This window comes from Cyprinodon tularosa, unplaced genomic scaffold (assembly GCF_016077235.1).
Source record: "Cyprinodon tularosa strain WSP-4 unplaced genomic scaffold, ASM1607723v1 ctg505, whole genome shotgun sequence".
Classification (NCBI taxonomy): Eukaryota; Metazoa; Chordata; class Actinopteri; order Cyprinodontiformes; family Cyprinodontidae; genus Cyprinodon; species Cyprinodon tularosa.
Window position 1 is genome coordinate 1133347 of NW_024039236.1, and position 72089 is coordinate 1205435.

At 39.2% G+C, this 72089-nt stretch overlaps 1 protein-coding gene across 1 annotated transcript; it reads right to left on the minus strand.

The window, feature by feature from the left end:
* Window positions 1-18087: 18087 nt before the first annotated feature.
* On the minus strand, window positions 18088-23863 carry si:ch1073-126c3.2 (uncharacterized protein LOC555816 homolog). Its single transcript, XM_038303141.1, has 6 exons — window positions 23756-23863; window positions 23585-23661; window positions 23348-23462; window positions 18748-18860; window positions 18519-18633; window positions 18088-18363 (listed from the first exon to the last, which is right to left on the minus strand). Exons 1-6 carry the CDS (start codon window positions 23796-23798, stop codon window positions 18188-18190), a joined length of 639 nt encoding a protein of 212 aa, XP_038159069.1. The 5' UTR covers window positions 23799-23863; the 3' UTR covers window positions 18088-18187.
* Window positions 23864-72089: the final 48226 nt, after the last annotated feature.

Here is a 72089-nt window from a genome sequence, read left to right on the forward strand (position 1 = left end):
AGGAGAGTTCTGAAAAATGAGTCTGCACTGAAACAAAAATCCCCTACAGTCTTTCATGTTACCCGAAAACTTCTCAGGGAGGCTAGGGCGGAATTCCGGAAGTGACGTGACAGGCTCTGGCATCGGAGGCGGATCTGGCTCCGGAACCGGAAGTTTAACAGGCTCCGTCCTAGGAATTGTTTGACTGTGAAAAACGGCTAACTCCTGGAAAAACTTATTAAGTTGAGTGTTGAGCTCACCGGTGAATCTGTCCATAAGCTGGTCCCGGACATCACGAATGGCTCTCTCAATCGTTCTAGCCAAATCATCTTGGCTAGCTCGGAGGGAGACCTCAAGGTTCTGAACCCGGGTCGGGAGATCCTTCAGAAGCCTCCAGGGGGGTCCGCTGGGTAATCTTGTTGGCCGCAGTGTTCTGTCATGATTGGTTCTCAAGGAGGACCCCAATTATGCAGAACACCACTGAGGCGGAAACAGGAGTAAAGGGTAAACAGAGTTTATTAAGCACAACACAGAGAAAGCACTGATGACTGGTTCGGGCCTGGGTTCTGGTTTCACCGGAGTCTGCGTGAGAGACAGAGCAGTTATAGACTGCTGACAGGATTTGATTTCCTAGTGAGCTCTGATTGTACCTTGAGGGTAATTGAGGTTCTCTTTGGGAGAGTCACTGTTGGTTCTGGAGAAGAGTTTATCAGTAGAGTCCGTTTGCTGCTTCAGCGTCTCACGTCTAGCTTGAACAGACCTTGGCTTTGTTTTCCCAGCTCTAGTCCAGAGCTGCTTGGAGGTTCTCAGAGAATCTTCAGGGTTTGGCTCAGAGGATCGGCTCGGCAGGCTAGCTCTTCCTGAGCTTTCACAGAGGAGACACGGGTTTCCTGGAAACACAGAGAGAGTGGTTAGAATCCAACCTGGATTCAAAGTCATAGAGATAACACAAAGATCTAGGCTTTAGCGCTGACCAACTGGAACAACACTGCGGCATTGAGGCAAGGTCTGAAGACAGCTTATATAGTGGATCCTCTGATGATGGTAATGAGCAGCAGCTGTGCAGGAGGCTCTGCTCAGGAGGATCCAAGGCGGACTCTGCTGGAGAAAGATGGTACTACTCCAGCTCCCAACAGGCGGATCTACTGGGGTGGCATAGGGTGGCAAATGCCACCCTAAATGACAGCCTTGCCACCCCTGCTGCCACCCCAGTTGGCTGTAGGGGTGGCGAGGCTTATAAATTATGGATAATTTGAGAATTACAATCGCTAATTTCCAATGTCGGACTGCAGTGAATGCAACATGAGATGACACGACTGAGACTGATTGTTTTGAAAACTGAATGGGGCAAAGCGAGGGAGCCAGGGGTGATGGGGAGAGGAGACACGGGATGAAACAGGTAGAAACTGATTATCTATCTATGGAGAAATGAAATCATAATGAAAGCACAATGTTGCGAGCATAGCTGCAATGCTGATTTTGAGATGATAAATATCAGGTTGCAGAAAGTTATTTCTCTAACTACAGTATGACCTAACTATAACCTTAACCCTATGACAAAAAAGAGACAATCAAGTTTGGTTGAACTCAAATCAAAATGCTCAAAGGCATTGGATCTAAATACATTTGTGAAAAAAGCGTTTTGCTGAGCAACATGGAACTCACCGCATTCAGCTGTTATCGTCATGTCATCTTTATGTTATGCTCTCTGGTGAACCTTTACACATTTTGTTTTGGCACCTGAGAAAATCTGATATTTCCTTTAATAAAACCAAAAGAGTTAAAAGTTAAAAATGTGATACTGGTGTGAATCCTGCTTAATATGAAGCAGTGTTGTTGTTGTTGTTTTTTTTTGTATATATATTATTAAACTATCCAGAAATGACCTGTATGAACCTACTCACAAAATGTTTTGTACTTTTCAGACTGGAAGCAAAATGTATTTTTATGTTGCTTCTTTTCAGATTTGTGGAGATTTTGATGTAACATACAGAACCCGCCTTTATGTTGATACAGCAGCTCTATCTACAGCATAGGCGTAACTTCCTTAAGGACTGGTGTGGACATGTCCCCACCAATCTTGACCGGTAGGGGGACAGTCCCCACCAATATTTTGTACATTTTGTATATTTGTACATATTTTTCTTTCGGTGACCTAATTTTAGTCAGGAGAGGCTTAAAGTAGTAAAAGAATAGAGAATAGTGTAAAAATAAGTTAATACCGTATTTAAAATATAACTGAACCGTTGGGAAAAAAACTCAAACCACTTTTTTCCGGCCCTGTTATGTCAGCTACACTAGAGTCCTGCAACGGGTCGGGTACCCGCGAAAAATACATAAATAAAAATAAACGGGTCGGGCGGATATTTTTTTAGTCCGGGCGGGTAGTTGGTGATTTTTTTTTTATGCGTGTGTGTTGTTATGGACATCAGAAATGTTATATTAATCAGGCACTGGGTGCAGCGCAGCGTCCAATAGCCTATGATGGGTTAACGGGTCGGGTTGCGGGTTAAATATCAACGGGTCGGGTCGGGTTCGGATTTGAATTGAATATATCCGCGGGTGACGGGTCGGGTTCGGTAGTCATCCTAACGGGTTCGGGCAGGTGCGGGTTGGTAAAACTCGACCCATGCAGGTCTCTAAGCTACACTACATTCAGTATCGTTGCCATAGAAACTGACAACAGCGCCAATATATCAGAATTATACTAAAACACACGCAAATAATTTCCCACATAAAAAACAGGACTTTCAGTCCATTACAGTTTTCCGTTTTTAGAGGGTTGTTTATTTTGCGTTTATTAAGTGATGGCTGTGGTATATTAGCTTTCACTGCTATAAGCTTTCGCAGCAGTGATTGATTCATTTAAACACCTGCTCTACTGATGGTCTATCGGAGTTGGTGTTTAGGTTGAACATAAAGAACACCTTTTATTTGAAGCTTCTTGTAGCTACTGTTTTAATCCCGGCTTCACTTAAAACTTTTTCCTGACTTTGATAGTGTTGCCATTCAGTAGCAAGCACTGCGCCCCTTTTTCTTTTATATGTACACGTACATTTAAGATTTAGCGTGTTATGTTGACAACTCATGAGCAAGCTGCTTTTTGCAATCTAGCAGGAAGGTAAGGATAGGATCTTGCAGGTGTGACGTCACTCTGCAGGGGGTCCAAAGATAAAAGATTTAAACAATTTTGGCATTGGAATTTCAGATTTAAGGGAGTTAGAAAGTTCACTTAGTAAAAGTGCAAATAATAAATCTGATTACCGATTACTTTTAAGCTGGTTGAACATACTGCGACAGACTGGTGACCTGTCCAGGGTGATCCCACCTCTCACCCAGAACGTGGTATGCACCAGCACCTTCTGATCCCACTGAGGGATAAGGTTAAAGAAAATGGATGGTTGAACATAGTCCGCTCTCCCAGATTCTATCAAATCAGTACTGATACCCTGCTGGTGGATGTTCTTGACAGAAAGACGGAGTTGCTTAATCATATTCTGCTTAAGGTCCCATAAGATCTTGTCCGAGTCCTGGTTTAAAAGTAAATTAATTTCAAAAAGTGACCCAAAATTGACTGTCAATAAATGTTCTACAAAATTGATATATTTATTTGATTTCTTTGATTTGTACTGTCTGTTTAGATTTATGTGATATTTTTTGCACAAAATATATAAGTGAATATTGTAACAGTTATGTTTTCAACTGTAAGCATTAAATTGATAAATGTTATTCACATTTTTTTGGCTTTATCCTTTCCAACAAAAAAAAAAGGCGTCGCGCAGGTAGCTCCCTTTCCTTATGAGCCGTCCTCACCAACTTTCAACACAAAGTTACACCCTTGATCTACAGCAGATCTACATGCATGAAATGTCCCTTTAATGTTGCCTTAACTGCTGTATGTCAAGTTAATGAGGAACAAACGGGGTAAATGTGTGTTCAGAGTAAACATTACATAGATGTCTGGTACCTTGTTCGGGTGCCTTGACCCATTTATTTCTACTGTGTAGTTCTGCTCACTTTATTCCAGCTCAGTCCATAGATCTCTGATGGGAAACTTTTTCTTTCTATAGTTTCTTCTTGTGCAAAAGCTGCAAAGCTGCCTCTCTGACAGTCAATCTCACACATCTGCCACTCAGCACCTGTGTCTTACCTTAATACCTTTCCTGTGATAATGCCGCTCTAGAAGCAGTGTTATCATTCTTTTATCTCCTATTAGATGAGATCAAATTGTACGATGTATTTCTAATATGAACTGTTTCACATGAAACACTAGTACTGTACATACTATTCTCACCAAACTGTGATAACTGTGATTAAATTCAGTGTAAACAAATGCCATATGTTGCCACCCCTCAAAAATTCCTGCCCCCCTCGCCACCCCATAGATATTTTTCTAGATCCGCCCCTGCCCAGGGGGCTGTGTAGGCTAATATATTAGAGGTTAGAGCAGTGCGCTTGTGCTCTGAGGTTGCAAGTACCTGGTTTGATCCCCACAGCCTGCATTCTGTGCTGTGCTACAAGTGCTACAAGTTTGGTGGCACTGCAATGATCACAAATGTAATTATTGGCTTTTTTATGCTTATAATAACAATGAAAAATCTAAAAAAAAAAAATTATATTATACAGTTTAGCATATTTTGTAGATTGTCGTGGAAGTTCAGGTTAACGGCTGTTCACGGTAATTTGCAGGCAACACCGAAAACTGCCATGAATGGTCAGAAATTGACGTGGACTTTCTTAGGCAGTGTTCCCCCCATGCCTCCCCCCCATGGAATTCTAGGGGAGGCTTTAACATGTAAATGAACATGCTGTGAGCTATACAAATGCAAACCAGGGTTGCAGGGGGGGTTTTACCCCAAGTGACATCTTTCTAAAAGGTAAGAAAATCTCTGGTACAAATAGATCAGGCTCAGTATAGACTCTTACATTTTAGCCTGAATTGATTTATTTAATTAAAGTACGCTAGATTACTGTGTATGCCATTAGCAATGGCAAATGTTATGTAAAAAAATACACAAAATAATTTATTTCAAAAATTAGTTTTAATCAGAATCAGTTGGTAAAATGTGCATTCCATGCAAACAACATTAGAATCAGAATGAGGGGTCTGCAGAGATCACAGTCTCCTAGAGCTCAACTACTGTGCATAGTGGCATGACTACAGGGACCTTTTCTTTGGTCTTACTTAAATGCACAGAGGATGTATAAACCACACATCTTCTAGCAATGGCCGCTCAATTTGGCAAAAATGTGCGGGGTATGAATTTCCCTGTTCCCGCATCCCCCAAATTTTTCTATTGGTTTTCCCAAAAAAAATGTCTGCCCGGGGAAATGGGGTTTAAGCCATTTTTCCCCATGATAGACCACGATAAAAGGGACCCCTTTCCCAGACCCATTCTTTAAAAAGCCGAAAAAAATTCTGCTTTTAAAAATTTTGGGTGATCAAATCACCCAAAGACAATAAATCCCCGGAAAAAAACCCTAAACTGTTGGAATTTTTTAGATAAATGAAAATTTTAAAAATTTTAAATTTGTGGTCTAAAAACGTAAAAAAACATATCAATTTTTGTTAAACCCATTAAATCCCAAAAAGGGGGAAGGGTTCCCCAAAGTTTATCTATCCACTTATTCCATACCCTTTTCCTAAACATGAAATTTAAAACCCTATAAAAAAAAATTTAAATTCAACTTTATCGGGAAAAACAAGACACCCCCTAAAAATTAAAAAAGGAAAGGACAAGGGTTTAAAGAAAATGAAAAAAGGGAAAGGTCTTAAAGCAAAGCCCTTTTAAATTTTTTTAAAAGGGAAATGATTAAAAAAAAAAAAAATTGGTTCAAATTTTTTTGAAAAATAAAAAATATTTTTTTTGGTTTCTACCCCCCCAAAATTTTTTATAGAATTTTGGGAGGAAAAAAAAAACCATCCTGAAGACAAATCAATAAATTTTTTTTTGTCTGCCCCATTTGAAAAAACAGAATCCCCTTTTTCCCAAAAGCTGATTACAGTAGAAACAAAGCAATGAAAAAACCAAACATTTTTTTTTTTTTTTTTAATTTGAAAATTTTTAAAAGTTTGTTGCCCTTTTAATTTCGGGCCAAAAAACACTTTCAACCCTGGAGGCCTGTGTTTGTCTAGTACCTCTGTAGGGGGGAAAATTTCTTCTTTTGGGCCCTTTGCAGGCCTCGGGTTGGGAAATTGGGTGTTTCCAGGGGGGGGGGGGGGGGCCCTTTGGGGTTCATGAAAAAGCCCCGCGTCCCAAAGGGGGTTTGTAGCAGATGATGGCCACCCATTTATTAGAAACGTTTGGGTTTTGGGGTTAAAGCCCCCGGGTTTGGATTCTGCCCCCTTTTTTAAAAGGTGGGGCCTCTAACGGTTGGAAAATCAAAACCCTGTTTTTTTTTGGGGGCCTTTTTTTTGGGCATGGGGGCCTTTTTTTGACAGGAAGTTTCCCGGTTTTTCATGGACCCCCTCTTTTTTGTGGGGAAAGCTTAAAAAAAAAAGGAGTTTTTTTTTTTTTTAAAAAGGAATTTTCAAAACCCTGCGGTAAAATTGTGAGATTTTTGATTTCTTCAAGAGTTGATCTTTTCCTCCTTTTTCCTTGATTTCTGGAGTCATTTTAAATTTTGGGTTTTCAGCTTTTCCTATATTTGAGCCTCATCTCTTCTTCCCCTTTAAAAAAGCCCTGCCTTTCCCTCCCTTCTCTACTGGCTTTTTTTTCTCACCCCTTGCCTCTTCGGGAAAAGGCGAGTTTCATGCAGGACATTTCCCGCACACCCCGGAAAATGTGGGAATCGTGGAAACCCTTTGAACGCACCTTTTAGGCGGGTTTACAGTGAATTTTCCCCCTGCTTCTTCTTTTTTCTCTTCACTTTTGAGTCTCATGCTACGTTCAGGGTTCTAACTTTTTTTTCCAAGTTCTGCTGCGAATTTTTCTCCCCTTTTGACTTTGGCAGCAACCTAAACTCGATTCTTTTTTTTCTCTCTTTCCCCATGCAGGAAACCCCAAAATCCTCTCGTGCACTCTGTTTTTTTTGAAGCATTTAAACCCGCTGAAGGGGTCCCCTTGATGGTTTTTTTGGGGAGCCCCCTTCATGCACATCGAGGGATTTTCCCTCGTAAACCGCTGATGCCCTTTGGGTTGGCCAAAACCTGTTGCTTTGATAGAACTCGGGGAAAGGGGAAAAAAAGGGCAAGGCAAGCCAACCCCGTTGGCCCCCCGGGGGTGCCATGGGTTTCTCTTGTTTTTATCTGGTTTGGGGGGACAAAATAAAAGAAATGGGTTTTTCAAAATGTGGGGCCCAAACGCATGGGTTTTTATTGACCAACAAAACACTTACCATTAAAGGTGTGAGTACGGGGCCTCAGAAAAAGACCCGCACTGGGGTGAAATCTTTGGGGTTCCCTTTTAACCCAAAAGATGGCTACCCTGCTTTTCTTTAAACCTGGTTTTGGGGTTTTGAGACGTAGATTTTAAACAGCGAAGGAAAGAATTCAGCCGAACCCCCATTAAGGGGGATCCCAATAGTAGCAGAAGGGAAAAAGGTTTCCCCCCTTGGAATCTCCCGGACCGTTTTTCTGGTTGGCTAGATTTTCAGCTCCCCCGGTGACAGAGTGTCAACTTTAACCTGGGAAAAAATGGCCCTTTATAGTCGAAACCCGGAGGGGAAGGCCACCATGTTTTCCCATGAAAATTTTGGGGGTGGAGAGGTTTCATTTCCAAAAACCAAACTTTTTTTGCTCCATGGGTTTTAAATTTTTTCAATCGAATATCGACCCCAAAAAAGGGGTGTGGGTTCTGAGAACGATGTCTGGCGGGTTTTGCTAAGATTCGAACGTGCTTCTCAAGAGCGATCTTCCCCGATGAAAGCTGGAACAGATAAGAAAAAACTGGGCTTCAGATCCCTTTCCAAAAAAACTTTGATGTCATCAGCAGTCCCCTTTGGGAAAATTCCCCATGCCCGGGGTTTTCGGGAAAATTCTAAACCCCAACTGCCGAACAAAAAAAGGGAAAGCATTTTTTTTAAAAAAAATTTAAAAAATGCTGTTTTTTTAAAACAATTAAATTTCCCTTTTTTGTTCAATTTTTGGGGTTTTTTTTGGTTTTTCTTTTACGATCAGAAAAAAAATGTTATTCAAAGAAAAATATAAGGGTTTTTAAAAGTAATTGTCCCTTTAATATTTTTTAAGATTTTTCATAGTTTTGTAAAATTTAGTTTTTTCAATCAAAAAACAGGGCATTTATAAAACCCGTATTTAAATAAAGTAAAAACTGTCCCTTTAAAGACCTCATTACCTACCTTATACCCCCCAAAAGATTCAAAAAACCTTCTGGTAACGTGTTGCCCGGGCAACATAAGGTTTGGGGCCCGGTAAATTTTCCCCTACTAAAATTTATACACCAGAATGGCCCCCCCTAAGGCCCAAAAAACTGTGAGCTTTTTTAATTTGGGTGGAAATGGGCCATTTGGGAATGATCCTGAAGCAAACCTGCACCAGAGGGCCAAATGGAAAAATGGATCAGACCATTTCAGCAAGGGAAAAACTCCTTTCCCTTTTTTTGGTCGGACCCCGGGTTTTGGGTGGGCTTAAAAAACAGACCTGCACAAAAGATCAGGACCAAGAGGAGGAAAAAAAACTTTTGGTGGATTTACTAAATAGGGGTTATTATTGGGTTTTTATAAAGCTAGTGCCACAGAAAAAGCTTTAAAAAAAAAATCAGCTGATTATAAAAAGGCTCTTTTCCCTTTTCCCACCCACCCTAAAAAAATAGTAAAAACAACAAAAACAACAAAAAAAAGACCATAAAAAGATTTTTTAGGAAGAAGACAAATAATCTTTTCAACGGATTTTAAAAAGGAAACTATCATTTTTTTTTTTATCTTTTTTTGAGAAAATCTCCCCCAAACAAAAATTTTATGTCCCAAAAATAGAGGAATTTTTTAAAAAAAAAAGAAACCCATAACAGAACATTCTAGAAAAGGGAGGAAAGAACTTTTTTAAAAATGGAATCCCTTTAAGTTTTTCCTAAAAATTTTAACAAATATAATAAAAATACCTAAGAATTTCAGGTTTTTTTTCTCTTTTTTAGAATTTTAAAAATGAAAGGGTTTATTTATTTTTAATAACCAATTCAAAAAATGCTCAACCTTTTAGTCCCGTCCGTCCAAAATATCTCTGAAAGGGGGGCTTTTTTCCCTTTTTATAAATTTTTTTTCTTGTGCAAAAAGCTTTCAAAAACTGCCTCTTTTGAAAGTCCCAAACTCACACATCTGCCACTCACACCCGTCCACCCCCCAATACCTTTCCGTAAAAAAATGCCCCCTCTAGAAGTATGTTATAAACTTTCTAAACTCCCAAAAAATAGGGGGGAGGGGCCCCATTTTTACGAAAGTATTTTTTTAATAGAACGGTTTTTACATGAAACACCCTTTCTCAAAAAACAAATTTTCCCCAAACTGTAATAACTGTGATTAAATTTTAGTTTTAAACAAAAAGCCCAATTTTTATGCCCCCACCGCCCCCCCCCCCCAAAAATTTTTTTTTTTTTTTTTTCCCCTTTTTTCCCCACCCCCCCCCCCCCCCCCTTTTTTTCCCCCAAAAATAAAAAAAAAGGGCCCCCCCCCCCTAAAAGGGACCCGCCCCCTTGTTTACTCCATTTAGGAAAAGGTGTGAAAATGGATGGACTAAAATTATTGAGGTATTTGGTGTTCTTTTTCCCTCCAGTTTATTTAAAGTATGTAAATATAACCTTCAGATACCTAAACCATGCTAAAGTGTTTTAGCCAACCTCAAAATGTTTAGAATTTAATTTCATTAATTGTTCATCCTCTACAGCGTTAGCTGGGATTTTTGACAGCGTCATATGAAGCTTCCCAGATAGAGCATCAAATCAAACTCACCGCTCCCCTAGCAACCACTGTGTTTCAGACAGAGGCAGAGCCACCATGGTGGTAAAGGGGGGCACCCGCCCCCCTTGTGATCTGATTGGCCACCCCGTGTGCCACCCCAATTGTCATTGGCTTTCACGGATGTCTATTATTCTGCCTTTCAAATGCGACAAAAGTTTTTGAAAAGTGCCGTTAAAAGTACAGTCCTGGAAGAGAGCTAACATCTTTATATTTCTTGATAATTGCATGTAATAAGTATGACAAGACAATGATTATTTTGTTACAAATGAAGGCTCTTTACTGTGTTACATTTGTTTAGGGCTTCGTTTGTGTGTGTGCTGAATTTATATAAGCTACAAGTAGTCTGCTTTGTGATATAGAGTTAATCAGCGCTAATGTTAATGATAGCTGTCCAGCAAGCTAACAAGTGACGCTTGCTAAAATGTTATACCGTATTTCCGCATATTTTCCTTAACTAGTACAGAAGTTAACAGGACTTTATTTGAAATACACTTGTTGTATCATCCCACTGTTCGATAGTATAATTGGTCATATTTCGGTAAACTTTGTTCTGTTTGTTAAAGTTTTTGCATTAAGCTGCAGGAACTCAACATTTCCTGTATCATTTCAAATTAAAAGCTCTCTGAAGGCTGAGCTAGAGAGACGTTTTTCTAAAACCAATTGTGATATCATGAAAGGAATTCAAGCACTCAATCCTAAAAGCAACAACTTTTTGGAAGAGATTCCTCTGTTTTTGTTGGGAACCATTTACAAAACAAACCTGGATGATCTTAAGCACGAGCTACATCAAGCCAAGCGGATCTTGGAGAGGAAGAGGGCAGCTGGAATGAAAAATTTAAGTAGTTTGCTTGAGTTCACAGTATTCTTGGAGCCATTCAGGGATGTATTCTATGAATGGTTCAGACTGTGCAAAATTGCCATGGCTCTACCTGTAAGCACAGCTTCTTGTGAACGCAGCTTTTCTGCATTGAAACTGATTAAGCAGATGCAATATTATTGTGCATGAACAACCCTCATCACTATTATTTTTCACTTCTTGCAATATTCACTTTTTTACATAAGGATAAAAAAAAGGATAACCAATACTCAGTCTTAAGTATATTAAGCTAAATTGATACATTGTCGCAGTAGAAAGTACTCATCAGTACAACTGTATTTTCCGATTTCTGTGTCGACCACTGAACAACCTAATAAACTGATCCATATCCAAGGCTTTGGCTCTCGGGGACTCCACACTTAGCACCCCAAGGTCACTTAGTCTTTCATTGTTCATGGTGGTGCGTAAGTGATTTTTAATCTGGCCTGGCTCATGTTTGCTGAGTTTTCTAATAGCACATACTAGCTGAATGTTGATGAAAACAAGGGGACTTTAAAATTTTAATGTTGAAATTGCTAAATAAAAAGGCCATTAATATGAAAACGGTAATGTAGCCAATGAAAACATAAAAACACTTTAAATATGAAATGTAATTGTTTACACTTAGTTTTCTAAGTTCTAACTGTGGAGAGATGGGTTGGTGGCAGCCTTCATTTCTGTTGCCACTTTTAGGTGGCCCCCCTGATTTCATCGTTGTCCCCCCTGTGCCCCCCACATGAAAATGATCTGGATCCGCCCCTGGTTTCCGAAGTGTTAACTTGCACAGAAGTTGTGCATTTTGACTACTTTTGTTACTTTTCACTGTTACAGGAAAATATTTGTTTAAACTTAACTGTAAAGTCAATCTGGAAGACTCTGAATAGACTCACCTGGATCACCTGCTGGGTACCTACCTCCAATCTCCAGTCCCACTTTAATTTAATTCAATTCAGTTTATTTCTATAGCGCCAATTCACATTTTGTCATCTCAAGGCAATTTACAGTTCACCAGATCATACAGTCAAATTGAATCAAAGTTTTCTAAGAAAAACCAGCTGATTGCATCGACTCATTGACTCTTCAGCAATCCCTCACACTAAGCATGCTTGTAGCGACAGTGGAGAGGAAAAACTCCCTTTGAACAGGAAGAAAACTCCAGCAGAACCAGGCTCAGAGTGAGCGGCCATCTGCTGAGGCTGACTGGGGTTCAAGGAGACAGAAGCAGACATAGAAAAAGAAGCATACACTGGATGAAAAGTGGGATTTTCGTCAATATACAGCACTGTAGATTGTCGTGGAACTTCAGGTTAGCGGCAGTTTACGGCAATTTGCAGGCTTCGTCGAAAACTCCCGTAAATTGTCAGAAATTGACGTGGACTTTCTTAGGCAGTGTTCCCCCCATGCCTCCCCCCCATGGAATTCTAGGGGAGGCTTTAACATGTAAATGAACATGCTGTGAGCTATACAAATGCAAATCAGGGTTGCAGGGGGGGTTTTACCCCAAGTGACATCTTTCTGAGGAAGAAAATCTCTGATACAAAGAGATCAGGCTTAGTATAGCCTCTCACATTTTAGCTTGAATTGATTTATTTAATTAAAGTATAGAGACCAAAACAGATCTTTAGCCGACAGAGCAATACATTTAGAGCAGTAATTATTTTTAAAAAAATTTGCATTTAAGATAAAAAATAAAATGTTGTCTGTCAATATGCTCAATTCACAATTACTTAAGTGGAAAAGTTTCAAGAAATGAGTCTGAGATGATTCACTTTATAACATGGCGCATTATCCTGTTGGAAGTGGCCATCAGAAGATTGGTACACTGTGGTCATAAGGTCCGGCCAGGTCAAGATCCGCAATTGCAATCGCACCAAACAGGAAAAAGAACATCGACAAATTCCGGTTCGTCAAATTAAAATATAGCAGCAACAGATCGGTGACTAGAAATTATAGCACAATTCTTATATATATATATATAAAAAAAAAAAAAAAATCTAACACCGTTTATTTAAATGATTGGATCCAAACTATTGGTTATTCACCAACGAGGAAGCAGATTTCTCATCTCCATCAAAATATTTATTTTATACCGAGGGACTTAAACTTTAATCAAATCCATTCAAAAGAAACTTCTTATTACAGGAATGAAAAGAGATGTTTGGGAGTAGTGAACAAGTTCATTAAAAAAAAGCAGTTTTGAATTATCCTTATCCCCGTTACAAAAATCTACAAAAATATATATATTTATATTTGGGCAGAAACTGAAAATATGCTGGATGATGGTGGGATTTTTTTAATATGTCATATTAAGTTAAGCGCTCACAGGGTTCATACAGGAATGAGTGACTCTAATTTAATGCTATTTAAATGCTATTAGAAATGATTTTAATGCCATCAACAAGAACCATGTACACAAGTTATTAGGGTACATGAAATATGAAGGAGCTGTAAGCAGAGTTCCATGACTCCTGTATGTATGTAAACACACACACACACATATATACGTATATATATATCCTCTAGCTTTTTCTCCGCCTGGAGCGATATAATATATCTGACGAAATTGTTTTTATAAGCATTTTTTATTAAAGAATTATAAATACTTCGATAAACATATTTAAATAATTTTAGTGCCAATTAAGGCCTTGATTTAAAAAAAAAAAAAAAAAAGAATGATTTTTTAATTATTTTTATTGATCCGCGGAAACCCTGGTTCATCTCGCGCATGCTCTGTACGATCTCCAAGAAACTTAGAGCGGCGGGGTCTGGATCCACAGTGGAGGATGCTGCTTTGCTTTGTGCAGGCGGTCTGGAGCGTCTGGATTTCGGGGTAAAACTCCTCTTGGACGCGATGGCGACTCTGCATCGAACAAGACGAACTCAAAGAAGAGATGCTAGCGGTAAATATATGTTCGATTACTGCCTGCTAAGCTAAAAGCAGCCTAGCCTAAGCTACCGGCTAATAGCAGCCTAGCTATTAGCCTATCTAGCCTAGCCTTGCAAGAACAAGCTTTATTAAAGTGTATTTTTTGTGATTACAGGAAGCAGTATGCCGTCTTAACAACTCGGAGACTAATTGCAGGCGCTATGAACCGGAGCAAGGGTAAGATTTAAAGAATATGCTTTCATTCTGCGGTAAAAGGCAATGGATACTGATAGACACCGATCATAGCTTTTACATTTTGTTTTCACAGACTACTGTCGCCTCACAATGAGGCGGTGACCTCCTATTTGCTCGGAGCCATAATCAGCAAGTCCAGATTTGCACGATGTTGATAAAGACGACATTGTGTGTAAGTGACTTGTTTTAATGTTTTCTCCTTCCTTGTTACTGTGACTTGCGTTTGATTTTTTATTTATACCACTCTCATTTAATTGTTTTCCAGCTGCCTGTAAGACGTATTTTCAGACGGTACGCAGGAGCTTCAGATATACGCAGCCAGCCACACGCTGCGTGCGGAGGCAATCTGCTCGGAGTCGGGCCAGAAGAAAGAGGGTAAGACTTTATTTGGTGACTATTTTTCAGGTGCATTGATAGATGTGTTGTGTCCATACGCAGTGCGCTGATTCATTGTTTTTTTTTCAGCTGCTGAAAGCGAGGCAGAGTGTGCTAGCAGATGAGGAAGTGGAACTCTGGAAGTCCGCCACCGTCGGCCTCATGTCCGACGAAGAAGATGGCGTCCTCGGCGGTGTCTCTGGATGGATTGTACGGTCGCCGCCATTTCGTAGGCCGGATCTCACTGAACTCTGTGTTAAGCTGCAGTCCCGGTTAGAAGCGATGCCGAAGTACAGGGCCACGCACAGTAGGCGTCTGCACATCGGACCTGCCTCGGAGGGAATGCTGCCTGTTACCTCCAACCCCGAGGAAGCAAACGGACCGTTCACGGACTTTTAATTTTTAGAAACGCATGTGTTTGGATACGCGTTGTATATAGTTGTGTGTGTTTTAATAAAGCTCTTTCTTTGCATAAACAGCTTCCTGCAAATGTTCATTTCCTGTATAAATTCATTCATGTCCTTGATGGTAGCCTAATAATTGTGTAGTAGTGTAGGATAACATAAATACACACCATATGAATGAATAAATATATGAATGAATAAATATATATATATATATGAATAGATATATATATATGTAAATATATATATATGCCAATCAATCACGAGCGACTTTACTTGTTTAAAAAGAAGTGGTTCCGTCCAATACTCAGTAAGAAAATTAAATCCTGGCGTGGCCACGTGTGGTTTTGCTGCCAATCACGAGCGATTTCATTTGTTTGAGAATAGTGGTTTCAGCCAATACTGAGAAGGTTATTCAAGCCAGACATGGCCAGCCGCGCGGGTTTGCTGCATTCATATGCTAATTAGGGCCATTAGTACAGCTGATCGCTCTCCACATACGTCACGGTACGTTTTCGACAATTTGTGGCACGACAAACGCGGACAAGCACGGGTTGCAAATTGTCGGAAACTGACGAAAATCAGGCAGATCTGCGGGAGTTTACGGGGGTTTACGGGGACGAAAATCTCACTTTTCATGCAGTGATAGATACAAAAGGCAACTGCCAACCAGCTCCACAGGCGGCCCCGTCCAGGAAACACACAGCCAGGCAGACGAGCTCCGATCCAGCTCCCATGTCAGAGGATGAAGCACATCCAGTTAGTCACAGTCAGAGAAACAGGACTACACTGAAAAAACAAGATCCAACATCTAGGAAAGGTGTTGATGTCAGCAGAACAGCTGATATTTCTCTTCAAACATTGTTCATGATGTTCCTGTTGTTCCTGATGTTCCTCCTGCTCACCAGGCGTCTCTCCACCCACCTCGACCCCTTGTCCTCCTTGAGAAGAGAATCTGCAGAGAGCCCATTCACCCTGGGCTTATTCCAGCATCTGTGTCTGGACCATGCGCGAACACCAATTCTCTCTCTTCTTAATCCATTGATCTGATCATCCATCAGTACTGAACACAAAGTTTTCAGCCAGTGTCCGAGCCTCAAACAATTGATATTATTCATGTAAATAAATATGAGTGGAGTGATTGAGGGGGTACGTATTTAGAGGAGGTGAGGTGTAATCACATTTGGCATGGTATAGGGGTGTAAATAATAATGGTTTTATATTGATGCATCGATCCAACAGCCGACGATCTGATGCATTCACATGTCCGCAAGAGTATAGATTCATGTTTTTTTCCCTCTTCGGTCTATTTTGATCCATTTGCCCCCGGTCGTAATTCTGACTCCTGTGCTGTGTTGGCGCTAAACCTATTTTGACCTCCTACCTCGCTACCACTACCATACTTGTTACGCACACACACACCTGGGTAAACAGTAGGCAAGACAGACATGGCGGAGATAGCAGAGGTGAAAGAAGAGGTAGGCAAAACAGACGTGGTAGAGGAAAAAGATGACTTACACATCCCTTTACGGGTTCAAGTCATTTGTGTGGAAATATTTCGTGGTGTATTCTTGAGTATCGAAAATCGGGTCAGGAAATGTGAAAGTTGCATTGTATAGAAAAAACCGGTTTGAGAGTTTCTTAAATCAATTTAATGATAGCAATGTTTAACTTTAAAGGCAGTAAATTGAATTATTTAAACTGGGTTGTAATTTAAAGGAATAGTACACCCAAAACATGATTAGCCTTCATTTTCTACTCACCCCCATGCTGAACAACACTCTGAAGTACTTTTTTGATATCTCAAATGCATCTGGAGATCTGGGAGACTTCTTGCTGTCTGCTGACATTCAAATAATGGAGGTCTATGGCGCCCGAGACAGAAAGGTCCACAAAAGTCCACAAAAACGTGTCAATATTCCTCCATACTGCTCGTCCAATGTAATCCAAGTGTCCTGAGTGGGTAGCATCCAGAATTTACTCGAAACGAAGTCATTTAGAACGTTTTAGAGCCTAAACAGTAGTGTATAGGATTTCCTAATAGCGCCCCCATGCGCGCTCACGATTCTACGGAAGCCGGCAGACCAAACCAGCGCATTCAGCTCGGCAAAGAACTCATGCTCTTCCTCAACACTGAAGTCCTCAGACATTTTTCTTTCGTTGTTTCTTTCTTTGCACAGGTAAACAGCACATTTCTTCTTCTACGCTTGCATTATCGGCAGACCAGACGCTGAATGCGCACTTCCTTCCGGTTTGGTCTGCCGGCTTCCGTAGAATCGTGAGCGCGCATGTGCACGCTTTCAGGAAATCCTATACACTACTGTTTATGCTCTAAAAACATTCTAAATGACTTCGTTTCGAGTAAATTCTGGATGCTACCCACTCAGGACACTTGGATTACATTGGACGAGCAGTATGGAGGAATATTGACACGTTTTTGTGGACTTTTATGGACCTTTCTGTCTCGGGCGCCATGGACCTCCATTATTTGAATGTCAGCAGACAGCAAGAAGCCTCCCAGATCTCCAGATGCATTTGAGATATCAAAAAAGTACTCCAGAGTGTTGTTCAGCATGGAGGTGAGTAGAAAATGAAGGCTAATCATGTTTTGGGTGTACTATTCCTTTAAGTTACTGCTGTTGACTTTTCTTCAGTTTGTTGAACTGCTGAAGATGTTGGAGGATGCCGTGCACTGAAATTGCATGAAGCATATGCACCATTTTCCCTGCATTTGCTATTCATTATTAATGGTTAGTTTGATTTGCTTATATTGTCTTTTTTTACTCGGATTGAGACTTGTATAATATTTATCATTGTGTCAGCTCTATCCACCTGACCATCTTCTTTGCCTATCCATCAGCGTCACATCACGGTGGGGCCGGTTCCTATCCAGCACTCTATGGGTGAGAGGTGGGGTGCACCCTACTGATGTCACCAGGGTGTCGCAGGGCAAACCCAGAGATACACAAAGACATACAAACATGCACATTAACACCTAAGGATCATTTTAGAGAAGCCAAGTAACCTAACAGTCATATTTTTGGACTGTGGGGAAAGAAGCAGGAGTACCCAGAGAGAACCCACGCATGCATAGGGAGAACATGCAACTCCATACAGAAAGGAATCAAACCCACAACCTTCTTGCTACGCCACCGTGCAGCCCCACAGTGTCGCTGTATCAGGTTAAAAATATCGCTAGCACGATCTGTGATCGGCTAATAAAATATTTGGTATCTGTAAAAAAAACTTTATCTGTTTATATTTTTATCAGTTATTGAGCATTAGATTAATCCATGGTATTAAAATTTATATTTGGACATTTTTCACCGCAAAAAATAGTCACATAACTTTAAGCGCATTAGCTCACACACTTCATAGTGCCTCCACACCAACTTTAGAAACAAAGTTACAGACTTTCTTACTATGGAAACCAAAGAACCACAAAGATTGAAGAATGTGTTTATTAAATGCTTCTTTTTCCACCAGAGAGACCTTCAAAAAGTGGAACGCTGAAGCTGTTATCCTGCTCTCGGTTCGTCTTCCTCAGGGCCGTCCACAGAGAAGACAGTGATAGGTGGGATTTCCTGTCACGCCTTCGTCCTTCAGCTCTTTCAGAAGAACCTCCATGGTTGTGTTCCATTGCTCGCTGCTGCTTTTGGTCGTCAGGCAGTCTTTTGTAAAATATGCAGATGGTCTGCTTGAAATTTGCAAAGCGGCTTCTGGAGCCAAACAAAAAAACATAATTTTTCAATGTTTCAAAACGATTACCAGAGGAACTGTACAACAGCTTTTGTAGTGAAAAAAAGGTTTAGTTAAATTTATGTTAAACTAATCTTCACAGGCAATTAAAAGCAATAAGAAGTAGCAGACTCACTATTGCACACAGCCAGTCTGTTCCCTCCTACATATAGGCTGCTCCATCGATAATTAGTTTGTTCGCCACATTCCTCAAACAAGCGACTCCTCCTCAGGAAACTAAAATCATATCCCTGTGAAGAACAATTACGGTTATGATTTTTGAACAAAAAGCCAGATCTGATGACCCTTTCAGCACAGCTTTAGACTTTTATTTGGGAGTGTATGCATTATTATGCAGTACTTACAGAATCGCAGATGGGTTTGCAGTAACGCTTGTTTGAGGCCGTCACACACGCCAGGCCTCCATTACTGGGCGCCTCGGGCTGCTGGCACATCTTTGGCTCAGCCTCCTGGCATTCTGTACGTCAATGAATAATTAGTAAATGCATCATAAAACATTTAAAAGCTTTAGAAGTTCAATTGGAGGGACCGTTTTTGTTTATTTAGTCATTTGCTTTAAAGCAGTTGTTTTTATGTGTAATAAATGTTATATAAGGGAACAAAGGAGGTGTGGCAGGCTAAGGCAGGGAAGCATTATTAAACCCTTAAATGAAGTAAAATACACGCAGTATGAAAATCTCTTTTATGTTGAACTGAATTGAATTGTCTCACCTAAGAAACAGGCAATTTTTAGATATAGCTACGTTTTTACAACAAATATTCAACAAAATAAGTAAGTAAACAAATAATACAGCAGACATTTTGAAATACAATACATGACTGATTCCAGCCATCCTTTGTTGGGGAGTTTAAAGGTACATATTTAGGTTATATGCCTTTCACAAAAAGACACAAAGCTACAGCAGTAGCCATTCAATTACCCCATTTACACTACCCTTGAAAAACCGATCCATGCCGAGACCGGTCCGAGCTCGGATCAGTTAACCAGGCTCGGTTCTGACAACCGTTTACACATCACGCTATCTCAGTACCTGGACTCCTCGCCTCCTAGTGACCATCTGCGGTATTACTGCCAGTATTGAAGGAGGAAAGCAAGCAGTTGGTGGCGGTAATGCACCAAAAGTTGTTTGCCAACCTCCATTAAACACAAGAAGACGAAGAAGGAGGGAATCACCCGTCACATTCAGAAAGTTATGCTCGATCATTATTGCTGTACTTCAGTGTTTGCGGAGGGTCAGGCAAAGACGGCAACCTTTCGTTGTTGTTTATAGTTGTTCTTCTTCTGTTTTGTGTTGGTTGGCAAGCAACTTCTGGAGGGGTATTAACGCCAACTACTGGAATGGAGAGTGAATCGGGATGTGCAGCCAGACGGAGATGACGCGTTCTGCTCATGTGCTCTTGTTATCAGAGAACCGATCCAGGGAAAAACCGAGCCGAGCCCACCTCTGGAACTGGTCTGCAGTTATCTCGGTTCGGTTGTGTCTAGCTCGGTTCAGTTCAGTTTGCTTTCCATTTACACACAATAAGTTATCCCAGTTACTGAGCTCGGACCGGTCTCAGCACGGTTTTATTAAGGGTAGTGTAAATGGGGTAAAAGTTTCCCCACTTTCCTTGATTGGCCCTTGTCTGGTTCCTTGGCTGGTTCCTATAATTCCTTTTTAAACATCAATCTTTGTACTAAAATATTCTTTCTGTCCTGATTGTGGACATTAGGATCTAAAGAGAAGAGTCAGACCCTGTAATTCAGTGAAAGGTTGGAGTCAGAGTAAAAAATATTCACGCCCAGGAGAAGGCCAGTGGGTGGAAGTTGGAGGGGATTTTGCAGCCATTCAGCTGGCTTTTGACTGGGAAGGGTCATTCTGAATGGCTGCTACTCTATTTGTTTCTGATAAAATACGGCTACATATTCCAAACCTCCTTACTAAGACACACATGGCACCATCTGACCAACTGGTAGCCATTGGCACAGCTACCAAATAAGTCCAGATCGAACAGACCGTGCTCTAATGCCTCATGGAAATTCCTGCCTTAAATTTTCATAGGTGATCTTGAACGTTTATTTTATTAACAACTACTGTATGCTCGGAGTTCCCTACTCGCTCTCTTCAGCTTATTTACCAACTGTACACATGCGCAGTGATGTAATCCCAATCACATGATGTTGTCACGGTACATATATACAGAAAGGCTATATTTACTAACACAATTGTGTAAAAATGAGTAAAAACAAAGCTTAAAAGCTTTAGATTGATGTAGCGGTTTATGAATGTTTCATGCTCATTTAAAAGTTTTGCTTCTAATGAATGCCAAATAGAGGGGACCATTCTTTTTTTGATTTCCAAATATTTACAGCAAAAGAAGAAGTCTGAGTTAACTTTCATTCATCAATGCAAGGACTTCAAGCAAGGGCAAAGCTTCATAAAGAGAGATTACAGGATTATTCAATACGCATGATATTTAAATGAATGAGCTCCACAATCTCATCATTTAAGAGTGAGGTCAATGAAAGGGTGACTGCTGAGGAAAGTTTCCAATAATGGTGAAATTCTCCAAAGTACAGAACTATATGGGATTTTTAATTAACTATTTAAACCGCTTGAAGGTGAATCTCTGGAAGGTTAAAACTTTATGACTTAAGGTTTTCTTTTGATGCTGCAGCCAACGGGAGCAGGTTTGCTCTGTTTGCTCAAAAACGTGAAAGTTTCGATTTTTTGTGAGCTAATATTAAAAGAAAACACAGAGCTAAAAACCTGGTGCTGAAAATACTCACAATTTGTTTTAATTGTAAGTTTTTTTGAGGTTTCTTTTTTTATTTGGCTCAGGTTCCTTTAACGAATTTTTGTGGTTGGAAGTTGGTGGCTCAGAAGCACAACCTAACCTGCCTTAAATGAACCCAGGTCTAAATAGATTTATACTTCCCTCAGGATTGACTTATAAGAACATCAGTTTCCTAGTTTTTTATTTATTTATTTATTTATTTAAGGGTTAAAGTTACTATTACACTCCAAAAATGCTTGATCAGGTGGTGCCTCTTATTTCTTGTTCAGAGGTTAAAATCTGATTTCTTGATATCTTAAACATCAAGAACAACTTGTAGAATTTCATGTGTTAAAATTATTTACAGTATGGAAATCTTATTATGAAAGTATGAGGCAGCAAATTTGGAAGAAGCTTAGTCTGTGCTACATTCCTTCATCCAACCATACAGCCACATTTAATCTCTTACTGGTCGTCAAAATGGGACAAAACACAGAAGTTTAGATTTTCCAACTACAGTGACTGTTGCTTTGCATCCAACACGGGTGGAATAGCTAAAATCAGGACAGTGGTGTTGCTAGAAACATGTCTGTTACATTGCTTTATGTTGCTTCACTACTGTTACATGCCTTTATTTTAGGTTAAAATGTAAATCATATGTTTTGCTTTGGTTGCAAAAAATATGATAAGTGTGAAAACACCTTTATTGACAACCTATAACCAGAGATGGCAAAAGTACTCACTTTCCATACTTGAGTAAAGGTACAGATACTTGTGTTAAAAAATACTCTGGTAAAAGTGGAAGTACTGATTAAACTTCTTTACTCAAGTAAAAGTAACAAAGTACAGGCTTGTAAATTTACTTAAAGTATAAAAGTAAAAGTAGAAACCACTTTTTTCATGCCGTTGCCTACATTTTAAATGGATGTCTGCCAATAGGACTAGATCTCCGTTGTGTTCATTTTCAATCATCTCGTCGTCCATGCTACTATGCTAACGCCACCGCCACCAAGCTGCAATGATTTGCCGCCAATGAATACCGCCGAATCTGTCGATTCATCTTGTAGTGGTGCGTCAAATGCAACGTAGATTCCCATCCAATTAGATTGAATTTGGTATTGATGACGTGAAAAATAATAACGGTAACTCCATTGAAATGATTCAAAACTAAAGTAACGAGCCAATTTTTGAAAATGTAAGGAGTAGAAGTAAAAAGTCGCCATAAAAATAAGTAGTAAAGTAAAGTAAAAATATCAGAAAAATCTACTTGAGTACAGTATTTGTACTTCGTTACTTCCCATCTCTGCCTATAACGCAAAATAAATAAAGCACCTAGGACTTCATAATGGTATAAAGGCCTAAACAAGATAACTTCCCCTTTTAAAAGTAATTTTCCTTTAAAAAATAGGTGAAACTTCTTACAAATAAATCAAATTGACCACAGACTGTTGTTAAAAATGTTATTGTTTTTAGGAGTCCTAGACAGTAAATAAACAGGTACATGTCAAACTGTTTTATTCTTGCCCCTATAAACCTATTACTAGGAAAATAATTTGTTTTGTTTGTTTTATTTTTAAATAGTAGGACAAAATAATCTCCAGCCGATTGGTCAAAATGCTGATTATTTGTTGCCATTGCATCATCCCATTTGTGTTTCAACACACATTTGTTTTAGAATTAAACAAACAAAAAGTGCAAAAACAAAATCAGCTGTAATATTAATAAAAATGTTATAACTCAGTCATAAACATCTTGATGAGATGAACAAGTCACTAAACATTCCAACTAAAGACCATTTAGGAAATGATCAGTTTATGTGTTACATTACATTTTGACCCCCTGGTTGCAAAACTAAAGTTTATTTCAGTTAAGATCTTGAAATAAGAGTTTTTCCCTTGATTTAAATAGGAAAGGCAATTTTTCAATGGAGTTGGGTAGTTTAAGATCAAAATAAGGTAAAAAAATAAACAACCCCATAATATATTATTATTATTACCTTATGTTGGTTTTGAAGCATCTATTCAATTGGCTGGTCAACATACTTACCTGCTTATATTAAGGGCAAATACCGTATGTTGAGAATTTCTTCCTTATCTTTAGATTGGGTTTACTATGCCTCCAGTAGTTTTTTTTTTTGCTGTACTCAGAAAGACATGTTAAGACATAAACCCACACGTGTCCTCCCACCTTTCAGTTGCCGTTTTTGCAGCCTTTCAGTCAGATTCCTCATGTGAATCAGCACTTCAGCGGCCTGCTCTGAGCTCCACTGCAGCGAGGAGTCGTCGCTACATTCTGCTGCCACCTGTCACATAACATCAAACTCAGCACTATGTTTTCACACTAAATATGAAGACCTGCAAGTAGTACAAAGGTTTTACCCCGTCTTTTTTAAACATTTCAATGCATTATTCAGATTGGTCAAACCTTTAGATCCCCGGTCAGGCTGTCAAACAACCCAGGCTTCAATTCACAGCTTTCATGATTTCCAGAGGAACAAACAACTTAGAAGAAATAACAGGGAAATAAAAAAATTACAAAAAGGTTTCATAACTTTATAGAATACAGATAAAACAGTTTCTATTTTGCTGAGATTACCTGCTAGAGAGCACAGCAATGTCAATGCTTCCCTTAATGCCATGACCAGGAGTAGTTTTTTTTTTTTTGAATGCTCTGACAAATTTATTGAGTCTGAGGGGGCAAAGTTTAGAGGATTCACCAAATATAGACCTTGTGCTAAACGAAGAGTCCAGGGACTGCCAGAATTTTGTAAGCTCATTGCAAAACCTCCACCTCCAGCCAATTCAAAGTATTTTTTTTTTGTCCAATTCCTGAAGGCTGGAGAGTTTTCCAGAATTACAGAAAATGTGACTTTATTTTTTCTCTCATTTTTCAGTGTGCATGTCTCTGCTTCATGCTGATGGGGGAGCTGGTAGCTCACATTCTCTGCTCTGACTGAGCTTCTTGAGACACGATGTGAATCCTCTGTCGTGAGTCCAAATACCTCCCAGACGGACAACCCCCTCACACACACACACATCCAGCAGCCAGTAATACACGCCGGGTGACTCAGTGTCATTCGCTGCACCGTGCCACAAAGAATGACTCTGTAAATAATTAACTCTGGATGTTATTCATTATGGATGTCTGACGATCTTGGCAGGAATGAATTATTGAGGCCTTGTGGAGGAGTGATTGAGCTCATTAACATAGAGAATTGGCTTTTATGTTTGATTTGAAGAACAAAGATTAGTCCTTGAAATGGACTTGGAGAGCTGTAATTATCTTTTTATCAATGCGTTCTCTGCATGTCTTGATTCTCTCAAGGCCTTCCTCTCTCATCTTCTGAACTATGTGTTTTGTTGGGTAAAATTGATGCAGAAAGCAACAGGTTTAGTTTCTAAACACAAGGAGTCTGCGTCAGAATCACTCTTTTATATCAAGGTTTTACAGAGGTAGGCACGTCATGGACCTTTAGTAATCCATACAAGGTTTTACCCTTTATATTCTATCAAGTATCATAGGAACTGTGTCCCCAAGAGGGCGCTGTAGAGGCCGGAAAGTCCAACTTCATTATTATGAATACTACTTCCATCTTCAGCTGTATGATGGTACAAATGAAAGAAAGATGTAAAGGATTCATAATCAATATTTTAGGAGTCTGCAAAAAAAAAAAGGAAAAAAGAAAAGAAACAGCAGAAGTAAAAGCTGTTTTCTGAAAGAAGCCAGTTTTTAGCTCCATTGGACTGACTGATAATAAACAGGTCAAACAACAAAACAAACAAACTGCTGTCTGTTCCTGTAAAAAGGGAGTTTTTCCTCTTTTCTGTTGCTGATTAATATGAGAGATTGCTGTAGAGTCATCAACACAAGCCAATTTTTAGTGGTGATTTTACAGGTAAATACTTTAAAAACAATGACTGAATTCAATCAACTAGAACAACTTTTATCAGTCTGTCTGTCTGACTGAATTGTCTCTGTCAAGCGTTTTGAGGTAACACTTTTTAGGAATTGATGCTATACAGAAATGTATTATACCATGCTTTCTTTAGCTGGTCCTGTTCACTGCTTTCTTCAGGTAACATACCTTTAGAGCTTGAAACTAATGAAAACAATAGTGATCTGATAAGTTTTCCCATGACTTTATGTTGGAATCAGTGCTACATATACAGTAGACATAACAATGAAAAGATGAAGTCTGTATGAAGATTTAATGTTAAAAGTCACGTGCATTGCAGGAACATAGCAACAGAGGTAAGAAGAGTTATCAAAGGTTTTACTGAAGAGAGAGAAAAAGTAGAAATGAAAGAGATTACTTAAAGGAAAAGTCCGGTCAGCAAGGAATAATCAATGGATCGTTATTTATACCTAAAACTAACACGTTTACGGTGATTTAATAAATTTAGCGTTAATCAATAAAAAAATAAAAAAAATAATTTTCATCACCATCACTGAGTCTGGGAGCGGCCATTTTTGCCCAAATATAGTAGCCCCTCCCTCCTGCCATCTTCCAGCAGTGACGTCACGGTGCGGTAAGCCTAGCGCCATTCTCCCCGCTTTACAAGCTAAATCAATGGGAACTACTAGACACATCTGCAATCAACAACAATTATTGAAGATTTCCAGAGGACTTCACCATTGAAATTCACCAGAGCTATAGTGAAACTGACAATGCCCACGTGCATGGCAGCTGGATGTTGGAATACATCCGGTAAAAGTGAAAAAAAAGAGTTATTCCACCTTTCTGATTCCTGATCCTCCACGGACGGGTTGGTCGTTGGATCGCCAACTTGAAGAGGGAGGATTTGCCATCGAACTTCTGGCCAGAGAAAAAACCCGTAATATGTAGCCAAAATTTGGAAGAAGAATGTTTTCAAGATGACTTGGATAATAGCGCGTTGTGACAAACACCAGATACAGCACTGGGACTTGATCAACAGCCGATACCGCACCGTGACGTCACAAACCAGTAAGGCAAGGCAAATTTATTTGTATAGCACAATTCAGTACAAAGACAATGCAAAGTGCTTTACATGATTAAAATACAGGAAGATAAAACAGAATCAAAGCAAGTAGGAAAAAAAATAAATAAATAAAAAATGCAGAAACAAAAAAGAATACTAAAAACAGTTTGATTAAAGAAAATATGTTTCAGCTGAACTGTTTAACTAGAACAGTGGAAGGCAATCCTAAACAAATGTGTTTTTAGTCTTGATTTAAAGGAACTCAGGCTTTCTGCAGGCTGGAGCCAGAAGACCTGAGTGGTCTGGAGGGTTGATACACTGATAGCAAGTCTGTGATGTATTTAGGTGCTAAGCCATTCAGAGATTTATAGACTAACAGAAGTATTTTAAAGTCTATTCTCTGAGATATCGGGAGCCAGTGGAAGGACTTTAGAACTGGGGTGATGTGCTCTACTTTCTTAGTCTTAGTGAGGACACGGGCAGCAGCGTTCTGGATCAGCTGCAGCTGTCTGATCCACTTCTTAGGCAGACCTGTGGAAACACCGCTGCAGTAATCAATTCAACTAAACATAAACGCATGGATTAGTTTTTCCAGATCATGCTGAGACATTAGTCCTTTAATCCTGGAAATGTTCTTCAGGTGATAGAAAGCCGACCTTGTAATTGTCTTTAAATGCTTTTGGAGGTTCAAGTCTGAATCCAGCACTACACCTAGACTTCGGGCCTGATCAGTGGTTACTAGCTGAAGCGACTGAAGCTGTGTGCTAACTTTAGATCTCTCCTCTATTGGTCCAAAGATTATTACTTCAGTTTGGTTTTTATTCAGTTGAAGAAAATTTTGGCGATTAAGTTCATGTAACCATGTTTCTGTTAAAAACATAACATCAACATTATTGTCAATAATAAAGTCATTAATTAAAAGGGATTTTCCTGACAGAGATCTAATGTTTAATAAAGCCAGTTTATATGAATTAGTGGTTGATGCTGTCTCTGTAGCAGGCTGCATCTGACAGTTTATGACTCTTAAGTGTCTGTTCCTGTTTGTTCCCATTTTGTTTTTCTTATTTCTGCCACGTATCATCACAGATATTCCATAAGCTCCGGTAGGTGTAGGTGGCAGTAGTGTTCTTTGACAAACATGGATGCCTCCAGTAAAGCACATTCAAATGAAAATTACTCTGAATTAAAAACACTGATCATTTATTGAACAGGATGGAATCATTTCAGATTTAAAGAACTTTCAGAAGTTTTTGTTCTGATTGTGACCTGACTTCTCCTTTAAGTAAAATAAAAAAACTACTTAGTGAATGAATACTCAAGTACTGAGAAACTGGTGAATTGTAACTCCTGATCTCATATTTATAATGATGCAATTAGACATCAAGTTATGTACAAATTAAAAATGTTTAAGTATAAATGTAATTTTAAAATACAAATAACATGATTACAAAATAATAATTTAAGAATAATAACAATGGGGCAGAAAAAAACACTTTCCAAATCCTTTTTTTTTTTAAATAAACTTATAAACCTGATCTTTAATGTAGATTCCTAGAAACTCCAAGAGACCATTTCTACTGTTTGCACAATTTTCACCTGATCTCCAAATAATTTCAGTTATGGTGGTTAATTATTTGAAAAGCTCCTACCCACCTCTGCATAGGAAGCAATGCAGCTGAGAAAACCATTTGTCATACATCAATTTCCAGATGCATCAATTCGGTCAGATGTCTGCTAGATTTTAGCATCGATTTTTAGACCTTTAAAAAATGGATGACACTTAAAATAAAAAGTATCTAAAGAGAATGGGGGGATCATATGTCTTATAGTTGTGGCTGTTGGCAGAAGTCTGCAGTGCATTCATTGAATGGGAGTGTTGTGCAAAATTTGCATTATTTTTGTTGAATTTTTCACATCCCTGTAAAAACTAACCGGTTGCTGTTTAATGATGCATGACCAAGTCAGACAGCAGCAGGAGAAAATATAAAAAAAGGATAAAAACAACATTGCATGGTGGCAATAGTTTATTGTCTACCTCTCATCATGTAACTTACAACAGCAGGCATAACCTTTACAGCGTATGGATCATGTCACTATATGGCATTTCCCCTGGTTTTCTCAAAGATTATCCTACTAGTCTAAACCCAGTATAAAGAATTCACTTTAATTTTCTTACCTGCTGTCAATCTGTGAGCATTATTCGTAACATTTCTCTAAAATTTTAACATATTTACAAAGAGATTTTCTGGTGGTTTCAAAATGTGTGAAAGTCTTTTGGGGAGCTATTCTTAAACAGTATTTTTCTGTTGACTATACAGCAGTTGTGTCCAAGATAAGGATGTCACGGCTGGTTGACAAAAGATGGCTGATAAGATAAGACAAGCTTCATATGTTACACGTTGTGTGACTCAAAAGGAACATTTAAGATGATTTAAGTATAGCCCTATGAGTTATTAAATTTTTCTTTTCACAAATTCTTCCTTTTTTCATATTTGCTTTCCTCAGTTTGGCTTTTTCTGTTTTTTTCTTCAATTACATTTTTTTTTCTAACCATATCCTCTAACCTTAAAAGTACTTATTTTAATTAGTAAATAAATTACACTACAATTAGAAATGTAATGAATGTTATTTTCATTTTCACAAGTAAAATAACTTGTTGTTAGGCAGAACATAAATGCTTTTGCAAGGTATTTAAAAATCTTTAACCATCTTTTATATTTTTTAAGTACAAACATTCTTTACGTGGAAGACATAACAAACAAGGGGCATCCTTTGCTAAGAGTGCAATAGTTCAATAATAGTGCAATAATAGTTAAATAGGTCAGTCACTTCAGTATCAGGCAGGTTTAATTTTTTGCATAATTACATCTGCAAAGAGACGTCCTAGTCGATAATTGCTTCGGGGGCCAACAAGGTCTTAGTGATGGGGTCCCTAAGAGGTTGGGGGCCCTTAAACAACTGCTGTCTCTGCTTACCAATATTGACGTCATTGCAAGGAACTCTTTTAAATCAGCCCCCTGCTCTTCCAGCACCTCATCCAGGAGGAAGTTTTCAATTCAATTCAATTCAGTTTATTTCTATAGCGCCAATTCACATCATGTCATTTCAAGGTTCTTTATAGTTCAACCACATCATCCAGTCAGATTGATTAAAACTTTTCTATCTAAGGAAAACCAGTTGATTGCATCGACTCATTGACTCAAATACAATCCGTCACACTAAGCATGCTTGTAGCGACAGTGGAGAGGAAAAACTCCCTTTTAACAGGAAGAAACCTCCAGCAGAACCAGGCTCAGTGTGAGCGGCCATCTGCTGAGGCCCACTGGGGTTCAAGGAGACAGAAGCAGAGATACAAAAAGCAGCTCCACAGGCGGCCCCGTCCAGGAAACACACAGCCAGGCAGACGAGCTCCGAGCCAGCTCCCATGTCAGAGGATGAAGAGAGCACATCCAGTTAGTCACAGTCAGAGAAACAGGACTACACTGGAAAACAGGCTGATCTCCAACATCTAGAAACAAAGGTGTTGATGGCAGCAGCACAGCTGATGTTTCTCTCAAGGATGGAGTCACAGCCAAACAGGAACAGACGAGGCAAAGCTACTCTGAGAAAAAGCAGAGAGCAGAACGTTAGAGATTGAACTACCGTATTTTCACGACTATGAGGCTTTTTTCCCCCTCAAAATGTGCAGCGCGCCCTATAGTGCGGTGCGCCCTATGTGTGTTGTTACTGCGGACGTTGTAGAGACCACCATGAGAACGTTAAAGGGGGAAGTGTGGGCGTGGATTGTGTATGAAAGAACAGGTATGTGCTTTATGCAGAACTCCTCATCTCCTCATTGAGGAGATGATGAAAGAGTGGCTGAGGGAGGTGAATGTAAGGAGACCAGGTGGTTTTTTCCACGCATCACCATCGCTGTTAATCTGTGACTCTATGCGTGCCCATCTCACAGCTGATGTGAAAAACATGATGAAACAAATGAACGCTGTGCTTGCTGTTATTCTGGGAGGTCTGACAAAGGAACTTCAACCGCTCGACATCGGTGTGAACCGGCCGTTCAGGAAATCCTATACACTACTGTTTATGTTCTAAAAACATTCTAAATGACTTCGTTTCGAGTAAATTCAGGATGCTACTCACTCAGGACACTTGGAATACATTGGACGAGCAGTATGGAGGAATATTGACACGTTTTTTGTGGACTTTTATGGACCTTTCTGTCTCGGGCACCATAGACCTCCATTATTTGAATGTCAGCAGACAGCAAGAAGCCTCCCAGATCTCCAGATGCATTTGAGATATCAAAAAAGTACTCCAGAGTGTTGTTCAACATGGGGGTGAGTAGAAAATGAAGGCTAATCATGTTTTGGGTGTACTATTCCTTTAATTAGTCATTCCTTTCACCTGTCGTTTACCCTCCCTGCCTCAATTATAATTTATTCTTCTCACCTGTTTCCTCTTGGTTATATTCAGTTCAGCCGGAGCATTCAGGGCCAGATCATTACTTGTCTTTTTGTTAGTCTATCTGTTCAGTTTTATTTTATGGTTCATGTCCTGGATCCTAGCAGCCAGTGAAAAGAGGGTTTTAGTGTTTGTCTCGTCTCCTGATTGTCCACTGTTCCTCCCCCGCAAAGTCCTCTGGGTTTTTGGCTCATTATGGGGGGAGGTTCAGTTTTTATCCAGTAAGCCTGGCTCCAGGGAGGAGGTTTAAAGTCCTGCTTCAAGTTCCGGTTTCAAGTTCCGGTTCCTACGTCCTGTCTCTGCTACCCTCTTCCACTGTGCCTGCCTGTCTGCACCTGATCCTGTCTGCTCCTGTGCGTGACCACCTGGTCATGCTTTTGGTCCCAGTCAGAATCTGAACCCTCCTGGGAGCCTGTGGATGCCTGGAAGTCTGGATCCTGTCATCCTGTTTCTGTTCCTGCCTTATCTGGATCCTGCCTGTTCTGTCTGTTCCTGTCTGTTCTGGTTCCCTGACCAGGTTTGGCTTCCAGCATGTCCTCTGGGACTGCAGCACTTGGGGACATTCTTGGTCTGGACTGTTAAACCAGGTAAGTGGCCAACTCAGATAATCTTCTCTCAGATGATCCTGGTCACTAACCTGTGTTTCTCCCACTACAGAATGTCTGAGATTGGGCGGTGCCCCGCCCCCCCGCCTGCAGTGTCCGTGAGCCGAAGCTCCGCTTTTGTTTTGTTTGTTTATTTAATAAACGTTTTGAACTTTCCTACTGACTGTCTCTCCTTGAATACTGGGTCCATCTGTCCTCGGTTCTTGACACATACAAGTTGAAGGCTTAGATGAAGACAATAATTTTACTAACTCAGAAAGTTCAACTGGATCAAAGCAGTCTAAACCCGGTTCAGATTCCATGACTACCTCAGATACAGTCACGGATAGAGGAGTGCTTATGATCTTATTTTTAATAAGATCAATCTTATTTATAAAGAATCACATAAAATCATTGCTGCTAAGAGCAGGTGGAATGGACGGTTCAACAGAGGTCTGGCTCTGGGTGAGTTTGGCAACTGTATTAAAAAGAAATCTAGTATTATTCTTATTCTCCTCTATTAATGAGGAGAAGTATGCTGCTCTTGCTTTACAAAGGGTCTTCTTGTACAGCAGTAAACTATTTTTCCAGACTAGGTAGGATTCCCGCAGGCCTGTGGAGCGATATTTTCTCTCCAGTTTCTCTCCAGTTTCCTAGCACTTCAAAGTGTGCAGCTCTGCATCAAACCAAGGAGCAAGCTTTCTATTTTTAACAGTTTTCATTCTTAAAGGAGCTGCGTTGTCTAAGGCAGTACGCAGAGAACTAGCAACCCCATCAACAAAATCATCAACCTGTTAAGGGGAATAAGCTAAGCTTTTGCACTCTGCAGCACTGCTCAGCGACACAGAGGAGAGAGAAAGTGAAGCAGATTCTTTAAAATGTGTAACTGCACTATCTGATAATGATCTGCTAAAATTAAACCTTTTTAGTCGAATTGATTACTGCAACGGTGTTTTCACAGGTCTGCCTAAAAAGTGGATCAGACAGCTGCAGCTGATCCAGAACGCTGCTGCCCGTGTCCTCACTAAGACTAAGAAAGTAGAGCACATCACCCCAGTTCTAAAGTCCTTACACTGGCTCCCTGTATCTCAGAGAATAGACTTTAAAATACTTCTTTTACTCTATAAATCTCTGAATGGCTTAGCACCTAAATACGACTTGCTATCAGTGTATCAACCTTTCAGACCACTCAGGTCTTCTGGCTCCAGCCTGCTCTGCATACCTAGAACCAGAACTAAACATGGAGAAGCAGCATTTAGTTCCTATGCTCCACTTATCTGTAACAAACTTCCAGAAAATTGTAAAAGTGCGGAAAGCCTGAGTTCCTATAAATCAAGACTAAAAACACATTTGTTTAGGATTGCCTTTGACTATTCTAGTTAAACAGTTCAACAAAAACATGTTTTCTTTAATCTCTAAAGTTTTTAATATCCTTTTTTTTGTTTCTGCATTTTTTATTTTATTTTATTGATTTTTTATTTTTTCCTACTTGCTTTGATTCTGTTTTATCTTCCTGTATTGTAATCATGTAAAGCACTTTGCATTGTCTTTGTACTGAATTGTGCTACACAAATAAATTTGCCTTGCCTATTGGCGGAGGAGAACTCTGTTAAAGTAATCCTGAAGGTTATTAGAAAGTGGTCAGAGAGGACAGGGTTGTGAGGAAATACTGCTATTTCTTCACATTCTATGCCGTATGTCAGCACAAGATCCAAAGTATGAAGATGAGAATGTGTGGGACTATTCACATTTTGAACAAAGCCAATAGAGACTAAGATAGCATTAAAGGCTGCTCTTAAGCTATCGCCTTCAATGTCAGCATGGATGTTAAAATCTCCCACTATGATGACCCTCTCAGTATTTAATACCAAATCAGAAAGGAACTCTGAAAACTCATCTAAAAATTCAGAGTAGGGACCTGGTGGACGATACAAAGTTACAAAAAGAAGAGGTTTTCTTGCCTTGAAATTTGGATCAGGGAAATTAAGGGTTAAATGTTCAAAAGAGTTGTAGGTATTAACTGTTTTGGGAGTAATCAGTAAGTCAGACTGGAAGATTGTTGCTACTCCTCCTCCTCGCCCAGAACTTCTGGGGATGTGAAAATTTAAATAGCTTGAAGGAGTTGCCTCATTTATGCTCACATAATCCTCTTGCTGCAGCCAGGTTTCTGTAAGGCAAAACAAGTCAATGTGATTATCACAAATCAAGTCATTAACTAGCAGACTTTAAGAGGAAAGCGATCTTTTGTTAAATAGTACACATTTAATCGTTTTAACTTTTTCACCAATTGGAGTTATTTTAATTTTAATTAGATTATCATGATTTACTCCTTTGGGAATCTTTGCTAATTTATTAGATTTTGGTCATGGGCAAGACACTGTCTGGATGGAGTAAAGAGTGGGTAACAGTAGAGAAGCTGTAGAGATGTGTGTTAAACTACGACTCTGCTTCCTGGTCTGCACCCTGGGTGGTCAGGGTTTTGGAGGACTTTTAAATATGGCCAGATTCCTAGAAAGAAGAGCTGCACCATCCAAAGTGGGATGGATGCCGTCTCTCCGAATCAGACCAGGCTTTCCCCAAAAGGATTGCCAATTATTATTGTAGCCCACGTTGTTTTCAGGACACCACCTAGACAACCAGCGGTTGAATGACGACATGCGGCTAAACATGTCATCACTGGTCAGATCAGGGAGGGGACCAGAGAAAATTACAGAGTCCGATCGGCGTAACCGGGTGTCATTACCACCAGCGTGAATAACAATCTTACTGTATTTAACCTTATCCTTAGCCAGCAGTTTCAGGTAGGATTTGATGTCGCCCGTTCTGGCCCCCGGCAAACATTTGACTATGGTCCCTGGTGTCTCTAATGCCACGTTTCTGATTATGGAGCTGCCAATCACCAGAGTGGGCTTCTCAGTGGGTGTGTCACTGAGTGGGGAAAACCGGTTAGAAACGTGAACGGGTTGTTGGTGACCAGTGAGCAGAGATCCACCACTACGCTTTCTGCGTACTGTTAACCAATCGCCTGGCTGCTCAGGCACTTTTGGAGGACAGCTACGTGGGGGGCCTACTTTAACTCCTGGATGTTCAACAGCCTGAAGCCTGGATTCTAACTCTGACACCCTCGCCTCCAAAGCTACAAAAATACTACACTTATTACACATCCCATTATCACTAAAGGAGGCAGAGGAATAACTGAACATCTGACACAGAGAGCAGGAGAGAGGAGAGGCAGGGGCGGCTCTAGAAAAATATTTATGGGGTGTCGAGAGGGGGGCAGGAATTTTTGAGGGGTGGCAACATATGGCATTTGTTTACACTGAATTTAATCACAGTTATCACAGTTTGGTGAGAATAGTATGTACAATAAGTGTTTCATGTGGAACAGTTCATATTAGAAATACATCGTACAATAAGATCTCACCTAGTGGGAGATAGAAGAATGATAACACTACTTCTAGAGGGGCATTATCACAGGAAAGGTATTAAAGGAATAGTACACCCAAAACATGATTAGCCTTCATGTTCTACTCACCCCCATGCTGAACAACACTCTGGAGTACTTTTTTGATATCTCAAATGCATCTGGAGATCTGGGAGGCTTCTTGCTGTCTGCTGACATTCAAATAATGGAGGTCTATGGTGACCGAGACAGAAAGGTCCATAAAAGTCCACAAAAAACGTGTCAATATTCCTCCATACTGCTCGTCCAATGTATTCCAAGTGTCCTGAGTGGGTAGCGTCCGTAATTTACTCGAAACAAAGTCATTTAGAATGTTTTTAGAGCATAAACAGTACTGTATAGGATTTCCTGAAAGCGCGCACATGCGCGCTCACGACGCTACGGAAGCCGGCAGACCAAACCAGGTGTGTAGAAAATGAAGGCTAATCATGTTTTGGGTGTACTATTCCTTTAAGGTAAGACACAGGTGCTGAGTCGCAGATGTGTGAGATTGACTGTCAGAGAGGCAGCTTTGCAGCATTTGCACAAGAAGAAACTATAGAAAGAAAAGTCTGGTCCAGACCAAATAACTGGATGGAGTCTAACTTGCTGAAATGGTCTGATCCACTTCCTATTGGACTCTGGTGCAGGTTGCTTCAGGAATCATTACAAAATGGCCTCAGTCTCACCCAAATTCAAAAAGCTCACAGCTGTTGGGCTTAGCAAGCTACTGTTGTAATAAATGTAGTACGGAAACTATACCTGACCCACCTTATGTTGCCTAGCAACATCACTACCAGCAAATGTTGAATCTTCTTGGGTGGTATAAGGTAGGTAATGAGGTCTTTGAAGACAGTAATACTTTAGCTAAATACTGTTTATAAATGTCTGTATTTGATTGTAAAACTGAAATACAAAACTATGAGAAATCTTAAAAAATATTCAAGGACAATTACATTTCAAAGCATATATTTTTCTTTGAATAACTTTTTATCTGATCAGTAAAAGAAAACCAGAAATAACCCAACTGAACAAAGAAGAAAGTTATTGTTTAAAAAAACAGCTGAACTATTTTAAAAAATGCATTCCGTGTTCGGCAGTTGGGATTAGAATGTTCGATAACACCTGGCATGTGATGTCACAAAGAGACTGCTGATGACATCACAGACTTTGGAAGGGATCTGAGCTCAGTGGTCTTATCTGTTCCAGACCTTCATCGAGACAGATCTCTTTTGAGAAGCACGTTCGAATCTTAGCGAAACTAGCCAGACATCGTTCTCAGATATCACACGCCTTTTAGGAAGATATTCTGATTGATAGAAAGTTAGCCATGGAGCAAAAACAGATTGTTTTTGGAAATGAAACCTCTCCAGCTAAACTTTCATGGGAAGACATGGTGGACCTCCCCATCCAGGTCGACTATGATGCCATTATTTTCCCAGCTGAAGATGACAGCTCTGTCACCAGCGAGCTGCATCTCAGCAAACCAGAAGACGGTCCAGAGATCCAAGGGGAAACCGTTTCTTCTGGTACAATTGAGGATCCCCCCTTAATGGAGGTTCGGCTGAATTCATCTCTCGCTGCTGAATCTACGTCTCACAACTCAAACCAGGTCCAGCAAGCATGTCAGCCATCTCCGCGGTTAGAAGAACCAAAGACTCACCCCAGTGCGGGTCTTTCTTCTGAGGCACCGTACTCACGCCATCATGGTAAGCATTTTGTTGGTCAATACAAACATGCAGATTCTCCACATTTTGATAACCCACTTCATTATGTGTCTCCCAAACCAGATAAAAACAAGAGAAAGCCATGGCACACCGGGGCCAACAGGAGAACTGATGTTGACCGCCCCAAGTTCTATCAAAGCAACAGGATGCCACGCCATGCATCAGCGGTTACGATGATACCTCCCTCGATGTGCATCGAAGAGGCTCTCAAACACATCAACGACCTCACTCAGCAGGTTACTGCTCTAAAAACAGAGCTGCACGAGAGGACTTGTGATCTGCATGAGGAGAGAGAACAAAGAATCGAGTTTCAGGTTGACTGCAAAGCTCAGAAGGAACAAATCGCAGAACTGGAAAAAAGTTTAGAACGTGAACGTAGCATGAGACTCAAAAGTGAAGAGAAAGAGAAGAAGCAGGAAACATTCACTGTAACCCAGCCTACAGGTGCGTCAAAGTTACCACGCATTCCCACAGTTACAGTGTGCATCAGTGTCCTGCATGAGCTCGCCTTCCTGAAGAGGCAGGCTGAGAAAAACGCCAGTAGAGAAGGGAGGATGGCAGAGGCTTTTGTAGAAGAACGAGAGCTGAGGCTCAAATATGAGGAACAGCTGAAGACTAAAACTGAAAATGACTCCAGACTCAAGGAACAGGAGGAACTGATCAACTCTCTGAAGAATCAAGTCTCACAATTGACCGCAGAGTTAAAACTTCCTTTGAATAAAGAACATCATGAAGCTTCCTCACAAACAGAGGAGTCCATGAAAACTGAAGCTTCCTGTCAAAAAGGGGCCCCCATGCAAAACAGGCCCCAAAGAAACAGATGTGGTTCCACAATTAGAGGCCCCCACCATGAAAACAGGAGACAGAATCCAAACGGAGGCTTCAACCCAAACCCAGGCGTCTACATAAATGCTGGCCATCATCTGCATACAAGCCGCCATCGAGACGCAGGACTGTACATGAACCAAGGCCCCCCCACACATGGAAACCACCATCCGACCAGAGGCCTGCAGGCCAACAGAAGATTTCCTCCCTACAGAGGCTACTAGACAAACACAGGCCTCCAGGTTGAACGTGTTTTCTGGCCTAAATAAAGGCAACAGCTTTTAATATGCACATTAAAAAAAGAAAAAAAAAATGTTTGTTATTTCATTGCTTTGTTTCTACTGTAATCAGCTTTGCAAAGGTTATTCTGTTTTTCAACTGGGGCAGACAAAATGTGATCTGATTTTCTTCCTGCTCCCCTTAGCTTATGGTAAATGTATGACAAACTGTTTTTTCTAGTGATTTTTACCATGGAGCAATAAATGAAGACATTGCACCCTTGCACCTTCAGATAGGGTGGAGGTCTCTGACTGTTTTCAGAGGCAAAGAGGTGGGAAGAAGTGCCAGACCTACTTTGTATCTCTGCTAGGGGGTTTTGGAAAACAGTTAGTTTTGTTTCTGTTAGTTTGTGCACGGTGTATTGTTGCAAGATGAGTAGAGTAGACTGACCAAGTAAAGTGAGCAATCAGCATCCTCTGTGCTTTCCAAATTTGCACACACCGCCTCTCTCAACTTATAGCCGCTTGTCAGCGGCGAAAAAGTGGGTATGCGCTATAGTACGCCAGCCTGACTGAACTGGAGAGAGCGCAGATCCAATCGCAGTAAAATAATTTCTATTACAGTTGTCGCATCCCTGCCGCTAGCAGGTTGACTACACATGCAAAGCGTGTTATGGGGAAGAATAACGTCAGGTTTTTACTGTCCGTTTCTCCTGCCATGAGCAAAATGCATTAGCACTAGAAATCCTGGAGAATTCCTGTTTTCCTGCAAGCCCCCCTCCCCTCTACAAGTTTGTGTATTCACTCTACCTTGCTAAGTGTCCTTGCTGTAATGCTAATAACCTGTAATATGACCAGCCCTTCTACATGAGACTGGATAAAGGCTGAAAAGTCATATCTTAATCTTTTATTTAGGCAAACCTACTGAACAACCGGATATCATACGGGTCCTAGTTCCTGAGCTGAGAACAGGTCATAAACATGCTTTTCCAACAAGGCAAGGCAGAGCCCAGAGAAGCAGAAATCTTCCCAGAAAACTTTCACGTACATACAATCGTAAAAGAGGTGACCAACAGTCTCAGTTTCACATTCACAGAGTCTAACTTGCTGAAATGGTCTGATCCACTTCCTATTGGACTGTGGTGCAGGTTGCTTCAGGAATCATTACAAACTGGCCTCAGTCTCACCCAAATTCAAAAAGCTCACAGCTGTTGGGCTTAGCAAGCTACTGTTGTAATAAATGTAGTACGGAAACTATTCCTGATCCACCTTATGTTGCCTAGCAACATCACTACCAGCAAATGTTGACTCTTCTTGGGTGGTATAAGGTAGGTAATGAGGTCTTTGAAGACAGTAATACTTTAGCTAAATACTGTTTATAAATGTCTGCATTTGATTGTAAAACTGAAATACAAAACTATGAGAAATCTTAAAAAGTATTCAAGGACAATTACATTTTAAAGCATATATTTTTCTTTGAATAACTTTTTATCTGATCAGTAAAAGAAAACCAGAAATAACCCAAACTGAACAAAGAAGAAAGTTATTGTTTAAAAAAACAGCATTTTTTAAACTATTTTAAAAAATGCATTCCGTGTTCGGCAGTTGGGATTAGAATGTTCGATAACACCTGGCATGTGATGTCACAAAGAGACTGCTGATGACATCACAGACTTTGGAAGGGATCTGAGCTCAGTGGTCTTATCTGTTCCAGACCTTCATCGAGACAGATCGCTCTTGAGAAGCACGTTCGAATCTTAGCGAAACTAGCCAGACATCGTTCTCAGATATCACACGCCTTTTAGGAAGATATTCTGATTGATAGAAAGTTAGCCATGGAGCAAAAACAGATTGTTTTTGGAAATGAAACCTCTCCAGCTAAACTTTCATGGGAAGACATGGTGGACCTCCCCATCCAGGTCGACTATGATGCCATTATTTTCCCAGCTGAAGATGACAGCTCTGTCACCAGCGAGCTGCATCTCAGCAAACCAGAAGACGGTCCAGAGATCCAAGGGGAAGCGACTTCTTCTGGTACAATTGAGGATCCCCCCTTAATGGAGGTTCAGCTGAATTCATCTCTCGCTGCTGAATCTACGTCTCACAACTCAAACCAGGTCCAGCAAGCATGTCAGCCATCTCCGCGGTTAGAAGAACCAAAGACTTACCCCAGTGCGGGTCTTTCTTCTGAGGCACAGTACTCACGCCATCATGGTAAGCATTTTGTTTGTCAATACAAACATGCAGATTCTCCACATTTTGATAACCCACTTCATTATGTGTCTCCCAAACCAGATAAAAACAAGAGAAAGCCATGGCACACCGGGGCCAACAGGAGAACTGATGTTGACCGCCCCAAGTTCTATCAAAGCAACAGGATGCCACGCCATGCATCAGCGGTTACGATGATCCCTCGCTCGATGTGCATCGAAGAGGCTATCAAACACATCAACGACCTCACTCAGCAGGTTACTGCTCTAAAAACAGAGCTGCACGAGAGGACTTGTGATCTGCATGAGGAGAGAGAACAAAGAATCGAGTTTCAGGTTGACTGCAAAGCTCAGATGGAACAAATCGCAGAACTGGAAAAAAGTTTAGAACGTGAACGTAGCATGAGACTCAAAAGTGAGGAGAAAGAGGAGAAGCAGGAAACATTCACTGTAACCCAGCCTACAGGTGCGTCAAAGTTACCACGCATTCCCACAGTTACAGTGTGCATCAGTGTCCTGCATGAGCTCGCCTTCCTGAAGAGGCAGGCTGAGAAAAACGCCAGTAGAGAAGGGAGGATGGCAGAGGCTTTTGTAGAAGAACGAGAGCTGAGGCTCAAATATGAGGAACAGCTGAAGACTAAAACTGAAAATGACTCCAGACTCAAGGAACAGGAGGAACTGATCAACTCTCTGAAGAATCAAGTCTCACAATTGACCGCAGAGTTAAAACTTCCTTTGAAAAAAGAACATCATGAAGCTTCCTCACAAACAGAGGAGTCCATGAAAACTGAAGCTTCCTGTCAAAAAGGGGCCCCCATGCAAAACAGGCCCCAAAGAAACAGATGTGGTTCCACAGTTAGAGGCCCCCACCATGAAAACAGGAGACAGAATCCAAACGGAGGCTTCAACCCAAACCCAGGCGTCTACATAAATGCTGGCCATCATCTGCATACAAGCCACCATCGAGACGCAGGGCTGTACATGAACCAAGGCCCCCCCACACATGGAAACCACCATCCGACCAGAGGCCTGCAGGCCAACAGAAGATTTCCTCCCTACAGAGGCTACTAGACAAACACAGGCCTCCAGCTTGAAAGTGTTTTCTGGCCTAAATAAAGGCAACAGCTTTTAATATGCACATTAAAAAAAGAAAAAAAAATGTTTGTTATTTCATTGCTTTGTTTCTACTGTAATCAGCTTTGCAAAGGTTATTCTGTTTTTCAACTGGGGCAGACAAAACATGATCTGATTTGTCTTCAGGAAGTTCATTCCTCCTAATTCTATAAATAATTTGGAGGGGATATGAAACCAAAAACTATTTTCATTTTTCAGAAAAGATTTGAGCCAATTCATTTTAATCATTCCGTCTAAACATTCAAAGTCTATTGCTTTAAGACCTCCATCATTATACTCTTTAACCATTGCTCCTTTCCTAATGTAGTGTGTCTTGTTTTTCCAGATAAAGTTAAAGTTAATTTGATTTATAGCTTTAATTGCATGTTTAGGAAGGGATATGGAATAAGCTGGATAGATAAATCTTGAGAGACATTCCATTTTTGTAAGAAAGGTTCAACAAAAAATTGATATGTCACGTTGAGACCACAAATTTAAGTTAAGTTTACATTTATCTAAAATATTCCAACAGTTTAGTTTTTCCAGTGATTTATTGTCTTTGGTGATGTGAACACCAAGATATTTCACGGCAGATTTAACAGGGATGTTATGAATGGCAGTCTGGGAAGAGTCGTGTATCGTCGCGTCTATCATGTAAACATGGCTTCATCCCCATCCGGACAGACATTTTTATGGAAAGCCAATAGAAGTTTGGGGCATGCAGGGAACAGACACGTCATACCCAGCATCATTTCCGCCAGTTGAGCGCATTGCTAGAAGATGTGTGGTTAATACATCTTCTGTGCATTTAGATAAGACCAAAGAAAAGGTCACTGTAGTCATGCCACTATGCACAATAGTTGAGCTCTAGGAGACTGTGATCTCTGCAGACCCCTCATTCTGATTCTAATGTTGTTTGCATGGAATGCACATTTTACCAACTGATTCTGATTAAAACTAATATTTGAAATAAATTATTTTGTGTATTATTTTTACATAACATTTGCCATTGCTAATGGCATACACCGTAATCTAGCGTACTTTAATTAAATAAATCAATTCAGGCTAAAATGTAAGAGTCTATAATTAGGCTATACTGAGCCTGATCTCTTTGTATCAGAGACAGGGCCGGCGATTGCTATAGGCGAGATAGGCAATTGCCTAGGGCGACAAATGTGTTGGGGGCGCCCTCTAGCGTCGCCCTTAGGCTTACTTCCCATTAATCATAGAATTAGAAAAAAAAGCGAATTAAACCGGTTATGAAGCGTCCGTCAGTTTGACTTAACCTTACGTATATATAAATAGCAAAATATGAACAAATAAATATACCACCGTTTTTTAATTTATTTTTTCACATTTAAGAGAAAATCGGAAAAGATTCTGATCACTTTTCAAGCGCCCTCCAACCCGGAAGTCGTGACGTCAGAACGGGAGCGTTCATGGCGATCTACTGCACTAAATGCGATAGCCAAAACGAGAAATCTGAAAGCAAAATATCGACTTCAACCGAGCGATTCCTACCAGGAGACCATTCTGATGTATTGGAGGAAGAATATTTGTGTCTGGAGCCTCACATGTTCGACCCAGATGTTTCAGATGAAGAGAAGGCAGCGGACGAACAACAGCGAGCCGGACAATGAGTGGAGATTGGACGTCGGCCGGTGTTATGCCCAAAAGTGCATGCCTGCCGAAATATGCATCCCCAGTCGCGGGAGCGCGCCTGGCTCTGTTGAACTGCATATCGACGAGGAAAACGGATTAAAATATGTTCAATGGAGCTTAGGTTCTTATATTAATGATATAAAAACGTTTAAAAATACCTCTCGTGGGAAAAAAGTTGTGGTTATTTGGCAGATTAATTTACAAAATTACGGATTTTTTTAACAACATTAAATCCAAAGATTTTGACCATGGTACGGCTGATTTATTTGTTGTGGTCTCTTGTTATTTACACACAACACTAAACCGTGATAGCCGACGTGAGTTTGGAGTTTGCAAAGCTTTCTCTTAAGTGGAAAATCAAACGCGCATCTACACAGCACAGCGTTCACAGACCAGTGAGATGCGTTCGCTGCGCGTCAGAAAGCTATGGTGCATTCAGGAGCATTGGAACATTTTAAACTTACAAGAATGAGGCATAAAACAGAACTGTATTTTACTGAACTGTATTGTATTTTTTTGTTTTGTTTGTTTATGCATCTCACTGGTCTGTGAACGCTGTGCTGTGTAGATGCGCGTTTGATTTATAATTATCAAATAATCATCAAAATGGGCTTGCACTGATGAGCATCAACCAAGAGGTCTCAAATAAAATCTCATTTGATGATACCATCAACGAATTTGCCATTAGGAAGTCCAGACGAGTCAAATTCTAATGCTGCATCAATTTTGAAGGTGAATAGAAATACCTGAAACAACTGATAGATAGAACTACAAGAACTTCAAACTTTTAATTTCGTAATGGTATTCATAAAAGCACTTTTGTTTGTAGAGGGTTAATACTTTCTTTATTCACTAATCAATGTCAGAAATCAGGGTAAATATACCTGATATATTTTATTTAGAGGAAAATTTTGTTTATCTCATTTCTATTTATGTTCAAATGATTTAATTGAACTGGAACAGAAAATTTAATTTAATGTTTATCAATTACTTTTTTATGTAGTCCTTGGTTGAAGAATTTCTTAAATTTATTATTTTTTATTGTTATTTGGTAATTTCTGAAATTGATTTATTTAATATTTGTTTAATGTGTGTTAAATTTGTTAATTGTCTGAAATAAAATAATTCATTGATTCAATCTAATTTTTTAGTTATACTTTACCTAAGTGTCCTTACAGATGGTTAAAAGTGTTTTTGCACAGTCCTAACTTTGAGTGTGTAATAAATTATTTAAAATAATAAAAAAGAAAAGGTACTGCAACCTATTCTGGTATTTGTCTATGCATCATTCCATGCTAAGTGACAGTTTTTTCTGAATGCTTAAACACAACCTTGATTCTTATAGCACAATTTCTAAAACTATTAATACTTATAGCAAATCCACTCACTGAGTTCACAAAACTAAAAGAACAAACACTGCTTTGCCCTCAATTTGCAATTTTGTAACACACACTTTGCACAACTGTAGGCACAATTCACCTCACAGCACTCTTTGTGGAACTGTAAACACAACTCAATGAAGCACTAAACAGATGCTGAAAACAGTACTGGTATTTCGCATGGCAAAAGTGAGGAGGGGGGGAGCGCGCAAAACTCAATCTCGCCTAGGGCAACCAAAGGGCTAGAACCGGCCCTGATCAGAGATTTTCTTACCTTTTAGAAAAATGTCACTTGGGGTAAAACTCCCCTTGCAACCCTGGTTTGCATTTGTATAGCTCACAGCATTTTCATTTACATGTTAAAGCCTTCCCTAGAATTCCATGGGGGGGAGGCATGGGGGGAACACTGCCTAAGAAAGTCCACGTCAATTTCTGACAATTCATGGCAGTTTTCGGTGTTGCCTGCAAATTACCTTGAACAGCCGTTAACCTGAACTTCCACGACAATCTACAGGGCTGCATAGTGACAAAAATCACACTTTTCATGCAGTGTATGAACTAGATGAGGTTATCTATGTGTGCTATACGTTTTGTGGAACTATAATGATATATATTGTAATTATTGGCTATTATATGCTTATAATAACAAAGAAAAAATCTCCATAAATACAGTTTGGCCTATCTTCCCAAAGTAAGAGTTGTAGTATGATCCAGATGAAGTTATCTGTGTGTCCTGGTGACACTACAGTGATTTATAGTGTAGTCATTGCTCATTTTATACTTATTCTAATAATAAAATAGAGGTGCCATTTGTCATTTAGGCTTTGGAAAATTCCTCAGAAAAGCATTATTTTCAAATCCAATTAATGTGAAATGAATGACATGAGATGAGATACACATGAAATGAATTTGATAATAATCCACCTCTCCTTGGTGTCGCTGTTTTTTATTACAATAAGTATAAAATGAGCAATGACTACACTATAGATCATTGTATGTAGTGCCACCAAACTTGTAGTATACATAGGAAACCTCATTTAGTTCAGACTACAACTACAACTCTTACTTTGGGAAAATATGCTAAACTGTATATATATATTTTTTTTAGATTTTTCATTGTTATTATAAGCATTAAAAAGCCAATAATTACATTTTAGATTATTGCAGTGCCACCAAACTTGTAGCACTTGTAGCACAGCACAGAATGCAGGCTGTGGGGATCAAACCGGGTACTTGCAACCTCAGAGCACAAGTGCACTGCTCTAACCACTAATATATTAGCCTACACAGCCCCCTGGGCAGGGGCGGATCTAGAAAAATATCTATGGGGTGGCGAGGGGGGCAGGAATTTTTTAGGGGTGGCAACATATGGCATTTGTTTACACTGAATTTAATCACAGTTATCACAGTTTGGTGAGAATAGTATGTACAGTAAGTGTTGTTTGTGAAACAGTTCATATTAGAAATGCATCGCACAATGAGATCTCACTTAATAGGAGATAGAAGAATGATAACACTACTTCTAGTGGGGCATTATCACAGGAAAGGTATTAAGGTAAGACACAGGTGCTGAGTGGCAGATGTGTGAGATTGACTGTCAGAGAGGCAGCTTTGCAGCATTTGCACAAGAAGAAACTATAGAAAGAAAAAGTTACCCATCAGAGATCTATGGACTGAGCTGGACTAAAGTCAGCAGAACTACACAGTAGAAATAAATGGGTCAAGGCACCAAACAAGGTACCGGACATCTATGTAATGTTTACTCTGAACACACATTTACCCCATTTTTTCCTGAGTAACTTGACATACAGCAGTTAAGGCAACATGAAAGGGACATTTCATGCATGTAAATATGCTGTAGATAGAGCTGCTGTATCAACATAAAGGCAGGTACTGTATGTTACATCAAAATCTCCACAAATCTGAAAAGAAGCAACATAAAAATAAATTTCCAGTCTGAAAAGTACAAAACATTTTGTGAGTAGGTTCATACAGATCATTTCTGGATAGTTTAATAATATATATACAAAAAAAAAAAAAACAACAACACTGCTTCATATTAAGCAGGATTCACACCAGTATCACATTTTTAACTTTTAACTCTTTTGGTTTTATTAAAGGAAATATCAGATTTTCTCAGGTGCCAAAACAAAATATGTAAAGGTTCACCAGAGAGCATAACATAAAGATGACATGACTATAACAGCTGAATGCAGCGATTTCCATGTTGCTCAGCAAAACGCTTCACAACTTTATTTAGATCCAGTGCCTTTGTGCGTTTTGATTTGAGTTCAACCAAACTTGATCGTCTCTTTTCTGTCATAGGGTTAAGGTTATAGTTAGGTCATAGTTAGAGAAATAACTTTCTGCAACCTGATTTTTATCATCTCAAAATCAGCATTGCAGCTATGCTAGCAACATTGTGCTTTCATTATGATTTAATTTCTCGATAGATAGTTAATCAGTTTCTACCTGTTTCATCCCGTGTCTCCTCTCCCCATGACCCCTGGCTCCCTCGCTTTGCCCCATTCGGTTTTCAAAACAATCACTCTCAGTCACTCTGGCGTCATCTCATGTTGCATTCACTGCAGTCCGACATTGGAAATTAGTAGTCGTAATTCTCAAATTATCCATAATTTATAAGCCTCACCACCCATACAGCCAACTGGGGTGGCAGCAGGGGTGGCAAGGCTGTCATTTAGGGAGGCATTTGCCACCCGAAGCCACCCCAGTAGATCCACCTATGAGGAGAGGAAGAAGGAAGAGTTGGAAAAGAGTCAAGGGAGGGAGAGAGCGAAGCCATAGCGTTGCTAAGCTAGCGCTAGCCTAGGCTAGCTACTCCTTACTACCAGAAATAAAACCGTGTGAAACTGACAGGTGCTCAGTAGAAAAGTGCAGCAGAAGGCGCTATGTTTTAAAGTAGTTGTGGTCAGTTAGTGTTACTTAGATACAGAGATATCACAAAAAAAATAACTTCAGATGCAAATCGTCTGGACAGCTACAAAACTCAGTTAATCCAAACAGGAAGTGAACAGGCCCAAACAGGAAGTCCAAGTCCAGTATTTTTAATGTCTGTAGCAAAAGGGGTGAGGAGAATCGGCTTGCCACAAATAAAAGAGAATGCAATCGACAAAAGAGCATCAAGGGGCAGCCTTGATCAATCAGAGACAGTAAACTTCTGTACCTCAGTGCTGACAAATGATGAATCCCCTTTCTCCTTAGTTATCCTGCAGGGCTCAATATCTACATTATTTTATGAAATAAAATCTGAAAAAAATAATCTTGGTTTGCAATTGAAAATGAATGAAAGAATGATACACAGATTGTTGTGCCACAAAACCATGAGATGAGAATGAACAAGACTGGAATACACTGCTTGAACAGAAACACAATCTTTGAAACCGTCTACCGACGGACAGATAAGGTGCTACAAAAATTGTCCTGGACCTCCTGCAGATCAGCCATATGGGGGAAACCACCTGAGTGTCTGTCCTTTGGAAAGACAGACCACATTCTGTAAACTCAAAGGTTGAAGTTGAGTGCAGATGCTTCAAACATCAGGCTATCTGAACCTTTCTATTTCTACAGGAGAAATGTGGCCCAGAGACCCCAAGAGACTTGAAAAAGAAGGTCCTTTTATGAGTCACATAGCCTTCAGCAACACAGGCTTACAGAGCTGGAAAGAGTTTGGACATGCTAAACTTTTTCATTCGATTGGAACACCTCTGCTTTCTCAAAACAGAGACCAACAGAGCTACCAGGTCTGGCAGCGACAAAGTGTTTCCGTCTAAAAATGCTGAATTTGTCTCAGCTTTCAAACAGAAGAGCATAAGCTAATAAGCAACTCCAACACCAATGCAAGCAAGACTAGATCACATGGTTTTATCTTTCTTTCTAAAGTTCTGGGAAACACTTTAATAAGAGTTTAAGCTAGGCTAGTGTTACACCAATGCCATTTTTTGGCCTCGATACCGATACCCAATACCTGGCTCTGCAGTATTGGCCGATACGAATACCATACTGATACCATCTGTTTGAAATTGATGTGTGTGTTTGTATACATAACTATGAGGCATGAAAACAGATTTTGACAGAAATTGTAATCATACTCAGCCCACAGAAATGTCTGGTGTTACAGATGGCAGCACTTACCACCGGGCTCGCCTCTTCAGAAAGTTGGCACAAAATACCAGTTAAATAAGCATTTTATACTCACAGCCTACCACATCATCACACCATTACTTCATACACGTGTTTGTACAATGATCCAAATAAAGGCCATTCCAAATGAAATATCCACTCCGTCTGTGCCTCCATTTCATTCCCAAATCTCATGTACATAATGAAGATGGCAACTGTTTATCCTGACAGAAGAACTGTCCTAATAAGATAAACAGTTTGGGAAAACATTAGCTTTAACGCATCACATGCAGGCATCAATAAGGTTTTACCATGCACATACATGAATCAAACATATACTGTAATCCTAACATTGTGTTCTAACATAAACAGACATTCTTATATGCATAATACTTGACTAAGCCCTTTTAAAATGATGCATGTCAGAGTGGGGGAGAAAATTCAAAACATGATGTATTTTAAACACTAAGAAATACCCAAAAAAATTAATAAAATCAAGCAACCTTTCCTGCTTGCAGACCCCCCTTATAAACATAACTACAAGCGTCCACTTAGAGGCGAAAAGATCTCCAAAGAAACTCGGGGGGGTATAAAAGTGATGATGAATGGTGCGTATGATCGCAACTTTCTCTACTTTCTGTCTAACCTTTCTCAAATACCCGTGACATTCTCCCTGCAGCACTCCTTGTCTACCTCCCTCACAGGCATTGTGCTGAATTAGTCGACCATGAAAAATAGCTGCTCTGTTGTCAAATGATTCACGTGGATGAGCAGGAAAAAAAGAGAAGAAAAGGAAAAACACGCAGTCTGAGCTGTTTGGTATTCAGGAAGGTCCTGGGCTACCTGTTTCAAAGACTTTTCCTGTTTGAGAGGAACACTGCGCCTCGGGGAGAAGTTTGAATGCAGTTGCAGCTGATGAATAGCTAATAAGGTCTATTAGCTCATTTAATTACCTTTTTGCTTTTATCACAAGGCTGATTTATTTTCTTAACACACAAAGGCAGCTTCGGTTGCAGATCATTTCAAATGCACTCAACATTTCCTTGTAAGAGATTTTGGAAGATTAATGTGCAAAATGCCTTCGGAAGTCAGATCTTAGCTTGGGTATTCAACTATGAGCTTGTAGAGATGCAACAAACTGATCTTGTCAGCTGAAAGAAGCCTTTTGAGTGAGGCAAAAATCAAAGCAGAAGCAGAGAGATACGCAGCGAACAGGGCAGTTGAAAGTGGGAGTGATGACTCCAGCTGCGCCACATTACACATTTGAAGCGCAGCAGGAGTTGCCCGGAAAAAAAGCCTTTCTTCTGTCTGTCTCATTGAACCCCATACGCTAATTAACAAGCTGTAACGGTGACAGAAATGTCTGCTCCTGGGATGTCAACATCCTGCAAAAATAGTCATGAGATACCCACTTCCTTGCTGGGTTTTCACAAATTAAGCATTACAGAAAAATCCTATTCAGAGAGAGAATTTCCTTTAGTTTTTTTGGATGTTCTTTTTAAAAGGAAGGCAGAGTGAGTCAGTGAGGCAAATTCACACCATTGCTTAGTCACTCAGTAGGCTGCGGGGACAAATGGAGCAGTCTGGAGATTGTTCAACACCTCCAGGGATAAAACGGACAACCCTGTACCGAAGCAAGAGCCTGGAACACACATACCAGATGGAGGAAGTTATTAATTTATCAATATTTATAAGATGCAAATGTAAGTAAGCATGATGCAGCCCTGTCTGACCACCTGTTTCTTTGCTGGTTTAACAAGTTCTTCTTTAACACCTGTTGTGCTTCACTCTTCCCCTTTTCAGGAACCCAGCGTTCACCAAATGTCTCATTACTTTTTGTAGTGGAGCTGCACTGATCTGGGTTTGCTTAAAGCAGTACTAAAATTTCTGTTTTGGTTGAGTTTCCAAAGACAACATTCCCAATGAAGACCAGCGCATAGAGCAGTAAATTCTTGACCCCCCCAATCTCAGCACATCACCTGGTCCCTAATTATGAACTTTAAAACAGATAAATATTATGTTATGTTTGATAACTTCACAGTAAACACACATATAGATCCCAGCAGGGATCTGAATATCAACCCTGGACACTTAGTACAGCTATACAGTAGCAGCCATTCCAAACCTACCCACTTTCTTTGATGGGCCCTTGGCTGGTGCTTAGCTGGTGCCCTACAGTTACTTTTAAAACATAATTCTTTGTGCTAAAATATTCTTTCTGTCATGATTTGTGGACATTAAGTTCCAAAGAGAAGCATCATCTCCTGGTCAGACCCTGTAATTCAGTAAAAGGGTGGAGTCATAGTAAAAATATGCATGCCCAGAAGAATTCAATTCAGTTTATTTCTATAGCGCCAATTCAAAACACAAGTCATCTGAGGCACTTTACAGTTCAACCAGAATTCAAAGTTTTCTATCTAAGGAAAACCAGTTGACATCGACTCATTGACTCAAATACAATCCCTCACACTAAGCATGCTTGTGGCGACAGTGGAGAGGAAAAACTCAACAGGAAGAAACCTCCAGCAGAACCAGGCTCAGTGTGAGCGGCCATCTGCTGAGGCCGACTGGGGTTCAAGGAGACAGAAGCAGAGATAGAAATGGTAACTGTCAACCAGCTCCAACCAGGAAAAACACAGCCAGGCAGACGAGCTCCGAGCCAGCTCCCATGTCAGAGGATGAAGAGAGCACATCCAGTTAGTCACAGTCAGAGAAACAGGACTACACTGAAAAACAGGCTGATCTCCAGCATCTATGAACAAGGGTGTTGATGGCAGCAGCACAGCTGATGTTTCTCTCCAGGATGGAGTCACAGCCAAACAAGGACAGACGAGGCAAAGCTACTAAAGAAGGAGACTCCATTGGCTGGAAGTTAAAGGGAAGTGGGCTGCCATTCGGCTGGCTTTTGACTGGGAAGGGCCTTTTCGAACGGCTGCTACTGTACACTCTCTCAGGGAAACATAGTCGCATTGACTTTAGTCATCATAATGAACAGAGAAAGGCGGAACTGATGTATGCAGTAAATCAGTCGGCATATCTGTAGTTGCTTTGTGTGGCAGGGTTACTGCCACCCTCCTCAAAGTAGCTCAGTGCCACTGAAAGTGATATAGATTCCCTCTGGCTATGACAGAGGTGTCAATCAACTAGTTTTATGAAGGATGAAAAGTCACTTAGTGTTGGTTTAAGTTTGACCAGCCCAAATTTTGAATTAAGAATAATATTCAATGTATTACTTGTCAACCCTTCTGCTATGAGGGCTCCTTAGCTATGAAACAATGTGAACATCAAATCATGAAGATCTTATGAGAAATCTGAAAAATACAATTTGAAAAAAAGTCAGAAAAAATAAGAAATTATTTTGATAAAATAAACAGCAAATTAACTCTTAAAACCTGTCTGGATTCCAAGTTTCCTTTTACACGATGCATCCTTTGATGGAAACAGTAGAACCGAAACTATCCAATAGCTGAAACATTCAAACACAGCACATAGGAGTTTCTCAGATATTCATTTTTTGTCATGAAATATAAGAACCAAAAGAAAAAAATGGTTCCTACCCAATAGCCATCCATACAATGCAAAATAACGTTATCTAACTCTACAAAGAAAATGATATTCCTAAGGTTTTTTTAAAGACAAAAACAATGGAGGGATTCTCAGTTATTGTTTTTGCAGTTGCAATGTGAAAACCCAATCATACATCTCTTACATCTAGGATTAATCTTATGTTCATGTTTTGTAAGATAGTTATTAGCCTTAAGCAAAACCAATTAGCTTTGAGTAAAATGTCAAGTCCCCGCTCTCACAGCATAAAAACCACCAGTATCAGTTTGTAACAGGATTTCTGTTATTCTCCGCTGCTGATGGTTTCTGGAAACAAAGGTTTACTGAATCTCCTTAAACAACTCACCTTTGAAAATGCTCAGTCTTGAGTTAATTTGTTAATAATACATTTTGACATGTAAGCTATATATCGATATATCTCAAATAAAGCTAAAATACTGTTAAAATGCTATAAATTATTGAATATTGTTACTCTTGTTTTTGTTGTTCGTTTTTTTTCGTTTTTGTGTTTTTCTGGTGTGTTTAAGGTCATGTTTTCTTGCACAATCCTGGCCCATTCACCGGTAGACAGAGACACAGCTCTGTAGAGGTGCAAACAAAGATTAACTGCTTCAATGCAAGGTGAGACTAGGGCTTTAAACCATATAAATGAGAAAAAAAATATCCATAATCAGATTATGAGGTCAGCTTTTCCCTGACAGAAGGTTGTCTTTTCTTATCCTAAGCAGCCAATGTTACTGTATATTTCCAAACGTTTTCTAAGAAATGCACACTGCATGCATAAACTTAGTTTGGTCTGTTGGACGTTATTACATAGATCCTTCTGCGTTGTGCTTTAGAATCCTCTCAGCAGTAGCTAGTTGGGTCTGTGTCAGGAGTAAGGATGCTCTTTGTAGCTTTACAACAGAGGGGGACTGCAAAAGAGCACAAGCTTGTTGTTCCTGTCTTTAAAGCGTTGCTGTGCAGCTAAAAGCAGACAGCAGAGCCCCCACCCCCCATGAAAGGGCTGTGTACGATGTAAAGGACTGAGAGAAACTCAGTAAACAATCAATAGAGGTTTCACTCAGTGATTCTTGACCTTTTTCTTGCTTTAAAGTAAAGAATAGAAAGTCAGATCGCCAATATGTGCTTATGCATGCAGTAAACAGCAACAAGAGCTAATTGGCTGGCAAACAATCACATCAGGTCTTTGAAATAAATTTTAATGTGTGACATGTAATGTTGAAGCTTTTATTTTTTCATGATGTTGTTTCAGATCCAGGGAGCACAACCTTGCAGCAGGATTTCACACGTCTGCAGAAACAAAGAGAAACAGAAACAGACAAAGCTCTCTGTCTCCCGCTGTGGATATTTGGCACGGATTGCTTCTGTTATGGTGCACAGGATCTAAAATAGATGCTGCAACACAAAACAGCGGGCAGCCTTATGCTTTGGTTGTGATTTTTTTTTTTACTTGTCCTCCAGTGGGACTGATGCTGCTAATAGCTACAAGGATGGTAAAAGGCTTTTCAGATGAGTGATCCGAAAACAACTTCATCCTGCCTTCAATATCCGAAAAAACAAAAACAACAAAAAAACAGCAGAAAAAAACCCAGGTTTTTAAAATCTTTGATGGTAAAACTGAAACTGATTTTAGTGGACATGTAGTGTTCTACGCTGATGCACTTCCACCTGTGTTTGTTGATTCCCATATCCAGCAGCTTTATATGCGTCTCGCTGCGTTTTGAATTATTGGTTTAATTTCCCCCTTTTTACGAGACTGTAAATGAACATCATTTGAATAAAGGCTTTCATGGTGAGCCTCATAATAAGTGTGCATATGGCCACAACAGATCCGGTGAAGTTAACTTCACCGGATCAGTTGCGTTAGCTTTGGAAAAGCTCATAAAGAGAGGCTTTCCTCATCATTTACCACGGCATCTTTCTGACTGAGAATGTCATTTATATAACGGGGATCTCGCTAAAAACTTCACAGATTTCAAGGTATGCCTGAAGTTTTTTCCTACTCTATGGAGCTCAGAGTATTGCAGCTCCATGCTTCCTCCAACCAGTCTGCTGGTTGAAAAGATGCCATCATTTTCTCTTGCTAAATACAAACGTCTGCATTTAATAAGTGAAAAGCACAAGATTGCTATCAATAAGTTCCATTAAAGGAGTTTACCAAACTATGAGCAGTGTTTCAACTCTCTACCTCAGCCTGTTTGGCTCCTTGTGTTACTATATGATGAGCAGAATACAAAAGAGTAAAATTCAATAACGGTTACTGGTAATGTACTATGCCTCTAAGAAAACACCAAAAAACCTTCCATTGGTGTTTAAAAAAAGCAAAATACATCAAGCGTTCATACTGATATATTTATTTTGCAAATAATTGTTTCCACTGGGCAAAATCAGCAGTAAACTGTATTCTGTCACCTTTCTCTGGCTGTTCTGACTTAAGCGTCTATCATCTTGGCAGTTTCAGTAGCTTTAGCTCCCTCACCAGTAAAAAACCAACGTCTCTATTGCAATTAATAATCCAGGAATCAAATATTTTTTCCACATTATAGACATTAGATCTTGGACTTGAATATCGTTCATGCTGAATAATTTTATTTTAATCATGTGGGTTTGTCTGGTTTTATATAGCGTCCACAGCTAAACCACAGATGATCAATACAGCCAGCCTAAATTGGAACAGATGGTGAGCTTCAAAGCCAACATAGTAATTCCATGTTTAAAAAACTAAATAACGCTCTAGTAAAAAGGGTTATAATTCATCTTCAATTATTCTTCATACTTCTAACGAAGTAGGTTTTCAACAGTTGCATAAAATATCAGAGGTTTCTAAGAAAAAATAAATTGAGTGAATAACCTAAATAATGTATTTATATTATATAAGTTTGTTTTTCTGAGCTAATGTGATTACTTGCTGATTGATTACAAACTATTAAGTGATTAAATATTTTATGTCCCATTGCAACATATTAAATAATAATTGAAAAGGATAGAACCCTTTATTTGTATACAAGATGAGTGAGCAACTGGAGTACAAATTTTATATGAGAGGGCTCCTTTCACCCTATATGTGAATTTGAAAAAACAAAACAAAATTATAAAGTTCAAGTAAAAAATCTATATTGTAAAATATAGTATTAGCTGTGTTAGTAATTATTAAATCTGTCATCTAGATTTTTTTAATGAACAGCTAGAATGCAGACCTTTGGCATTCTAGCAGTTCTTTTGTTGACGTAATGTGGAGAAATTGCACCCCACACTTCCAGAAGCAGCTCCCACAAGTTGGATTGGTTGGATGGGCACTTGCTGCTCCCACAACAGCTCAATGGGGTTCAGATCTGGTGACTGCGCTGGCCACTCCATTACCCATAGAATACCAGCTGCCTGCTTCTGCTCTAAATAGTTCTTGCACAATTTGGAGGTGTGTTTAGGGTCATTGTCCTGTTGTAGGTTGAAATTGGCTCCAATCAAGCGCTGTCCACTGGGTATGGCATGGTGTTGCAAAATGGAGTGATAGCCTTCCTTATTCAGAATCCCTTTTACCCTGTAAAGATCTCCCACCTTACCAGCACCAAAGCAACCCCAGACCATCATATTACCTCCACCGTGCTTAACAGATGGCGTCAGGCATTCTTCCAGCATCTTTTCATTTGTTCTGCGTCTCACAAACGTTCTTCTTTGTGATCCAACCACCTCAAACTTGGATTCATCCGTCCACAACTTTTTTTTCCAGTCATCCTCTGTCCAATGTCTGTGTTCTTTTGCCCATCTTAATCTTTTTCTTTTATTGGCCAGTCTCAGATATGGCTTTTTCTTTGCCACTCTGCCCTGAAGCCCAGAATCCCGCAGCCGCCTCTTCACTGTAGATGTTGACACTGGTGTTTTACGGGTACTATTTAATGAAGATGCCAGTTGTGGACCTGTGAGGCGTCTGTTTCTCCAACTAGAGACTCTAATGTACTTATCTTTTTGCTCAGTTGTGCAACGCTGCCTCCCACTTCTTTTTCTACTCTGGTTAGAGCCTGTTTGTACCGTCCTCTGAAGAGAGTAGTACACACCGTTGTAGAAAATCTTCGATTTCTTAGCAATTTCTAGCATGGAATAGCCTTCATTTCTAAGAACAAGAATAGACCGTCGAGTTTCAGATGAAAGTTTTCTTTTTCTGGCCATTTTGAGCGTTTAATTTACCCCACAAATGTGATGCTCCAGAAACTCAATCTGCTGAAAGGAAGGTCAGTTTTGTAGCTTCTGTAACGAGCTAAACTGTTTTCAGATGTGTGAACATGATTGCACAAGGGTTTTCTAATCATCAGTTAGCCTTCTGAGCCAATGAGCAAACACATTGTACCATTAGAACACTGGAGTGATAGTTGCTGGAAATGGGCCTCTATACACCTATGTAGATATTGCACCAAAAACCAGACATTTGCAGCTAGAATAGTCATTTACCACATTAGCAATGTATAGAGCGTATTTCTTTAAAGTTAAGACTAGTTTAAAGTTATCTTCATTGAAAAGAACAGTGCTTTTCCTTCTAAAATAAGGACATTTCAATGTGACCCCAAACTTTTGAAAGTGAGTGTGTATATATATATATATATATATATATATATATATATATATATATATATATATATATATATATATATATATATATATATATATATATATATATATATATATATATACAGGTGCTGGTCATAAAATTAGAATATCATGAAAAAGTAGATTGATTTCAGTAATTCCATTTAAAAAGTGAAACTTGTATATTATATTCATACATTACATACAAACTCATATATTTCAGATGTTTATTTTGTTTAATTTTGATGATTACAAATGACAACAAATGAAAATCCCAAATTCATCATATCAGAAAATTAGAATATTACTGAAGACCAATAAAAACAAAGGATTTATAGAAATGTTGGCCAACTGAAAAGTATGAACATGAAAAGTATGAGCATGTACAGCACTCAGTATTTAGTTGGGCCTCCTTTGGCCTGTATTACTGCAGCAATGCGGCGTGGCATGGAGTCGATCAGTCTGTGGCACTGCTCAGGTGTTATGATAGCCCAGGTTGCTCTAATAGTGGCTTTTAGCTCTTCTGAATTGTTGGGTCTGGTGTATTGCATCTTCTTCTTCACAATACCCCATAGATTTTCTATGGGGTTAAGGTCAGGAGAGTTTGCTGGCCAATTAAGAACAGGGATACCATGGTCCTTCAACCAGGTACTGGTAGCTTTGGCACTGTGTGCAGGTGCCAAGTCCTGTTGGAAAATGAAATCTGCATCTCCAAAAAGTTGGTCAGCTGCAGGAAGCATGAAGTGCTCTAAAACTTCCTGGTATGTGGCTGCGTTGACCCTGGACCTCAGAAAACACAATGGACCAACACCAGCAGATGACATGGCACCCCAAACCATCACTGACTGTGGAAACTTTACACTGGACTTCAAGCAACGTGGATGAAGTGCCTCTCTTCTTTTCCTCCAGACTCTGGGACCTTGATTTCCAAAGGAAATGCAAAATTTACTTTCATCAGAGAACATGACTTTGGACCACTCACCAGCAGCCCAGTCCTGTTTCTCTTTAGCCCAGGCAAGACGCTTCTGACGCTGTCTGTGGTTCAAGAGTGGCTTGATACAAGGAATGCGACAGCAGAAACCCATGTCTTTCATACGTCTGTGTGTGGTGGTTCTTGAAGCACTCACTCCAGCTGCAGTCCACTCTTTGTGAATCTCCCCCACATTTTTGAATGGGTTTTGTTTCACAATCCTCTCCAGGGTGCGGTTATCTCTCTTGCTTGTACACTTTTTTCGACCACATCTTTTCCTTCCCTTCGCCTCTCTATTAATGTGCTTGGACACTGAGCTCTGTGAACAGCCAGCCTCTTTAGCGATGACCTTTTGTGTCTTGCCCTCCTTGTGCAAGGTGTCGATGGTCGTCTTTTGGACAACTGTCAAGTCAGCAGTCTTCCCCATGATTGTGTAGCCTATAGAACTAGACTGAAAGACCATTTAAAGGCTTTTGCAGGTGGTTTGAGTTAATTAGCTGATTAGAGTGTGGCACCAGGGGCCATCAATTTTGAACCTTTTCACAATATTCTAATTTTCTGATATGATGAATTTGAGATTTTCATTTGTTGTCATTTGTAATCATCAAAATTAAACAAAATAAACATCTGAAATATATGAGTTTGTATGTAATGTATGAATATAATATACAAGTTTCACTTTTTAAATGGAATTACTGAAATCAATCTACTTTTTCATGATATTCTAATTTTATGACCAGCACCTGTATATATATATATCCATCCTCCAGCATTCTTATGAATATTTATTGCCTGTACGCCCTTTTGTTTATTACTTTGTTCTTTATTTAAAGGGAAATTTAATTGTCCAATCATGAAGCACTAACAGTAATAGACAGTAACTCTGTTGTGAATAGAAAAACTCTAAATGGTCATTTCATTGTGCACTCTTGTGAATGGATTGGATTGGATAGGAGAGCTCTTCTCAGAAATATTAAATCTATTTAAAATAGGATTACAGGAAATATTGTAAAGGCCTAATGGCACACAGTTCTACATCAGGAGCACTGTTTGTTTGCTCAGGCATGATATTTATATGTTCTCTTTCAACGAAACTTTAGCACAACTTGATATGATGACCGCTTTTCATTCTCATCAACAAGGTCACTATTGGTGACTGTTCTACACAAAGATATAACTGACTTTATGCTTTCAGAAACAAATAAAGAAAATATTTTGTGCATGAAGTGTCATGAGTTTAATCTCCAAATTCATCAGTGATATATTGTATTTTCTTATGAGTCAAAGCTCCAGAGGGAGATAAATGTTTCGACATTTTATCTGCATGTCAGGATCATAAGATATCAGGTGTGATTTACCTCAAAAGCCTCATAGCTTGAGAGTGTGGCTGGGTGTCTTGTGCAAGGTGAAAACTTTATAAGCACCCCAGGACCTAAAAAAAAGCTTTCCTAAACACATCACCAAGGGTTGCTCCTTCCTTCATTATTTTTAAATGTCACTGATGTCTTTGTATTTCTCCATAGGCAACCTCGTGCCCTCCAAATGTCAGCTCATTGTTTATTTTTCTAATCCATCTCACAAATCGATAGTTTAAAAATTCACTCGGGACAGTAAACGAGAATGTTTTCAGCTGAGTGGGTTCTCTTGGGAACCTTTAGTTGAAGAGGTCACATTTACACCAGCTTGACAGAAAACTGTGGATGAACAGAAATGCTCACAGCTGTCTAACAATGGAAATGTGATTGTTCTTAAAATAAGAGGGCTACAGTTTTCTCCTTATGAACAGTTCCCTCGCCCATATTAACAAATCTCCTGCTTGCCAATGTAGCCCATGTTTACACTGTAGAACAATCTTTCTAAAGGCCATGTTATGCCTCGGTTAATATAACCTCTGCTGGGAAAATATGTCGAATGATTAAATCAGAAACATGCATGCTCCAACACAGATGATTGCACCACCTGAAGATTAAAGGACTAATTGATTCATTATTTTATGTGAAACAAAATCAGCTTCTAGTGAGATTAGGTGCTCACAGCTATTTCCCCTCATGTGCTACCCTCTGCTTTTTGGTTTAAGTACTTATAGAATATGCCAGTAGGTAGAATTTGTACTTTAGTCAGAGGAACTCTACCCCAATCATATGTTGCTTTGTTCAGCTTATTCAAACATGATGTTTTGAAAACAGCTTTTTTTCACCTTATTAATGTGAAGATTTGAATCCCAGTTTTACTTAAAACTGTGTTAAATCATAAATGTGCTGAATGTTCATAGGCTTTTCTTGTAATTTTCCCTGCTAAAAGTTCAAAATACTTGAGTCCTTACATTATTTAAAAGGTCATAAGCTTAAAGTTAAATAAGTGAGCAATTCCAATTCAGTTTATTTATATAGTGCCATTTCACAACACATCATCTCAAGATACTTTACAGCGACAATTCAACCAGATAATCCAGTCAGATTGATTCAAAGTTTTCTATCAAAGGAAAACCAGCGGATTGCATCGACTTATTGACTCTTCAGCAATCCCTCACACTAAGCATGCTTGTAGCGACAGTGGAGAGGAAAAACTCCCTTTTAACAGGAAGAAACCTCCAGCAGAACCAGGCTCAGTGTGAGCGGCCATCTGCCGAGGCCGACTGGGGTTCAAGGAGACAGAAGCAGAGATACAAAAAGAAGCTGTAAAAGGCGGCCCCGTCCAGGAAAACACACAGCCAGGCAGACGAGCACCAAGCCAGCTCCCATGTCAGAGGATGAAGAGAGCACATCCAGCCAGTCACAGTCAGAGAAGCAGGACTACACTGGAAAACAGGCCGATCTCCAGCATCTATAAACAAAGGTGTTGATGGCAGCAGCACAGCTGATATTTCTCTCTAGGATGGCGTCACAGCCAAACAGGAACAGACCAGATGAAGCTACTATGAGAAAAAGCAGAGAGAGCAAAACGTTAGAGATTGAACTAACAGATTCTGCAGAATAGGAGAATAGAGAGAGAATGAAGCAGAATTATAAAAAGGGGTCCCTATGTGCTCCAGCAGTCTAAGCCTATAGCAGCATAACTATAGAGATAGCTCAGGATAACCTGAGCCACTCTAACTATAAGCTTTATCAAAAAGGAAAGTTTTAAGCCTAGCCTTAAAAGTAGACAGGGTGTCTGCCTCACGGACTAAAACTGGTAGTTGGTTCCACAGGAGAGGAGCCTGATAACTAAAAGATCTGCCTCCCATTCTACTTTTAGAAATTCTAGGAACCACTAGTAAACCTGCAGATTGAGAGCGAAGTGCTCTGTTTGGAACATAAGGAACAATCAGATCTCTGATATAAGATGGAGCTTGACCATTTAAGGCTTTATATGTGAGAAGGAGGATTTTAAATTCTATTCTGGATTTAACAGGAAGCCAATGAAGAGAAGCCAGGATAGGAGAGATATGATCTCTCTTTTTCATTTTCATCAGAACTCTGGCTGCAGCATTTTGGATCAGCTGAAGGCTTTTAACTACAGTTTGTGGACTTCCTGATAGTAAAGAATTACAATAGTCCAGCCTTGAAGTAACAAATGCATGGACTAGTTTCTCAGCATCACCCCTGGACAGGATATTTCAAATTTTTGCAATATTCCTCAGATGAAAGAAGGAAATTCTAGAAACCTCTTTTATATGGGATTGATCAAAAACAACACCAAGATTTTTTACTTTATTATCTGAAATCAGTTTAATCCCATCCAAATGAAGTATCATTAGTGACTTTCACCAGAGCTGTTTCAGTGCTATGATGAGCTCTAAAGCCAGACTGAAACTCTTCAAAAAGTTCATTATCAGACATCCCAAGTTCCAAAAACTAATTTCAGGGAGATGCTTATCCCCCAGATAAATTTAACATTTTTTCTTGAGTTCTGATTCAAATTTTATAGAAAACGGTAGTTTTAACTTAAATTAAGTCAAATATGTAAAATTCTTAAATTATAAATGTATAATGACCTCATAAGAAACTGAATTTTAATTTAACCTAATTGAAAATGAACCTAATTTACTTCATGCAGCTCTCTTAATATATTTGAATCCCTGTTTTTTATATAATGCTTTTCTGGGCCCCCATGAAAACACGCTGGCCCCCTCCTTGCACCCTGGTCCATTTGGTCTAGATCTGCCGCTGTTCCTTCCCTTCACTAGCCGTGGATATACTTTAGTATATTCTGCTGTAAAATTTGTCCTATATTTTCGTTTTTTACTTGAGGATTCAACCTCTACCGTTTTACAGGATGCACTGCTTTGAGTGGTAACTAGGTGACTGTCGCAGTAGTTCTAATCAGCACATGATGCACAAATTATTGTATTGCCTGCACGTTCTCAGTCGCATTAAAAAAATACCACCTTGCATTATTTAAAATCCGAGATAATTTATCAGACTTGTGGGCATCCGTGAACAACTATCCATATCAGGGAGACTCACGGAACTTGGGATGTCTGCATTATGGTGTTTTGCTCGCATACCTGTTTGGCAGCTACTTTATCAAGAATTTTGGATAAGAAAGGAAGATTGGATATAGGTCTATAATTGACCAAGTCATCTGGGTCAAGAGACGGTTTCTTAAGCAGAGGTTTAATTACAGCAACCTTAAAAGCTTTAGGTACATAATATCCCTGTAACAGAGATAGATTAATCACATCTAAAATGGAGGAGGAGCTCAAAGGGAATACCTCCTTAAATTACCTGGTTGGAACTGGATCTAACATACAAGTTGAAGTTTTAGATGAAGACAATAATTTTGCTAACTCTGAAAGTTCAACTGGATCAAAGCAGTCTAAACCGGTTCAGATTCTATAGCTACCTCAGATGCTGCCTCACCTTCCAGAGCTAAATCAGTGTAGTTAGAGTAGTGCTCATGATCTTATTTTTAATAAGATCAATCTTATTTGTAAAGTATCCCATAAAATTATTACTTCTAAGAGCAGGTGGAATGGACGGTTCAACAGAGCTATGGCTCTGGGTGAGTTTGGCAACTGTATTAAAAATAAATCTAGGATTATTCTTATTGTCCTCCATTAATGAGGAGAAATATGTTGCTCTTGCTTTACAAAGGGTCCTCTTATACAGCAGTAAACTATTTTTCTAGACTAGGTAGGATTCCCGTAGGCCTATGGAGTGATATTTTCTCTCCAGTTTCCTAGCATTTTGCTTCAAAGTGCGCAGCTCTGCATTAAACCAAGGAGCAAGCTTTCTATTTATGTTTTTAATTTTCAAAGGTGCTGCGCTGTCTAAGGCAATACACAGAAAACTTGTAACCCCATCAATAAATTCATCAAGCTGTGAAGGGGAATAAACTAAGCTTTTGCAATCTGCAGCACTGCTCAGTGACACAAAGGAGAGAGAAAGTGAAACAGATTCTTTAAAATGTATAACTGCACTATCTGATAATGATCTGCTAAAGTGAAACCTGCTTTTGGGGGAGGAGAACTCTGTTAAAGTAATCCTGAAGGTTATTAGAAAGTGGTCAGAGAGGACAGGGTTGTGAGGAAATACTGTTATTTCTTCACTTTCTATGCCGTATGTCAGCACAAGATCCAAAGTATGAAGATGATAATGCGTGGGACCACTCACACTCTGAACAAAGCCAATAGAGACTAAGATAGCATTAAAGGCTGCTCTTAAGCTATCGCCTTCAATGTCAGTATGGATGTTAAAATCCCCCACTATGATGACCCTGTCAGTATTTAATAACAAATCAGAAAGTAACTCTGAAAACTCATCTAAAAATTCAGAGTAAGGACCTGGTGGACGATACAAAGTTACAAAAAGAAGAGGTTTTCTTGCTTTGAAATTTGGATGAGGGAAATGGTTTAAATGTTCAAAAGAGTTATAAGTATTAGCTACCTTTGGAGTTATCAGTGAGTCAGACTGAGAGATTGTTGCTACTCCTCCTCCTCACCCAGAATTTCTGGGTATGTGAAAATTTAAATAACTTTAAGGAGTTGCCTCATTTATGCTCACATAATCCTCTTGCTGCAGCCAGGTTTCTGTAAGGCAACATAACTCAATGTGATTATCACAAATCAAGTCATTAACTAGTAGATTTTTAGAGGAAAGAGATCTTGTGTTAAATAGACCACATTTAACCGTTTTAACTTTTCCACCATTGAAGTTATTTTAATTTAATTAGATTATTAGATTACCCCTTTGGGAATCTTTGCTAATTTATTAGACTTTGGTCGTGGGCAACACACTATCTGGATGTAGTAATGAGTGGGTAATCTGCTTCCTGGTGCAGACCAGGAAGGAGATTATTATGAATAACATTCCTAGGAATGTTATTTATAAAATGCAGTTTGAAAATAATGAAATTCATTAAACTCTAGAAAGAAGAAGAATTTTAAAAGTACAAATGTAAAATTTTAAACTAACAAAATCTGAAAAAATAAATTAAGAAACAAAAAACTTTGAAAATTGCGGATATATTCCTGAATCCTTTATTTGATTAAGAAGGCTTTTAAAGTTTTATTTCTTAAAACTATAATGGAAAAAAATTAGTACCATAAATGTCTAAGCACTGATCCCTGCGGGGATCATATCATGTATTTAAAAATACATGATAGCCCAACTTAGCACATCATAGGTTATAACTGTCTAATTGCATGCCTTGCTTACAGGTTACCTTCTCCAGTGAGAATTACAAAAAAATGATGAAACTCAAAGAAAAAGATATAATTAACAGGGAGGATTCACTTATATATACAGTTTTCTGTTTGGTAAAAGTTAAACGAGTTCTTGAATCAGTGCAAGAAGTTAAATTAAATGTAATAGTTTGAAATGTAATTATTACAGAGCCATGGTGACATTTGCATGACATTTTACATTCATTTTCCTATATATCTTATTTTATTGTTACAACATTTTAATGGTTTAAGGCTTTTATATGTAGCTCTGCTATAAAAGGAATTGTAAAGAAGTGAAGGATTTAAAAAACATCCAAGTTTCTTGGACAGTTTAAGGATGGCTTTATGTCGCTTTTTGTTTTATTAGACTTTGTGGAGAAGCAGTAAGATGAGGATGAGAGGCTTGATGACATGAAACATAAATAACTGGCTGGTGTCAGAGTCAACCGCTGTTTTATGGCGGTACAGGCTTTGTAGGGCTACTGTGCCATGTGGGACTGTTTTATTACCTCATTGAACAGCTTTGTGGACTGGACTTCCAGACATGCATTTATTCAGCTTGAAACCAAAGATTGACAATTATTCTGAATTATTACCTTTCATAAGGAGATGAAAGAGCAAAGATGAGTCCTGGTTGTTCACCCCAGGGGAGGCCTGGAGGCAGCTCATGAACTCGGGACCGGTTGGAGAGATCACATCTCACAGTTGGCTTCAGCAGATCATCAAAGTCACAACAGATTAGCTGGAAGAGCAGTTTGGAAAGAAAAAAAAAAATAAAGAGTACGAGGATTTTTTGAAAGTTTAGATTTTATTAGTATGTATGTTTCTGGGAGCATCATACTGGTAGCACTAAAATCTATTTATTGATTTCTTAAATACAGTAAGTACTACACCTATAAAAGGTGTAAAAATACACTTTCCAAGAATTTTAACCAGGAAATCATGAATAGATGCTTTTCAAGATGTTGGGGTTAAATCTTTTGGTACCTTCCAATGTTTTTATTATAAACATTTAGTTTTGTTTAATTTCCAGGAAATCTATCAATGAGTAGAAATAAAACACTCAGTCCTGCGAGCTATACTGCTGCAATTTGTGTTCTTACCTTCCGCTGCGTAATTACAAACTTGATAATTACGTAATTAGCCACTACATTCAAAGACAAAATGACTGAGTACAAACAGTGTAATTAAAATAACCCTTCTACTGTGACCCATTTTTCTAATTCTTTCCCAGCAGAGGCACCAAGAGAAGTAAAACATAAACAGTAAAATAAAGTAAGGACTAGGTTGTGAGTGAAATAAAGTATTCTACAAATTTTTTTAAGTATCTTTATCACTTGTATTAGCATTTCTAACCGGTATTTTTGGTTGGTATTTTTAACTGTAGCAGTGATATGATCCCAATTTTTTTCTTATGTAAAGTCATCCAATATCTTTTTTTCTCCAAGCATAAAAAGCAACGTCCTGTAGAGGAAATGCTTCCATTTCAAAATACTGTGTCCTATTTTTCTACTAGTAGGTACAGTATGTTAGGTTTCACTGGCTGGTCAACGAGTAGCTTTTAGTGTTTGATAAAAAACAAAAGAAAACGTCTTGTTGCTTTAAATGTTGCAAATCAAAATCTGTGTCTTAATGGAACAAGATAACCAAGTGATTTTACAGAACAATCACACAAACAGTTATTCTTTTCATTCCTGTGGAAACTCATTCATTCAGTCATTTAGGACATAGCAACTGCTAAACAGGCTTAAATCAGAGCCAACCAGACTTTTCCTTCACCTATCCAGGAGTCTTTGTCGGTTCTTGGTGGACGAAGCTCTCAACAGTGGCACTTGAGTAAAAGTATTGTTACTTATAGTCAAATCTTACTCAGCTACAAGCGAAAATCTATTCAAGTTAAAGTATTAAAGAACTTGCTTTTAAAACTGCTTCAATATTCAAAAATAAAAATCTAATTTTCTAATATCAGTTCATTTCTGGATACTTTTCAGAGTAATAAAAAAAAAAAAAAAAAACTTAAAACTTTCTTAAAACCTCTTGATGTATTTATACGTAGGACCACCTGCTACAAATTCTACAAGATCTTGCTGATGAAGGTTCTCAGTCATCCAGGTCATAGTCATTCCGTAAAAATAAAAAAAAAATATCCACTGGACTTGGTTTCCAAGATTTGAAGACGTTTCACCACCTCTCCAGGAAGCTTTCTCAATTCAAATGTCTGGATCCGCAGTGAGTTTTTACGGAATCTACAAGAACTTCAGAATAGAAATGCCACAAAATCAGCTATTTTGATCATCCTTATTCAAAAGACCATACACAAAACCCAACATAAAAAAAAGACTTCAACAAACCAGGTGAATAACAGGTGGGTTTTGAATTTGCATTTAACTTGTAATGTGCTCAGGAGTATGGACCCCCATGTTGCTTAAAGTATTACCACTGCAACTACAGATTTCTGTGGTCAGTCAACAAAGTCAACAAAATTGAGAAAGACTCCTGGGTAGAAGTCTAAACCTTTTCAGAAAGAAAATGAGAGAAAGTTTGGCGGCCTCTAATTTTGCCATTTAATACTATTTCAAACACTAAAGCTAGAGTAAATCATAGCATGCAAAAAGAAAAGATAATACTAACTAATAATATAGATGCACCAACATTAAAACCTGGCCTGATAACTAAACAATCCGTATCAATTTCTGCCTTTGGTTCTGGATTTGCACTTAAACTTTCAGAGTATCTACTGTATAACCATCGACCATCAGACCTGAAGTTGCGCTCATCTGCCAAGCCAATTTCTTTTCAGTGATTTTTTTTCTAATCGGTTCCTTATCTCAATTGCCTCCAGCTCATATCTAATGGCTTTCCCTGCAGCTAATAAGCACCCCTCGTCTCCGTATGCCATTAGCCTCTTCAATTAAAATGTCACCCCTTTCTTTGTGCACCCCCCCCCCCCCCCCCACACACACACACACACACACACACCTCCCTTGTTGGCTCATCTGAAGCTGTAGATGTCACAACAGTAAAGCAAAGTAACAAGTATGTTCTTATCTTTATATAACTTTATGTAATACTAAACTGTTTGTTAGGTGATAATATTTGCTTGGAACTTTTAACAGTTTTGACCAGATGTACATTAAGCGCACTATGCAGTCGAAATGTAGTGTTGATGCTACATTTTAATTAATTCTAAAATTCCATCCAACAAGCTTCATGTTAATATTTGGACCAGATGTGATAAAAGGTGACTGGTTTATGTTTTATTCTGTGTTAGAAATAGTTAGTTTCCAGGTTTTAGCAGATCTTTTGTTGAGGAACTTTGTTAGCCTCTATATAGGGCCATCATGTTGATATGACAAATACAGGCTATAGAAGATGTCTGGGATAAATTGATTTTAATTTTTTCAGAAGAAAAGATTGGGAAATTTATAATTTATAACGTTAAATGCTAATAGACTGACTCAAAAATCTAACCAAGAATAACCAATAAGAGATTAATTTAGTCAAAAATCAGTTATTCTCCATCAGCTTTCCTACTTTACTTCCACCACAGCTGTTTCACATGTAGTCTGATTTCTTCTTCTGTTTCCTTTCCATCATCTCCAGCCCTGACTCTGTGTTTCTCTCTACTAATGGGGAACGGAGAAAGGTGGAAAAAAATCAACTGGAAAGGCTGCATATCTTTAGTCTTTGCTGTTTCTAAACTTGAATGTTCCTTTTATGAAGTCAGTAGTAATGATGAAGTATTCATAGTTCAACTTCAACAAAATCCCTGTGTTTCATCTGCTTAAAACAAACCGAGGTGCATAATACTGCCACTACCATGTTTCACTGTGGGAAAGGTGGTCTTTTTGTACCTGAACACTCAAGGCAATTATGTCCAAAACATATTTTAGCAGGTTGTTGCCAGACCTAACGGCTTATTTTATAAAAAAAAATGTATCTTGCAATTTTACAAATTATTCCAATCACAAAGAAAACTCCAGAAATTCTTGGTTTAACCATAACGCAACTAGCATCTGTTGGAATTAATTGCAATCAGTCTTGCTGTCAACATGTTGTCATCTTAGCTGCCCTATCTATTTTTATAAATCTTTCCACAAATGTCCAGTTTTTCAATTACCTTTCTCCACGTTTTTCCCAGCTTTTTAAATTTTTTTTGTTTTACTTTAATGTTGATTAAAAATGCTTTAGTTAAATAATGGAAATGCCAGAGAATCCTGCTAGAATGGCTGAACAATATTTTAAGCACAATGACGGCTTAAAAACAATCCATCATTTTAGAAAAAGGATCTAATGTATCTTTTAATATTATTGACTTTTTTCTAAAATGAAATGTGTTTTTTATATATATAAAAATTGTTAACCATTGCGAATAAATAAATATACAATAGATAATTATCATTATTAGGTATTTAAAATATTTTCCATTACATCTCAAAAACATTGTATCTTAAACTTGGTTTGTAGATTTTTCAAGCCTCTGTGTCTATAAAAAATGGAATCCCTTGGCATAAATAACTTATATTCAATGCTTTATTGTTTATTTAGAGCTTTAATCATGGGAACATCCATAATTCATTAAACCATTCTCCGTATGTTTAATGTTTAGTATTCCTCTAATGATGCAGTTCAAAGCACATGACTCAATACAAAATGTTTACTTCAGCCCATTAAAAATGCGGACTAACATCTCTGCCAATAGTCATTATAAAACTGATGTAACAGTTTTAATCCTAAATGCTTCTGGGAATTGTAACCCTCAAAGGTTATCTCCTAACATTTAGATTAAACCTTAAGTTCTACACTGACTCTTTTTGCTCCATTACTGTCTGATAAAAATGATGACGCAGAAGCTTTAACTTAGAGAGCCTTCCAACAAGCCCAGAGTACGCGGAAACAGACATACTGGGTAAACCCTGCTGGGTTGTTTTTCCCCAGCCGTGTTGGCATCCCTGTGGGGATGTTTCCATTCTCGGTTGGGTCCCTGTGGGGGTGGATTTTTCCTCAAGGTTCAACTGACACATGCCAACCTGTAATACAGTGTTTAAACAGTAGTGCTGATATTTTACAAAAACAAAACCGAACATGAAGTTAAGTCATAAACATTTCAACTGAAATCATTTTCTAAGCTCAATAGGGAAAAATGACATATTGCATTACAATATAAACATAAATGGATGGGAGTCAGATGTTGCTTTTCAACTATTTTACAAAATAAACTCATGAAACAGGCCCAGACAAACATGATGGTACATTTAACTTAATATTTTGATGCACAACCCTTTTAGGCAATCTCTGTAATCAAAATATTCATATAACTCTCCGTGGGAATTTGGCGTCTCTCAGCAGGTATTATATCCCACTCTTCATGGGCAAACTGCTTCAGTTGTTTTGAAGTTTCAGCTCCTTCCAAAGATGCTCAATAGGATTAAATCAGGGCTGAAGGCCACTTCAGGATAATCCAATGTTTTCCTCTTAGCCATTCTTGGCTGTTTTTAGTTAAGTGTTTTGGGTCATCATCTGGTTGCAAGGCCCATGACTCAGACCAAGCTTTCTGACACTGGGAAGCACATTTCTCTCTAGCATCCCTTGGTATTCTTAATATTTTATTATATCCTGCTGAGATTCAACACACCTTATACTAGTAGAAGCAAAGCAACTTCCTTACATAACATAACAGTTGTTTTCTTAATATGCTTACCGGTAATTTTTCTATTTGTGGACATAGAGTTGGATCCTGGCAAATAGCTCCAATTTTGTCTCATCTGTTCATTGGACATTCTCCCTGAAGCTTTGTAGCTTGTCAGCATTTAGTTTGATAAATTCTAGTCTGGCTTTTGATTATTTGCTTTCAGCAATGGTTTCCTGCTTGGTCGTCTCCCATTAAGTCCACTTTGGCTAGAACAAAAACGGATGTTGCAATCTGATACTGATGTTCCGTGAACTTTTAGCCTCTTTAGAGGTTTTACTGGGCTTTTTTGATACAATTCATATCATAGCTTTTTTGTAAATATTTCTCCTGTGGCTAAATCCAGGATGTTTGGCTACAGGACAGGCCTATGGATTTTAAATATCTTCATAATATGTGAAATGGTACTCACAGGAACATCAAACCATTTGGATATGCTCTTATAGCTTTTACCTTTAAAATGCTTCTCTGTAATTGTATCTAATCTCCCGAGACAATTCTTTCCTTTTCTTCCTCTGGTTCATGTTGAGTGTAGTACACACCATGTCACTAAACAGTACAGTGACTACCTTTAGCCCTGTATATAGGACTACTGACCAATTACAAGATTGTAGACGGATCTCACATTAACTTGACCTGTTTAAAAAAAAAAAAACAATCAATCATATTGTTTATTTTTTCTACAGTTTTTAAGATAAATTAAGTAACCGCAGCAAAGTAAATAAAGTCTGAAACCTCATAATGTGTGATATGTGTTTCAATAGTCAGTAAAGAAACTAGACCAGATTTTGAACACCCATTCATCCACTTGGTAACAACTCAGTCATGCGACAGACGTCGCAAGGCAACAGCTCTATGAACAATCCAATTAAAATGAATCACATTCTTGTATTCCTGACTTATTCTTAGGTCAATTGTCTAAATTTTGTTAGTATCTTTATACAAAAAAAAGAAAATTCTGAACCACCTGTGATGCACCTTGTTCAGCTCCAGCCTACCTACTCTCTTGTGTGTAGCGCCTTCTCTGCTACACACAAGCTAACTTTGACCCTCCTTTGAACCCATCTCCTTACTTCCTCTCAGGCTATTCTCAGTCCTACGCACTGTCTGGCTTATTCCACCACTAGTGTCCGGACCCCAGATGGAAGACTAGTCTAATACTTTTCCTAGGTTTCTCTTTCAAGCAAATATTGATTCACTGCATCAGTCTTCTGACGGGGCCAGAGCATCAAGTAACTTATTTGATTTATGTCATTACCTGCTTCTATCTCCTCAAACCCCAGTCAGCCTCACACTAAGCCTGGTTCTGCTGGAGGATTCTTCCTGTTTAAAGTGATTTTTCCTCTCAACTCTCCCCAGATACATGCTCAGTGTGAGGGATTGCAAAGAGTCAATGAGTTCTCGCAATCAGCTGGTTTTCCTTAGAAACATTTTTGAAGAATCTGATTGGGTTACCTGTATATATAAATTTTATATTTATTTTGTAATTGCAGCTTTTGTCTGTGTGAGTCTCTCTCGGTTAAAATTAATATAGTTTCTTGTTCTTTCTTAATTGACTTAAGTAGCATTTCTTCGGTCATATTATGACTTTTGCAAAATATTGTCGCAAGCCTTCTGTTAACACTTGGCTGGTAACAGGTCATTCCTCCATATTAACAAACTTGAGGTGAAGAGATGGAACCAACATGCAGAAACTGAGGTAGAGATGATTTCCTGAAGATTTAATGCAGCCAAAGTACAAGTCCAAAATTAAACATCAGAGGAACACCAAAACAGAGTCACCAGGAGGTGAGTGACAGGAAGTGATGAAGACACTAGATAATGATGACGACCGAGCAAAGACAAACTGCAGAGGAAGGGTATATATACACTGAGGAGAAGACTAAAGTCCCTGTAACACCTTGATGATTCAGACCAGCATACGCCTGATGTACAGAAAATATGGCAAAAATGCTGGCATATGTAGGATAAGTTATGGGTACGTTTTGTATAAGTTATGAGTACAGTGTAAGACGCGGGAACACGCTGGAACATGCTGTCACACGTCGACATACAGCGAGTACGTTGGGAAATTTTGTTGATCCACCGTATTCCAGTGTCTGCCATCAGTGGGCCATCAGTTCCAGGTCAGTTATCTGATGGTTGACGTACGTTCAGTGTCAGTTCCTCATCAGTCGTGGCGTCTAGCTAATCTTAAACCTCTGAATAACTTGGGCGTAACTTATCCAGAACTTTTCTCCAACGCACATCAGCGTATCTGACGTGTTCCAGACGAGCGCTGAATGTGTTTCTAACTTCCAGCTACTGTATAATGGCGTATTGGCAGCGTTTTGGTATAAAGGGGGTAAACCGTCAGTTCTCCTCCAGACTTCATCCCCATCATAGGGTGAGCCAGAAGGTGAGGGTGATGGATCCTCCCTGCGTTCACGCCCACCACCAAAAAACTTCCTAGCAGACATGATGCTGAATCTGCTGCCACTAAAAACCTTCTTTCTTTCTTTCTTTCTTTCTTTCTTTCTTTCTTTCTTTCTTTCTTTCTTTCTTTCTTTCTTTCTTTCTTTCTTTCTTTCTTTCTTTCTTTCTTTCTTTTTTTAAATTTTTTTTTTGGGCGGGCGGCTAACATGATCAAAGAAATCTTTTGATGCAGACTGGGCGCTCCGGGCGCATCGTTGCTCCTGAGGGGAGCATCATTGCTTGTGCATCATTTCATGGGTATTATTAAGGGTATTATGTCCTGATCTGTCCTGATGAAATGATGCT

Excerpts from the sequence above, each read along its gene's own strand:
- si:ch1073-126c3.2 (XM_038303141.1), bottom strand. The coding sequence starts at position 23,798 with ATGGCATTAAGGGAAGCATTGACATTGCTGTGCTCTCTAGCAG. Across the intron at positions 23,662-23,755 it reads ATTGCTGTGCTCTCTAGCAG|TTGTTTGTTCCTCTGGAAAT; the intron begins GTAATCTCAGCA and ends ATTTCTTCTAAG. Across the intron at positions 18,861-23,347 it reads GCAAAAACGGCAACTGAAAG|AATGCCAGGAGGCTGAGCCA; the intron begins GTGGGAGGACAC and ends ATTGACGTACAG.